This window comes from Zootoca vivipara, chromosome 7 (genome assembly GCF_965207765.1).
Source record: "Zootoca vivipara chromosome 7, rZooViv2.hap1.1, whole genome shotgun sequence".
Taxonomy (NCBI): Eukaryota; Metazoa; Chordata; class Lepidosauria; order Squamata; family Lacertidae; genus Zootoca; species Zootoca vivipara.
Window position 1 is genome coordinate 93,300,609 of NC_142590.1, and position 70,349 is coordinate 93,370,957.

General features: G+C 46.5%; 3 protein-coding genes across 6 annotated transcripts in view; 2 read left to right on the plus strand and 1 right to left on the minus strand.

The window, feature by feature from the left end:
- Nucleotides 1-248: 248 nt before the first annotated feature.
- Nucleotides 249-28,512, minus strand: LOC118088396 (BPI fold-containing family B member 4-like). 2 transcript variants are annotated; one of them, XM_060277402.2, is made up of 16 exons: nt 28,482-28,512; nt 26,084-26,217; nt 23,457-23,565; nt 15,737-15,841; nt 13,779-13,934; nt 12,471-12,534; nt 12,040-12,103; nt 10,855-10,946; nt 10,160-10,336; nt 8,906-8,962; nt 7,762-7,929; nt 7,563-7,630; nt 6,201-6,243; nt 4,320-4,383; nt 3,568-3,644; nt 249-1,296 (listed from the first exon to the last, which is right to left on the minus strand). In XM_060277402.2, the coding sequence occupies exons 2-16, from the start codon at nt 26,199-26,201 to the stop codon at nt 1,273-1,275; spliced, it is 1,386 nt and encodes a 461-aa protein (XP_060133385.1). In that variant the 5' UTR covers nt 26,202-26,217; nt 28,482-28,512; the 3' UTR covers nt 249-1,272. The 2 variants fall into 2 exon arrangements, with proteins under 2 accessions (XP_060133385.1, XP_060133384.1); XM_060277401.2 differs by having other exon boundaries at nt 26,084-26,220.
- Nucleotides 28,513-32,496: 3,984 nt separating this feature from the next.
- On the plus strand, nt 32,497-58,420 carry LOC118088395 (BPI fold-containing family B member 6-like). 3 transcript variants are annotated; one of them, XM_088674809.1, is made up of 16 exons: nt 32,497-32,618; nt 39,197-39,378; nt 41,956-42,055; nt 44,029-44,133; nt 45,565-45,711; nt 47,638-47,701; nt 47,856-47,916; nt 49,106-49,197; nt 51,092-51,268; nt 52,239-52,283; nt 53,408-53,566; nt 53,962-54,035; nt 55,213-55,258; nt 56,581-56,644; nt 57,176-57,255; nt 58,066-58,420. In XM_088674809.1, the coding sequence occupies exons 2-16, from the start codon at nt 39,249-39,251 to the stop codon at nt 58,156-58,158; spliced, it is 1,437 nt and encodes a 478-aa protein (XP_088530935.1). In that variant the 5' UTR covers nt 32,497-32,618; nt 39,197-39,248; the 3' UTR covers nt 58,159-58,420. The 3 variants fall into 3 exon arrangements, with proteins under 3 accessions (XP_088530935.1, XP_088530934.1, XP_034977901.2); XM_088674808.1 differs by lacking the exon at nt 32,497-32,618 and adding an exon at nt 37,144-37,278; XM_035122010.3 differs by lacking the exon at nt 32,497-32,618 and having other exon boundaries at nt 39,080-39,378.
- Nucleotides 58,421-66,532: 8,112 nt separating this feature from the next.
- LOC148685190 (BPI fold-containing family B member 3-like) overlaps nt 66,533-70,349 on the plus strand; it is a 12,080-nt gene continuing 8,263 nt past the window's right edge. Inside the window, exons 1-5 of the mRNA XM_088673512.1 lie at nt 66,533-66,644; nt 67,821-68,289; nt 68,414-68,518; nt 69,893-70,033; nt 70,130-70,193. Coding sequence (XP_088529638.1) covers nt 66,533-66,644; nt 67,821-68,289; nt 68,414-68,518; nt 69,893-70,033; nt 70,130-70,193 — 891 coding nt within the window. The remainder of the gene's footprint in view (nt 66,645-67,820; nt 68,290-68,413; nt 68,519-69,892; nt 70,034-70,129; nt 70,194-70,349) is intronic.

Consider the following 70,349-nt stretch of genomic DNA (forward strand, 5'->3'; position numbering starts at 1 on the left):
GTTGCTGTATAAATGACAATATTAGTCACATAATAGTGAAAGGCGTTTATGGTTTAATACCCCCCTGGAGCCCATAGCCGGGAGAGCGACTCTCTGCAGGGGCCCAGAGCGGTCGTTGCATTGACGTTTTATGGATTTCCGCCCTGAAATACTGAACGGAGCTTGCTGTTTCTGCTCGCTGCCAAAGGAGCCAAAGCAATCACGAGGGATCATGGGCAGTGTCACAAAACAGAAACGCTCTCTGGCCGTTGAGAAAAGCGAAGAAGTTTTATTGTGAAGAGAGAGAGAGAGACACCATGAGCGTAGAATATCACCCACAATCCAGCACTCAAAGCTTAACAAGCACCTAAATTGTACCAGTCATTGTGGGACAGGAAACCTTAGTTGGCACCTGTCTATCTCAGGAGACAATGGAGAAGTGTGCCTTTGGGCATGAAGCTGAACAGGTGCTTTTGAATAAGGTCATTTGAAAACTGCGTATCAAACTATTGTTTTCTCCCTCTGGGGAGATTTCTCTGATTCACAGAGTTGAGTGGTGAAGGTCATACATCAGGCTGCAGGTGGAGGCTTGCATGTTTGAATGCCCCCCCCCCATTTTTTTTGCCTCCCACCCTGCACACAGAAATGCAGCATGCCAAGAAGAAGCCTATACTGAACTCTTCATTTCAATCTGCTAGCTTTCTATGTCTAGGGAGATGCTCTGTTTCCATAGGAGAGCTCTAAGATGTGAGATCTTTCACCTGCAGTCTGGAGTAATTGAGCTACCTGGTCTTCTGTGTTTTACGCTTCTGCTCCTTTTGCAGCCTAACACAGAGAAGCACATTCAGACCCGGACTCGTGCTAAAATTCAGCATGGGTTTGCAAGGCCACTCTTACCTTTCTCATATTATTTTCTGTATCCATCTTTTCCGTTAATGGAAAACACCCAAGGCCTAACCACTTGCAGAGTATGGAAAGGCTCCTGCCTCCTATTTGAGAGTGTCCTGCTACTAGCATCTAGCATTTGTGCAAATCACCCTCAACTTGACCCCAGGCTTGAAACAAAGTGCAAAATGAAATTATTATTATTATTATTATTATTATTATTATTATTATTATTATTAGAATTTATATACTGCCCTATACCCAGGGGTCTCAGGGCGGTTCACAGTTAGGAAAATAAAGGATAAGATAGGTATAGGTTCTTCTTTCTCGCTAAGACATCCCTCTTGCCTTCCTGCTGCAGCCGAAACCAGGTGGAATGTCTTCGGAGGCGAGGTCCCCTTGGCCATCTCACACACACAATACCAGCATCCCCTGCAGATGTTGGAAAAGCAAAGAGTTTAGCTCATTGTCTCCCAGAAATAAATGGGGATTGTATTAGGACAGGCCTACATACCCTTGCCGACAAAGGTCTGTATAGTTAAAGCTATGGTTTTCCCAGTAGTGATGTATGGAAGTGAGAGCTGGACCATAAAGAAGGCTGATCGCTGAAGAATTGATGCTTTTGAATTATGGTGCTGGAGGAGACTCTTGAGAGTCCCATGGACTGCAAAAAGATCAAACCTATCCATTCTGAAGGAAATCAACCCTGAGTGCTCACTGGAAGGACAGATCCTGAAGCTGAGGCTCCAATACTTTGGCCACCTCATGAGAAGAGAAGACTCCCTGGAAAAGACCCTGATGTTGGGAAAGATTGAGGGCACAAGGAGAAGGGGACGACAGAGGACGAGATGGTTGGACAGTGTTCTCGAAGCTACGAACATGAGTCTGACCAAACTGCGGGAGGCAGTGCAAGACAGGAGTGCCTGGCGTGCTCTGGTCCATGGGGTCACGAAGAGTTGGACACGACTAAATGACTAAACAACAACAACATAATTTAGGAAGAAGCTGAGTGCTGGAGGAAGCTCTAAGCAGCGAAGAGTAGAAGATCTAGGAGTCTTCCTGCCTCTGCATTCCAGCCCATTGAAACTAGGGATGGAAGAATCTGTCCATTTCAATTTCTCTCCATTTTTCTTTTTTTCCAATCAGCTATCCACATCAGTTTGTAATTTTATTTAAAGTCCTCCTGCTGGGAATTTCTGGGAATCACAGCAGGGGAGAGTTCTCTTGTGCTTGGATCCTGCTGGCTGGTGTGTTGGCCGCTGTGAGAACAGGCTGCTGGACTAGATAGGCCACTGGCCTGATCCAGCAGCCTTTACTACTACTACTACTACTACTACTACTACTACTACTACTACGGTACTACTAATTTATTTATATCCTGCCCATCTGGCTGGGTTTTCCCAGCCACTCTGGGTGGCTCTCAACAGAATTAGTGATAATAATAATTTTTTAAAAAATTGACAAAACATCAAACATTAAAAACTTCCCTAAACAGGATCGCCTTCAGATGTCTTCTAAAAGTCATACAAAATAAAAAATATCCTTCAGTAGCACCTTAAAGACCAACTAAGTTTATATTTTGGTATGAGCTTTCGTGTGCATGCACACGAAAGCTCATACCAAAATATAAACTTAGTTGGTCTTTAAGGTGCTACTGAAGGAATTTTTTTATTTTGCTTCGACTCAGACCAACACGGCTACCTACCTGTAACTAAAAGTCATACAGTTATTTATTTCCTTGACATCTGAAGGGAAGGTGTTCCACAGGGCAGGCGCCACCACCAAGAAAGCCCTCTGCCTGGTTCCTTGTAACCTTGCTTCTCACAGTGAGGGAACCGCCAGAAGGCCTTCAGAGCTGGACCTCAGCGTCTGGGCTGAATGATGAGGGTGGAGATGTTCCTTCAGGTATACTGGACCGAGGCTGTTTAGGGCTTTAGAGGTCAGCACCAACACTTTGAATTATGCTTGGAAATGTACTGGGAGCCAATGTTGGTCTTTCAATGTTATATGGTCTCGGCAGCCACTTCCAGTCACCAGTCTGGCTGCCGTATTCTGGATTAGTTGTAGTTTCCGGGTCACCTTTGAATGTAGCCCCACGTAGAGCACATTGCAGTAGTCCAAGCAGGAGATAACTAGAGCATGCACTACTCTGGTAAGACAGTCCGCAAGCAGGTAGGGTCTCAGCCTGCGTACCAGATGGAGCTGATAGACAGCTGCCCTGGATACAGAATTGACCTGCGCCTCCATGGACAGCTGTGAGTCCAAAATGACTCCCAGGCTGCGCACCTGGTCCTTCAGGGGCACAGTTACCCTATTCGGGACCAGTGAGTCCCCCACCCACCCCTCTTTCCCCCAAAACAGTACTTCTGTCTTGTCAGAATTCAACCTCAATCTGTTAACCTCAATCTTATGTCATTATGGGATATGCATCACCATCCGGAGCCACTAGTTCTTACTCATAGTTTACCACAGCTAGAGCTGAATCAGGGCTACACTGTAGAGAATAGGGTCCATTAGGGAAGTTACATATAAGGACTATTGCTCCTGGAAAACAGATGATCTGGCTGGTCCAGGAGTCCTAGCATGTGGAAATTCATGGAAAAGCATCTTATGTGTGGGATTTGCTAATGGGGAGAACATGGAGCAGAGAGCCCAGACAAGTTTGGATGCGTGGCTGGAAGGAAGGTACCACGGCGGACTTACCTGCGTACAATGAATCACCGGATAATTCCAGTGAATGTGCACCACTGGAGGCAGTGGGATCCCGACATCCAGGCACTCTGAAAAAAGCAACCAGAATAAGCACAACAGCAAAGAAGAGCAGAGTGGAGCATTTTCTTTTGGTCATGTCTGAGCCATAGTCTAGACCAGCATTCCCAAAACCTTTCATTGGCCTAGACAAGTCAAACCGCTGCATTAGCAACACCGAAGTGGTCTCCCCGGGGCACAAGCCTGGGCAGTGTCTCCGGAGGTCCTGGGCTGCTCACACAACAAGACCCCCCTCTCAGCCCCACAGATGTGGTCTAAAGGCATTTGGCACCAGCTGGGCTGCAGGAGTTGCCGGAAGGAGGCGTACAAGGCGCCGTCTAACTCCATGTACAAAGAAACGCACCAACAAAAGTGGAGAATCTAAACACTCTTATGCATCGGTGTTGCAGTTGTGGCTCCATGAACATGGGAAGGTTGAGATCGGTATTAGAGCTTATCCATACTTCGTCTTGTCCTGCTGCTTTCTCCAAGGAAAACTGCTCTTTAGTGCTCCATCAGAGCAAACAGCTATTTGAATTTTCTCCAGATTGCCATTTGCTCTGATTTACAGTGGGGTTTCCCTGTAAAAGGAGCAGGACAGGGAAAGCCACTTGGACCCATTCTTTCTAGGCACAGCACATGTGGAAGTGTGAGAGGGCTTTTCATATATAGAGGGTGTGTCAGAGATGGGACTTGAGCTGCCTTACCATTGACTTGTGGCACAAACGTCTCTTGTACAAGCAACTTGATCAACTCCACGAGGACAGAGACCTGTAAGACAGAACAGTGAGTGGAGGCAGTGATCCAGGAATCCAACTGGCAGAGGATGTATGCGCCATCACAAGGGGGATTCAGACTGGATCCGGCTCAAGAGGGGCATTTTAACCGAGGTGCGAGGGCTGGGGCGGTTTGCTTTCTATCAGTGCAAATGTCCCCCTCAACAACTGCATCTTGTGAGATGAGTTGATTGATCCCCATGGAGGGTTTAAGTCTTGGATGGTTCGCAACGCCTCCAAAATCAACACCTCTCCAGGAAATATGATCTAGAGAAGATTGTGTCCATTGCCTGGCAGCAAAAAAGGGTCTCCACTGGAATTCATTCAGGATCCTTTCCATTTGCATCTATAGGTCAGGCTGTTGAAGGACACTGTCAAGGGAACTCCATGCACACGGCAGATAGTTAACACTTTACTGCCAAAGATAAACGCTTAGCAGTCGCTTCTATGGCTCCGAACACCCACCCACCCACACCACTTTAGCATTTAGGCAGCTAGTCCCAGGTTTGCACTCTCTGGAGCATTTGCAGCAACAGTGGACCGCTCCCCCTGCAGCAGTTTATGTACCTCCCCCCAACAGGCTGTGCGCACCCAGCCAGAGACTACGCCTGTGTGGAAACTTCCTTTGCTCTTCCCTCTTCAGTCCCCTCCTGGTTCTGGGATACTGTGGTGTAGGAGAGGGAGGGGAAGCACCTGGCCCTTTGCTTGCCTGATTTGCTTCCTCCTCCTCTTCTGACCCAGTCTGTGCTCCACCTTCTGGCTCTGAAGCTTCCCCTGCCTCAGACTCTTGTCTCCTGGCTGGTACACTTCCCTACAAATCACTGGCCCCCTCTCCTGAGTCAGACTCCTGCCCCCATTTCCCCCCCCCCATCCATAAACACTGACTGCTCCAGCTCTCTGTTTTGCCTGGCTTCCCATAGCCAAGATGAAGCTTCTAGGGCATGGGTAGGCAAACTAAGGCCCGGGGGCCGGATCCAGCCCAATTGCCTTCTAAATCTGGCCCGCGGACGGTCCGGGAATCAGCATGTTTTTACATGAGTAGAATGTGTCCTTTTATTTAAAATGCATCTCTGGGTTATTTGTGGGGCATAGGAATTCGTTCATTTTTTTCTCTTCAAAATATAGCCCACCCCCCCACAAGGTCTGAGGGACAGTGGACTGGCCCCCTGCTGAAAAAGTTTGCTGACCCCTGTTCTAGGGGGTCCCCTATTTAAGCATATGTTCATGTCTCATAGAATCATAGAATAGAATCATAGAATCATCGAGTTGGAAGAGACCACAAGGGTCATCCAGTCCAACCCCCTGCCAAGCAGGAAACACCATCAAAGCATTCTTGACATATGCCTGTCAAGCCTCTGCTTAAAGACCTCCAAAGAAGGAGACTCCACCACACTCCTTGGCAGCAAATTCCACTGCCGAACAGCTCTTACTGTCAGGAAGTTCTTCCTAATGTTTAGGTGAAATCTTCTTTCTTGAAGTTTGAATCCATTGCTCCGTGTCCGCTTCTCTGGAGCAGCAGAAAACAACCTTTCACTCTCTTCTATATGACATCCTTCTCTTCTCCAGGCTAAACATACCCAGCTCCCTAAGCCGTTCCTCATAAAGCATTGTTTCCAGGCCTTTGACCATTTTGGTTGCCCTCTTCTGGACACGTTCCAGCTTGTCAGTATCTCAGATCGTTCTGTCTCTCTGTCTAGCTAGCTGTGTCTCTATTTCTGCTACTTTAATACTGTAACCTCTTCTTGTCCCTGTGGAAGGTGCAATCAAGGTGTCAAATCAATTCAGTCAATCACTAAATGAAAATGAGCTTACGTCAACAGGTCCAACTTGGGAGGAAACCAGGAGCAGCTCAAGACTGTGGAAAGAAGCAATTGTACATAAGGGTCAAGAGAGGAGCCAGTTACATCCTAAAAGAAAGGACTGACCTGACAATTCACATCATGCTGCCTCCCAAGACTGGCAAAAAAGGGAACTGCTGGATGCCGAACCACACAGGCAAGGAAGGCTCTTTATCCCAATAGGCCAGAGTGAATCAGGTGACATCCCTTAAGCAGGGGCATTCCGAGGGGGGGGGGAGGGGGCGGTCCGCCCTGGGTGCCATTCCAAAGGGTGTGTGTGTGTGTGACAAAATGCCGACCCCCTATCGGTGGTGCACCCTGAGCGAGCACCACGCCCCGGAACACGCGCCACACCCCCTGGGGTGCACACCATGCCCCCTGGGACAAGCGCTGCTCCGGGTAACAAGAACAAGAACAAGAACAACAACAACAACAACAACAACAACAACAATTTATTATTTATACCCCGCCCATCTGGCCGGGTCTCCCCAGCCACTCTGGGCGGCTTCCAACCGAAGAATAAAATACAACAATCTATTAAACATTAAAAGCCTCCCTGAACAGGGCTGCCTTCAGATGTCTTCTAAAAGTCTGGTAGTTGTTTTCCTTTTTGACATCTGTTGGGAGGGCGTTCCACAGGGCAGGCGCCACCACTGAGAAGGCCCTCTGCCTGGTTCCCTGCAACTTGGCTTCTCGCAACGAGGGAACCGCCAGAAGGCCCTCGGTGCTGGACCTCAGTGTCTGGGCAGAATGATGGAGGTGGAGACACTCCTTCAGGTATACTGGACCGAGGCCATTTAGGGCTTTAAAGGTCAGCACCAACACTTTGAATTGTGCTCGGAAACGTACTGGGAGCCAATGTAGATCTTTCAAGACCGGTGTTATATGGTCTGGGCGGCCGCTCCCAGTCACCAGTCTAGCTGCCGCATTCTGGATTAGTTGTAGTTTCCGAGTCACCTTCAAAGGTAGCCCCATGTAGAGCGCATTGCAGTAGTCCAAGCGAGAGATAACTAGAGCATGCACCACTCTGGCGAGACAGTCTGCAGGCAGGTAGGGTACCAGAGCAGGTTGCTTCGCCTCTGCCCTTGCACCTTATAAAGGCTTCTTGGTTCCAGGCCAAGTCTGGACAAGACTGTTGGGCTTCCTTCACTCCAAGCTCAACTGCACAGCAGCAGGGTCCGACTGCAGCCAACGGGAGCTATAGCACAAAAGATCTGGAGGGCACCAGGTTGGGGGAGGCTGCTCAATAACATCCCCCAAGTTGCAAGGAAGTCGACCCCTGCTCTGCTTAGACTCCCCGAGACTAAGCGGTCATGCAACAGTGAGGCAAAGGTACCTGGTCAGTTTCGTAGTGAAGAACAGTCTGCCGCCGACAACAGAGGCATGGACACTCAGTTTTAAGTTCTGCAATCAGACAAGGGGGGGGGACACATCTCAGATGGCGGGGGTGTGGAGACTGGAAAAGTCCTCCCTCCCTGCCATTCACTGGACTTGAAAGCCAAGCCATGCAGAAAACCCTTTATTCCAGCACTTACAGCCCTCAGGACGAAGAGCCCAACCAGGGACCCGGACGGACCTTTCGCCAACAAGGCAATCTCGACGGAAAGCTGAAGGACGGCTCTCTTGGGCTCCAGGATAATCCTCCGGATTCCGACCAAAGAGATGGTGATTTTCAGTGGCGCCTTCAGAGGACACTTGGGGCACTGTGAAGCGGGTGGGGCACAAAGGATATTTTCGATGCATTTCTCTCTCCTGCTTTTAATGTATCTGTGCGGGGCTTATTATCTGTTTGTTAGGCTGTAAGCTGCTTTACGTTGCCCTGGGCAAGAAAAAGCAATGGACAAATTGGACAAACAAACAAAAATAAAATATGCCTGCACGTGGACATGGGCTTGTGGTGAGTCACTGGGGCATCCCATCAAAGGATCTTTCCCCAAGGTCCCACAGACCTGCAGCCGGTGGAGGCTGGTTCATTGAGGCCCCACAAACCTCAGCCTGTCCCCACTTGCCTGCCTCCTTAACTTACAAGCACTCCAAGGCAGGGTTTCCCAAACTTGGGTTTCCAGCAGCTTTGGACTACAATTCCCATCATCCCTGACCACTGGTCCTGCTAGCTAGGGATGATGGGAGTTGTAGTCCAACAACAGCTGGAGACCCGCGTTTGGGGATGCAACTGTTGGTCAGGTTCCTGCTCTTCCTTAGCCTCAGCAGAACTCAGCTGGGAAAAGGAAGATGGGGGCATTGGCTCTGCTTGTCTTTGGCTCTGGCTCCCCCTACTGTTGGCCTCCTGGCCTCCTGCCTGCTAGTCCCAAGTTGCACCAACCACAGCTGCCCGCAGCAATGCTTTCCCTTTTGTTTTTAGATGCCCGGCCAAAGACTTGTCTGCTTCAACAAGCCTTTGATATTTTTTGCTGGGGGCTTTCTGCACATTTTCTACCCCCGTCCCTACTGCTTGCGACAGGGCCGTGCCCTTTATGAACTCCTCTGCAGTTTTCTAAATCAATGTTTTTGTTGGAATTTTGCCTGCTAAGGGTGATTTGACGCCGCCTTGCTTTGCTGCGCTCCAATACAGGTTTTTTTTGTTTTTCCTTCAGTGGTTTTTATCGCTATCCTTATCCGAGGTGTGGCTTTTGAAGATAAAACAAGGCATGCATGTCTTAAAAGCAAACATCCGCTCACCTTTTGATGTGATAGAAGAGATGCAACGACCGTCGTCAGCTCGCTGGCACCGGAGAACTGTTGGCACAAAATGGCGTTGCGTTGAAAATGGCAGATCTTTTTAAAAGCTTAATTTAAATTAAGTGGGCCATTATTGCACTGCAAAGACCCCCTCAGTTTGACCCTCCAGCATGCAAGGTAGTTCATGGGGTGTTCTGATGTGTCAGAATGCCCTTCCCTAAGGACATAGCAGAAGGCAGCGGCGCTGAATCCATTTTGCTTTCTGCAATGAAGGGTGACACGAGGCCTCTCCTTTTTCTTTTATACCCAGCCACCCGATGGCGGAAAGTGTTTAACTGTGTTGAGATGTTTTAACTATAATGTTGTAGCATCGGCCTGTTTGCATCCCTGGGCTCCTTTGGTGGAAGGGAGGGATATGAATTTAGTGAATAAAAAAATGAAATCTTTATAAAAAAAGCTACTACCGGTACACTGTCAACTGAAATGTGCATAAACATTGGCAACAGGATAGATAAGCGTCCGCTACTAAAAATGTTTAAAATAACCTTTGTTTAAAAAACCAGAAGCATTAGGAATTTTAGGTACCGACATCCCAAAAGATCAGAAAACAATTTTTATGTATGGGACAACAGCCGCTCGGATGCTACTAGCCTAGAGATGGAAAGAAGGCAAATTCCCTACCAGAGAGGAATGGCAAGTTAAGCTGATGGACTATGCCGAAATGGCAAAGCTGACTGGAAAACTCAGGAACCAAGAGGACAAAAACTTTTAAAAAGAATGGGGAAAATTTATAAGTTATTTAAGAGACCACTGCAAGCAGATGGGAACATTAGCAGAATTTTAATCTCACTTGTAATGTAACAAATACCATGGATAATATGGATTGACATAGAATATAGATTATGGAATAATATGCAGTTGTAAATGTTGATAATAAGACCCATGGAAGAGAGGGGGGTGTTGCGAGATTCAGAGTAATCTATATGGACTGTTATAATTTTGTATTTGTAAAATCAAATAAAAATGATTTTAAAAAGAAAGGGAAAGTAAGTGCCCTCTTCTGCACCCAAGGGCAAAAGGCTAGCTGGGCGTTGCGGTCACATGACCCACACAGCTCTGTCCAGGCCCTGGTGTTCAGCAGCTGCCGCCCGAGGCAGCTGCCCCGTTCTGCCTCCACCTGCAAATTTTGATGAGCCAAGCGGAGACATTTGCGACATGCAACGGTTCCCTTCTACCTGATGCGCCACCACTCACCACTTCCGGGGTGGAAATGAACTCTTGCACCCGGATCTGGAGCAGAACCATGAGAATGGCGTCCAGGCTGGCCTGAGACATCCCTAGGCAGAAACCATGGTGATGCAAGGCAGGGAGGGTGACAGGCCCTGTGCCGACAGGGAGGGTAATGACTCGTCCCCCGGTTCGGATGATCATCTGGAAAGCAGTTGGAGAAAGAGCAAAAAAGCACAGCGCGGTTACTCAAAATAATGGTAGCCTTTATCACTCTCCAGCCCACAATCTTGGTCTCTGGGAGTTGGATCCCAGCAATATCTTGACATGTCTAAGAATCTAAGAGCGCAAAAATGCTCCTCTTCATCCCATGTGCTGTTCTGGGGGTTCTCCCAACACTGCACATCAATTGGGGGTGGGGGGAGGGTGCAGGTGAGGAGAGGAAGCCCTGTTGGGCTAGCAGAAGTCCTAGCGCAGGCTAGTGGGATTGAAACTGGCTAGTGGGTTGAAACTGGCCATTGTTGGCTGCCACGGCTAATGGCCACCAACCAAACCGGTACCGTGAATCCTTTAAAAAGAGCCATATTTTTTTTTGCAAGCAGCCAGCGCAACATCCGGTGGCCATGAATATTCCCTAGGTTAATTCTGAGTGGAAGGCAGATCTGCTCTGTCTACGTTTTGTATGGAGATCAGCTTCCTTGCAGGAAGAGAGAGACCCTTACGTTGAATTCCAGCACGGCGTAGCTTGAAGTTATCAATGGCATGCAGGCGAGCTGATATTGCATGGTAGCCACTGTGCCCACTGAGAAAAACACTGCAAGGAATCAAGCACAGCGATGGCGTTACAGTCTCACAAACACACATTGCAGCCAGCAATACCCTATGCTGTCTACAGCATCCTACCGGTAGCTGCTGATAGCCAGGCTGAAGAATGGGGACCTGGCTCTACATCTTGTTCACGAGGAGCCATTTCCTGCTAAGTGCGGGCACCACATACAGACCACGCTTCGGTTGCCTGGCACAAGGGATGCATTTAGCGCATGGCACAGGGAGTGAAGATAAGGAAAGGATCAGTGCGTTCTATCTGGGGACACCTGGACCACTCCAAAGGAGTAGCAAAACATCTCTTTTCGTTGACCTCCAGTTAGAGCCGTAGGGTTGAATGAAGAATCACTGGACGTAACAAACAGTGAAAACAGAGAAACTCTGTTAGGTCCTTGTGTGCCCACGTTTAGCCGGGACGACCCAGCTGGCCATAACAGATTATTATTAACAATAAGAAATTGCTTGGGGGGTTCTTTGGTGGGAATAGATGGAGAAATTTAACAAACTAAACTAACAGCAACGGCAATAATGATTTATTGCTTAATTCCAAAATAGGCTTCTAAGTGGTTTACAAAGTATAAGAACCAGGGTCCCGCAAGATCTGCATATTACTCTACTTAACATTTTGTTTATTGGACCAATATTCAGTGGTTAAGAAGAACAACAGGAGCCTGTGTTTTTATGCTCTTGGGAAACTTTTTCACCCTATTAATAAACCAAGGTGAAAGAACGACCTCTCTGCTCTCATGCAAAGAATACAGTATATGTGGGCAGGGCAGGAACTGGTGTTGCCTCTTGGCACTGAGCCACCGGGAGCAGTTTGTGAAATTATATGTGTTTCCTTTATGCCTGTTTATCTACCATGGCCTTGTAGCTGAATGTATGCATTTAACCAATGCATTTATAAAGCACTGCTACTGCTGCTGCTGTCAATGAAAGTTTATGCTGCCCATAAGCTCTGAGGGCCCAGGAGCCTTTTGTGGCTCCTTTTCTAGAAGAAAGAGACACAAACTCTTTCTTCTAGAAGGAGGCAAGGAGAATGAAGGAGAGAGACGTTTTGGCAGCTAGTCAAAGTAACTCACCGTTGGCAGTGTGTAGAAAATCGACCCTTCCCACGCCGATGACCATTTCCACCACTCTGCACAGCTGAAATGCAAGGCAAGGGATTTAATACAAAGGTGAAGCCTTGGTCTCTCACCTTTGAGCTTGTTTGCTTCTGGGTTCTCTTCAAAATGTCTCCAGGAGTAAGAATTTATGCACTTTGCATTGATCACTGGACCCCACTATTGCTCTGTCCATGGTTCTGTCCTCCCTCTCTGGCCATTTTAACTTGGAATTTAGGCTTGGCGCTTATGCCTTATGGTGAGTTTGGACCTGTGCTACAGTTCACAGGATTATAGGGGCATCATGTCTACCTTGGTAATCTGCGGATATATGTATTATGGTATCCCCAAGACTTATTTAACCCTCTTTCATGGCCGACACACGCCGAGTCCACGGAGCTGCAACTCACCGTCTTGTGGAATGATGCTGTAAGGATGGTCGTTACAATGGGCCTCACTTTTTTCACCAACAAGCTGCAGGAAGAAGCAAGTAAGAAAAGAGGGAAGGAAAGAGTCCGGGATGGAAGCAGCTTGTTATCAGCTCATTCTGAGTGCAAAGCTTATCTTACAGATGCGCAAGACACTCCCAAGAACTGGAGAAGTTGGGTTGCATCTCCCAGCCATGCCTAAGCATGGACCATGCTGGTGGCGCCATATGGGAGAGCTAAGGAGAGGGCTCTGCTCAGTGCAAGCATTTCTGCTCGCCTGATGGAACCACCTCCCCTCTCCTGCTCCCATGTGAGTTCTGGGGGTTCTCCCAACAACCCCGTCAATTGCCAGCAGGGGGGTAGGGATGGGGGTGAAGAGAGGGAGAGGAAGCCCTGTTGCACTAGCCAAAGTCCTAGTGCAGGATCCTGTTAGTGGCTCTCTCAATGGCCAACCAGATGCTTGTGGGCACCTTTCCTCTACTGGTAAGCAAGAAACTAGGATAGCAGCTCCAACCCAACAGATGAGCTGTTTCTGTTCCTTTTCTAAGAATTCCGTGATATACTGCTGTGTTCTCAGTTTCCCCCACATCGTGTTTTTTGCTGGCACCTGCTCTTGTGATTTATTGCCTCCCTGCATGAGGCAGAATTAACCCTGAACCAGTTGAGTTACCAAGGGCTGAAGGAATTGAGAGGAGCATTGGCTGGTTCACGGTTTCCCCCCCATTGCAATTTTTGCATAGCACACACACATCATGATTCATGATATATTGCCAGGTCAAAATTTTTGAAACCGATATCACAATTTGGATTTCAAACTGATTTGGGATGATATATCAATATATTGCCCAGCCCTAATCTCTAGCCATGCTGCCAGGAGAAGCAAATGTCCTTCTTCTGCCACTAATGAGATTTTTGCATTGCTTGGAATGGAAACTTGCTTTCAGTATTGTTGTTGATATTGTAGTATTGTATTGTATTGTGTTGTGTTGTGTTGTGTTGTGTTGTTATATTTTACATTTCTCTCCTACTCTTCCTCCTAAAGAAGCCCAGGATGACAAGCAGCAAGCAATGAAACAAAATAAAGGATGTCTCAAAACTTCTTCAAATGGTCATCCTTCGATGGTCCCACAACACCACCTTTTGGCAGTGAAGCCGAGTGTGTGCTGCGGCTGGGAGGGGACCTGGTTTCCTGAAAGGATTCTGGGGCCAACTTTGGCAGCTCTCTCAGCCAAAGGCATGCACACGAAACTGTAGGAATGAGCCCGTTGAGCGAATTGCGTCAGCACTTACTGCGAAGGACAGGTGATCCTTGCGATTATGAATTCACTTTTGCACACTTGCATTCTGATGTGGAAGACGCCCGCAAAATAGTCCTCAAGCCTGACTTCCGCTTTTAAGTCCACGTCTACGATGATGTCAACCCGCTCAAAGTGTTTGCCGAAAAAGCTAGGAGACGAAAAGACATTGAACAGAACCCCAGTGAGATTCCTCCCCTACTGCATTCCTTAACCACCACCCAGACCACTGTGTTTCTGGGCAAAGCATTATGTTTTTATTCCAGCAGAGAGCATCAGTATTTGGGGTTCTATGGCTTATGTCCAAAGCTTGAGGGACGGGTCAAGGCTCACAGGTAGAGCATTGTCCACAGTGGCTGGCAGAGGTGATGGTGGACAATGCTGCCCTATATACTGTAGACCTGTGGCCTGACTCGGTACAAGGCACTTTCCTATGCTCCTACTGTAAATGATCAGATGGCAGCTGCCTTATGCTGAACCTCAGCATATGTAGTCCAAGGGCTAAGCTCCGGCAAGTCATTGCCACCCAGTGGTGTTAACCAGTTTTGCTCAGACTTATGGGTTCAGTAGCAGTAGCAGATCTCTGGAGGCCAGTAGTGGCTGCGAACAAACACCAGGAAGGAGCTGACTGTCAGGAGTATGGGCAGGAGTCAGGCTCTGGGGCCTGTAGTGCTTTGCAGGACTGGGACCTGCCTCAGCTTGTGCTGGAGAAGCAAGGAGTGGCCACCCAGGTGAGGCCACTTGATACCTCACTGCACCTGGTGGCAGGAGCTGGGAGGGATAAAAGCTCAGCATTTCCCTTCAGCTCTTGGCCACAGCAACACTATCCCTGCCTGGTTGCCTCTGGCCTCTTGCTCCTTGCTCCCTGGACCCTTGCCTTGCCGACGCCTTGACCCTCGACCCTTGGACCCTTGCCTTGCCGACGCCTTGCTCCTTGACTCCCAGACCTTCGCCTCTGCCTTGCTCCTTGACCCTGCACCTGCTCCTGCTTCTACGCCACCATCTTGCCTCTGGTCCTGACGTCCTCAGCCAGGGCTTCAACAGCCCGCCAACCGGACCGTGACTGTGAGGGACAGGGGATATCGCGAAGTCCCTCCCCTCCTGAGTTCCAGCCCATCCCCGAGCGCAGGGGAAAGCAGGGAGAGCTCCGTCTCAAGTGGGGAAGCAGGAAGTGGGGTCCGAGGCTCAGACAGGGTAGCGGAGCCAGCGCCCCATGTGAGACAGGAAGGGGAAAGCAAGGGGGGCAGACCTGTTCCCCCAACTCCGGAATTGCGCCGAAAACGTAGGGGGAAGAGGATGGGTCTCCCCAAGTTATTATGTTGGAGAAAAACGCGCCAAACGCCACTCGGAGGTTCTGATTCTAGCGGATAAGATGTGTCTCTGTAAATAGCACTGCCTTTAGCACTGTAAATACGCAGCACCAATAAAAAGATAAAATGCAGAGCGGTGTAGAGTCGTTACTCTGAAGTAGCCCCATCCGGCCTCTGTGACAGTGACACTGACACTTTCCTGCCCTGTTTGTGAGCATCCTGAAGGGCCTCTGTTGGAACCAGGGTGTCAAGGTCGAGGGGCCTTTGGTCTGACCAGTGGGGCTTCTCGCCTGGCTTTCTGTACCCACTGGACGGCACATTTCTCAATGGCTGATAATGTGCCTGCTTGCTACCGGGTCACAGTCTTGTGGGCCCCCACCTGAACTGGCAGTGCCACTTGGACAGAACACTTTAAAACAACAAACAAACAAACAACAACAACAATAACAACGGAACTAAATGTTTAACCCTGCAAGTGATCAATTGCGCTAGTATTTCCTTCCAGACCCTTCCCTAGAATATCCACAGATATTCCCAAGCCTTAACTTGGGAAGCAACCTCCCCCCCCCCAACAAAGGCGCCCAGTAGCAATGAAATAGGAGAAAAGCACACGGGGGGCAGGGGAAAAGCGGGTGCAACTCACAATTTACCACTGAGATGAAATCTGGCCTTGATGCACAGCAAGGAATCTCCCTTTTCGTGCAGCTCCAGAGTGACAGACGGAGTGAGGACCCTCACGACATGCAACCTGAAGATTGAAAATCAGGCGTTCAGTTGGCCATGGCTGGTTATATATCCGGGGGGGGGGGAGTGTACTAATGCTGGGGTGGTGGTGATGTGGGGGGGGGGCTCTCTCAAATTCAAGAGCATGAGATAATCCACTTTACAGCTGGGGGCTCGTGGTCGAGCAGAGGTGGGGAACCTGGAGCCCTTCAGGTGTTAGGATCCAGCTCCCATAAAAGGCTCGGCCAATGTAGCCCATTATTATTATTATTATTATTATCATCATTATTATTCAGTGATGGTGATAGCTTTGCCATTCACCCCCTCCCACAAACTGAACTTAAGAACGCAAGAAGAACATCGGCTGGATCAGGGCCATGGCTCATCCCGTCCATCATCGTGCTCTCCCTGTGACCAACCAGTCGCCTTTGAGAAACCACCAAGCATAAGGGCAAACCGAATCTGAGCGAACGCCCTCTCTGTGGCATGGATTGCAATATTGCTCCATGACACCCAAGGGCAGAAACAGGGGGGAGAGCTCCAGAGGATTCTTTTCACGCTCACTTCAACCTCTCGCTTGCCCTTTAAGATATCTGAGATCAACAAGAGCCTGGAATTGGGAGAGGCGTCTGTGTACACAAGATGTAAAAGAGATCCTTTATTTCGGGTAGGCTCAGTGCCAAGCTCTGAGGTCAGATTAGTCCTCCTTCAGAGATCGTGGCAGTCTGTCCATGTCTTGTCACGGGGGAACAACGAGTGGCCTTTTAATGGCAACCCACAACCCACTGAAGGTGGTCCTTTGATGGTTTTTGTTTAACTAAAACTAAAAAGAGGGTTAGACAAAGTCATGGAGGAGAGAGCTATGATGATGATGATGATGATAATATTTTATTTGTATCCTGCCCTCCCTTGCCAGAGCTGGGCTCAGAGCAGCTAACACCATATTAATAACACAATATAGATTAAAAAACAATCAATCAATCAATTAAAATGCACCCCAAAATTAATTCGAATAAATTAAAATTAAACTGAACAAATGGCAGTCCTCAGGTTAAATGTTGTTGTTGTTTAGTCGTTTAGTCGTGTCCGACTCTTCGTGACCCCATGGACCATAGCACGCCAGGCACTCCTGTCTTCCACTGCCTCCCGCAGCTTGGTCAAACTCATGTTCGTAGCTTCGAGAACACTGTCCAACCATCTTGTCCTCTGTCGTCCCCTTCTCCTAGTGCCCTCAATCTTTCCCAACATCAGGGTCTTTTCCAAGGATTCTTCTCTTCTCATGAGGTGGCCAAAGTATTGGAGCCTCAGCTTCACGATCTGTCCTTCCAGGGAGCACTCAGGGCTGATTTCCTTAAGAATGGATAGGTTTGATCTTCTAGCAGTCCATGGGACTCTCAAGAGTCTCCTCCAGCACCATAATTCAAAAGCATCAATTCTTCGGCGATCAGCCTTCTTTATGGTCCAGCTCTCACTTCCATACATCACTACTGGGAAAACCATAGCTTTAACTATACGGACCTTTGTCGGCAAGGTGATGTCTCTGCTTTTTAAGATGCTGTCTAGGTTTGTCATTGCTTTTCTCCCAAGAAGCAGGCGTCTTTTAATTTCGTGACTGCTGTCACCATCTGCAGTGATCAAGGAGCCCAAGAAAGTAAAATCTCTCACTGCCTCCATTTCTTCCCCTTCTATTTGCCATTTCTTCTTTCTATTGGCCATGATCTTGGTTTTTTTGATGTTGAGCTTCAGACCATATTTTGCGCTCTCCTCTTTCACCCTCATTAAAAGGTTCTTTAATTCCTCCTCGCTTTCTGCCATCAAGGTTGTGTCATCTGCATATCTGAGGTTGTTGATATTTCTTCCGGCAATCTTAATTCCGGCTTGGGATTCATCTAGTCCAGCCTTTCGCATGATGAATTCTGCATATAAGTTAAATAAGCAGGGAGACAATATACAACCTTGTTGTACTCCTTTCCCAATTTTGAACCAATCAGTTGTTCCATATCCAGTTCTAACTGTAGCTTCTTGTCCCACATAGAGATTTCTCAGGAGACAGATGAGGTGATCAGGCACTCCCATTTCTTTAAGAACTTGCCATAGTTTGCTGTGGTCGACACAGTCAAAGGCTTTTGCATAGTCAATGAAGCAGAAGTAGACGTTTTTCTGGAACTCTCTAGCTTTCTCCATAATCCAGCGCATGTTTGCTATTTGGTCTCTGGTTCCTCTGCCCTTTCGAAATCCAGCTTGCACTTCTGGGAGTTCTCGGTCCACATACTGCCTAAGCCTGCCTTGTAGAATTTTGAGCATAACCTTGCTAGCGTGTGAAATGAGCGCAATTGTGCGGTAGTTGGAGCATTCTTTGGCACTGCCCTTCTTTGGAATTGGGATGTAGACTGATCTTCTCCAATCCTCTGGCCATTGCTGAGTTTTCCAAACTTGCTGGCATATTGGGTGTAGCACCTTAACAGCATCATCTTTTAAAATTTTAAATAGTTCAGCTGGAATATCATCATTTCCACTGGCCTTGTTATTAGCAGTGCTTTCTAAGGCCCATTTGACTTCACTCTCCAAGATGTCTGGCTCAAGGTCAGCAACCACACTACCTGGGGTGTATGAGACCTCCATATCTTTCTGGTATAATTCCTCTGTGTATTCTTGCCACCTCTTCTTGATGTCTTCTGCTTCTGTTAGGTCCTTACCACTTTTGTCCTTGATTATGGTAATCTTTGTACGAAATGTTCCTTTCATATCTCCAATTTTCTTGAACAGATCTCTGGTTTTCCCCATTCTATTGTTTTCCTCTTTTTCTTTGCATTGCTCATTTAAGAAGACCCTCTTGTCTCTCCTTGCTGCTTTTTGGAAATCTGCATTCAGTTTCCTGTATCTTTCCCTATCTCCCTTGCATTTTGCTTGCCTCCTCTCCTCCGCTATTTGTAAGGCCTCGTTGGACAGCCATTTTGCTTTCTTGCATTTCCTTTTCCTTGGGATGGTTTTCGTTGCTGCCTCCTGTATAATGTTACGAGCCTCCATCCATAGTTCTTCAGGCACTCTGTCCACCAAATCTAAATCCTTAAACCTGTTCCTCACTTCCACTGTGTATTCATAAGGGATTTGATTCAGATTGTATCTTACTGGCCCAGTGGTTTTTCCTACTTTCTTCAGTTTAAGCTGGAATTTTGCTATAAGAAGCTGATGATCTGAGTTACAGTCAGCTCCAGGTCTTGTTTTTGCTGACTGTATAGAGCTTCTCCATCTTTGGCTGCAGAGAATATAATCAATCTGATTTTGATGCTGCCCATTTGGTGATATCCATGTGTAGAGTCGTCTCTTGTGTTGTTGGAAGAGAGTGTTTGTGATGACCAGCTTGTTCTCTTGACAGAACTCTATTAGCCTTTGCCCTGCTTCATTTTGAACTCCAAGGCCAAACTTGCCAGTTATTCCTTTTATCTCTTGATTCCCTACTTTAGCATTCCAATCCCCTGTAATGAGAAGAACATCCTTCTTTGGTGTCATTTCTAGAAGGTGTTGTAGGTCTTCATAGAATTGGTCAATTTCACTTTCTTCAGCACCGGTAGTTGGTGCATAAACTTGGATTACTGTGATGTTAAAAGGTCTGCCTTGGATTCGTATCGAGATCATTCTGTCATTTTTGAGATTGCATCCCATTACAGCTTTTGCCACTCTTTTGTTGACTATGAGGGCCACTCCATTTCTTCTACAGGATTCTTGCCCACAGTAGTAGATATGATAGTCACCCGAACGGAATTCGCCCATTCCCTTCCATTTTAGTTCACTGATGCCCAGGATGTCGATATTTATTCTTGTCATCTCATTTTTGACCACATCCAGCTTACCTCCATCCATGGTTCTTACATTCCAGGTTCCTATGCAATATTTTTCTTTACAGCATCGGACTTTCCTTTCGCTTCCAGGCATATCCGCAACTGAGCGTCCTTTCAGCTTTGGCCCAGCCGCTTCATCAGCTCTGAATCTACTTGTACTTGTCCTCCGCTCTTCCTCAGTAGCATGTTGGACGCCTTCCGACCTGAGGGGCTCATCTTCCAGCGTCATAACTTTTATATGCCTGTTGTCTTTGTCCATGGAGTTTTCTTGGCAGGGATACTGGAGTGGCTTGCCAGTTCCTTCTCCAGGTGGATCACGTTTAGTCAAAACTCTCCACTATGACCTGTCCATCTTGGGTGGCCCTGCATGGCATAGCTCATAGCTTCTCCGAGTTATTCAAGCCCCTTCGCCACGACAAGGCATTGATCCATGAAGGGGTTAAATGGAAAGCGGTTAATACTGGCCAGGACCAACTGTTTCCACTGACATTATAAGGACCTTTGAGCGGGCTGGGAAACCTCCTTTGTGCTTGTTCTTATACAAAGAGAAAATGAGTCAGACTGAACCCAGACCAAAGGCCTGGTGGAACAGCTCCGTCTTGCAGGCCCTGCGGAAAGATGTCAAATCTCGCAGGGCCCTGGTGTCTTGTGAGAGAGCGTTCCACCAGGCCAGGGGCCATGGCCGAAAAGGCCCTGGCTCTGGTTGAGGCCAGTCTCACCTCCCTGGGGCCTGGGATCTTCAGGGTGTTGTTATTAGCAGACCGTAGGGTCCTCCGCGGGGCATACCAGGAGAGGCGGTCCCGTAGGTACAAGGGTCCTAGGCCTTCTATGGCTTTAAAGGTTAAAACCAGCACCTTAAACCTGATCCTGTACTCCACCGGGAGCCAGTGCAGCTGGTATAGTACTGGGTGAATGTGATCCCGCGGCGAAGACCCCATAAGGAGTCTCGCTGCGGCATTCTGCACCTGCTGAGGTTTCTGGGTCTGTTTCAAGGGCAGCCCCATGTAGAGTGAGTTACAACAATCAAGCCTGGAGGTGACTGTCACATGGATCACAGTGGCGAGGTTGGGGCGAGAGAGTTAAGGGACCAATTGCTTAGCTTGGCGGAGATGGAAAAATGGCGCCTTTGTTATAGCTGCACCCTGCGCCTCCATAGAAAGGGAGGCGTCGAAGATTACACCCAAACTCTTGACGGAGGGCACTGGCAGTAGTTGTACCCCTGCAAGGGATGGCTTCTAACCAGGATGACTCAGCTCTGCCTCCACAGTCGGAGGCCAATAAAATACAAGCAGCACGCAAGGGCACAAGATTCAATCAAGATTCAATCAAGTATTATTAGTACAAAAAGAAAACAAAAAGAGAACCATATACAAACGCTGACACAGAAGCCAAAACCAAACATCAAGCAGATAGCATATACAAATAAATACCGAAAGGCAAACCAGTCTTTATGGTCTTTGAGGCTATGTAGCAGTCAGCAAAGTGGCAGCAGGTTCGAACGAAGTGTCAATGATAAACAGGCTGCTGGCGTTTTTCGCCTGTTTCGCCCAGATGACGGGCTTCTTCAGTAGTTTCTCCTTCTGCTTTCAGTTTGAGCATGTATTGCTCTTAGTTTGAGCATGTATTGGCTTAGTCAATACATGCTCAAACTAAGAAAACTCTGAATATAAGAAATTGAATATGTAAATGTATCAAAGCCGCATGAGAGAACCTTTTGAAATAAGAACTTGAGCATTGTGGCCTAAGCCAAGATAAGTGGTTTCATACGAATTTGAATGCATTAAACATAACTGAAAGCAGAAGGAGAAACTACTGAAGAAGCCCGTCGTATGGGCAAAACAGGCGAAAAACGCCGGCAGCCTGTTTATCGTTGACACTTCGTTCGACCTGCTGCCACTTTGCTGACCGCTACATAGCCTCAAAGACCATAAAGACTGGTTAGCCTTTCGGTATTTATTTGTATATGCTATCTGCTTGACGTGTTCTCGAAGCTACGAACATGAGTTTGACCAAACTGCGGGAGGCAGTGCAAGACAGGAGTGCCTGGCGTGCTTTGGTCCATGGGGTCACGAAGAGTCGGACACGACTAAACGACTAAACAACAACAACAACAATCTGCTTGACGTTTGGTTTTGGCTTCTGTGTCAGCGTTTGTATATGGTTCTCTTATTGTTTTCTTTTTGTACTAATAATACTCAATTGAAACTTGATTGAATCTTGTGCCCTTGCGTGCTGCTTGCATTGTATTGGACTTCCACAGTCGGAGGCAGCACTGATTCTGAGTACCACTTGCTGGAAACCGCAGGAAGGGAGAGTTGTTCTTGTGCTCAGGTCCTGCTTGTAGGTTTCCCCACAATGGGCATCTGGTTGGATGGCCCCCTTTGGCCAGATGCAGATGACGTTCTTCTGAGTGGTCCAGGGTGAACATAACAGCTGAAAACGCTGAGTGGCATGGGCTGGGATTTTGTTGATATGGCAATAAAGGTTTGACATTGAGCATGCAAGCCTTGCAGCACTTGGGCGCAACTATACTGAACTCATGTGATTAAAGGAAAGGGGAAATTTATAAATTTCAGACAGAAAATGATAAAATCCATCTCCTATAGCATCAAAACTAGGGGGTAGGGATGCCTGAATTGGTCAACTTTATATTCACCCAAATCCCCCCCCCCCCGAATCTTAAGTTAATTTCACCACATTTCCGCATCAGCCTGCAATTTCCATGCTTGTCGTTTAAACCTTTCTTACAGGATTTACTATAATGTAAAATTACGCTGGTATCCTTCAGAGAAGAAAATGAAGAACCAAGGCAGCAGTGAGTGGCGGGGAGTTTTAAAGTCCCTCTCCATGCCCTGCATGGTCCCAAGTGGGCGCAGGTTGTCCCAGCACCTGCAATATTCACATTTCTCAAAAGATTCATGCAACTTAAAGAGGGACGTGTGAACTTTGCCCCCTTAGCCGAGAGGTCTCTTGGGGATAAATTCTATCCTATCAATTGCATTGTGCCAAGTGACCCCTGACAACCTTGATCTTGGTTTTTTTTGGAGGGGGGGAAGGGGGGGACTTGGCTCCTTTGGGCATCAAAGTTTGTTTTTATTTGCCTGACATGTTCTCTTTGCACCTCTTCTAGCTTTGGGTTTGGGCTAACAAAGGCCCAAGAAGATAAAGCAGTCAGTTGGTAAAAGAAAGAAAGAAATCCAGGTGCATTCCTGGTGAGCCCAGAGCAAAGCCAGCCAAGAGCTACATTGAATGATATCAAAAATCACAGCATGTTCCCTGCTGTGCCAGAAAATGAGATAAAGGCCCCCTTGGAACCAGCACAAGGCCTCCTTTGGGTCCGGCTCTTTTCCTTGATTCCCTTTCCACTCTGAAATATGGCGTTGCATATTAATGTAAATTTCAAAAAGATTGTTTTTATTATTGTCTTTTGTCTTTTTTCTTTTTTTTTATTTTTTCTGAATTTTTTTCTTTTTTTTAGTATAGATTTTTTCTTTCTGGATAGCTGGGTGGTTGTCTCCCTGCTCTCTGCCCCTGGAGCTCTCTGGTGGCAGGAGGGGACTCTGGGGGAGGGGGGGGACATAAACTCAACTATAAAATGGACCATCTTCAACTGCCCGCCTGCATGGGATTCTCCTGTGGCAGGGGAGGGCCCATGGGAGGGGGGTGGAAAGAAAGTGGGAAATCTGTCTATGTAAGCGTTTTTCTTATATATATCTTTTTTGTAATCTGTAAAATTAAAAAAAAATATTTTTTTTTTTAAAAATGAAATATGGTGTTGCAAATGCCTCGTCATTTACTTACTCCTTAATCCAGTTTTCCGGGTGCTGATCTTTGTGAGAGACATCTGGGAATTGAATGCCCAAGAGGTGGATCTGGAGAAGCTCCTCCCGAAGGAAGACGGAGGAGACATCTGAAACACACAGGAAACGACTCACGGCACAGGATCTTGCGGGTGGGAAATGATTTGCTTGGCATGGGTTGTCTGTTATTACATACCATGCAGCTTCACCCCCCCATTAACTATTTTTCTTTAAAAAACAACATTTTCAGTGTTTACTGAACACTGATTATTATTATATTATTAAATTATATTATAAAACAATATAATATTATTATATAGCTCAACATAAAAAAACCCACTAAGATCATGGCCACTGGTCCCATCACCTCCTGGCAAATAGAAGGGGAAGAAATGGAGGCAGTGAGAGATTTTACTTTCTTGGGTTCCATTATCACTGCAGATGGTGACAGCAGCCACAAAATTAAAAGACGCCTGCTTCTTGGGAGAAAAGCAATGACAAACCTAGACAGCATCTTAAAAAGCAGAGACATCACCTTGCCGACAAAGGTCCATATAGTTAAAGCTATGGTTTTCCCAGTAGTGATGTATGGAAGTGAGAGCTGGACCATAAAGAAGGCTGATCACCGAATAATTGATGCTTTTGAATTATGGTGCTGGAGGAGACTCTTGAGAGTCCCATGGACTGCAAGAAGATCAAACCTATCCATTCTGAAGGAAATCAGCCCTGGGTGCTCACTGGAAGGAAAAGATCGTGAAGCTGAGGCTCCAATACTTTGGCCACCTCATGAGAAGAGAAGACTCCCTGGAAAAGACCCTGATGTTGGGAAAGATGGAGGGCACAAGGAGAAGGGGACGACAGAGGACGAGATGGTTGGACAGTGTTCTCGAAGCTACGAACATGAATTTGACCAAACTGCGGGAGGCAGTGCAAGACAGGAGTGCCTGGCGTGCTATGGTCCATGGGGTCACAAAGAGTTGGACATGACTAAACGACTAAACAACAACAACATCATTTATATTATTATATTATATTATATTATATTATATTATATTATATTATATTATTATATTATATTATATTATATATCATATTATATTTCTCTACCAGTTTTCTCTCACAAAGGCAGGGCTCTCAGGTGAATCAAAGTAAATGTTCAACGAGCCATTCAGCCTTATTGCAATGACTTTCAGGAAATGTTATGCTGGAAACTGGTCCAAGAAATCTTGCTCAGGGCTCTGCAGATGACGTGATGGAAGGATTGGGGTGGTGAACTTTGGAGCAGAGGAGAAGATACGTGAAGGGCACGTCCACCGGGCACAGTCTCTCAGCCCATTCCTTTCCATGTCTGCTCAACAATAAATGTATCTAGGATTGCAACCTTAGCTGGTTAGGCAGATGACATGCTAAGGCAGCTGCAAAAAAAATGTAGAAATTCTAACATGGCTTAATTTCACCCCAAAGATTCTGGGGTTCCCAAAGGCAGGTGGTGACACACCTCTCTTGACTTTTTTTTTTTTACTTGCTATGTTATTTTTCAAAAGATGGGTTTTTTGGGGGCATATTTTTTAATTAGGGATGATTGCCGCTTAACATTTTAGTGGTTTTGTTTCATTGCATACTACAGTGGTACCTCTACTTACGAATGACTCGACTTACGAACGTTTCTACTTACGAATGGAGCTCCGTCCGCCATCTTGGATGCTGTTTAGATAGGATTTTTTCTACTTACGAATTTTTTCTCCCAATGCATTCCTATGGGATTCGACTTACAATTTTTTTCAACTTACGAATGTGAGTTCGGAACACATTAAATTCATAAGTAGAGGTACCACTGTACTTGAATTAGGGAGCTTTATATTGCAATGTTTGCGAAATTGGCTTTTGCACTCGTAAAGCATGTAGATGCCTCTTTTGGCAGCAGTCAAGAATAGTAGTGAGAGCAAGATGCAAGCGGGGCTGTAAGCCAAGGTCAACTCAGGGCTCCCCCACCTGAACATCACAGCTCAGCTCAGTCTTCTCTGTTCACAAACCTGCTCTTCGAAACAACTGTGATGGTCTTCCTTACATCCCTAGATTGCTTTCCTGCCCACTGCCACACCCAGCACAAATTTCTCCACCTTGACCTTCAAAACGTTGCCATGCCAACCCCTCTGTTCTTGTAACTCAAGCTATCCTCCCCCCCCCCCCGGGACCCTTCTTTCTCCAGTTCAACCAAACTCAGCTCCCTGAAGCATCCTTTAGCTGCCTTGAAGGTCTCTGCTGCGTGAATTCACCCTTGTGGTTGACGCTTATCCCTGAATGAAACTTCCCAGAACATGCCTGCCTCTTTTTCTTCTCCCAAGCCCCTTTTCCTAGCTCCCACAGAGCTCTTGGCTTTAACCCCTAAGTCTTTCTGACTGCCGCTCTGTCAAACTCTTTGCCAAGGAAAGAAATAAGCAGGTGTCGGCAACAGGCAGGAAATCACCCCCTTCCTGAAAACATCCATGGAAATCAATAAAAAGTTTCTTTCACAAGCTTAGGTGGTACAGTTTTCAACGGATGTGATTCGGAGCAAGCAGAAAGGGGAGCTACTCGCGCCTGTCTCCTTACTAACCAGTGCAAACAAGAGTCACGAAGCATTCTTACATTTGTGAGCCATGCCCGAACTGATGATGGACACGATCCCATGTGAAGGTCCTTTGGGGCCTCCTTGCAAGGGGCCGACCAGGCTGCAGAGGACAAGCAGTCCCAAGAAAATCCACATCTTCGAAACTGGAGACCTGCTGGGAAAGTTGGGTCAGGTCATCATCCCTACTGTGCAAGGAAGCAGAAATCCGGAAAAAAGCTCCTGAGAGAGATCACTGGGGCTGATAAATGGGCCAAATCCCGTTCTCCTAGTCACTGGAGACTTGATTTGTGCAAAGACTGGGCTCATCGGCCACACAGATTTGTAAGCGGGGAGATCCCCAGGATTTTGCAGAATTCCTGATACAACGGAGAGATGATTCTCTATACATATTCTAATGAGTAGGTTAAAGTTGGAAAATGCTTTTCTCATTTACATCCTTTTTAGCGCTTTTAAATATCTGAAAAGGACACCTCCTGCCACTTACTCAAGCGGGGAAAGAGATCAAATGTCGGTAAAGGTCATAATCTTTTTTTATATATAGATATATATAATTTTTATTAAATTTTCTGTTTTACAATTTAAAATTCTCATTTTACATCCTTAAGATATCAGTGATTTCCCTTCTTCTCTTTCCATGGTTCACTTTACATATCACAAATCCCTGCATATTTTACAAAAGCTATACTGATCAGTACTCCATTATTGCATCCATCAAACTTATTTACACTGTTGAATTTATCATAATGCTGCCAGCATTGTCAGCTGCACACAATTATTTCCCATATATAATAATAATAATAATAATAATAATAATAATAATAATAATAATAATAATTTATTATTTATACCCCGCCCATCTGGCCGGGTTCCCCCAGCCACTCTGGGCGGCTTCCAACAAAACAGAAATTCTAAAATACAGAAATCCATCAAACATTAAAATACAGAAATCCATTAAACATTAAAAGCTTCCCTAAACAGGGCTGCCTTGAGATGCCTTCTAAAGGTCTGGTAGTTGTTGTTCTCTTTGACCTCTAGTGGGAGGGCATTCCACAGGGTAGGTGCCACTACCGAGAAGGCCCTCTGCCTGGTTCCCTGTAACTTGGCTTCTCACAGTGAGGGAACCGCCAAAAGGCCCTCGGAGCTGGACCTCAGTGTCCGGGCAGAACGATGGAGGTGGAGACGCTCCTTCAGGTATACCGGACCGAGGCCGTTTAGGGCTTTAAAGGTCAACACCAACACTTTGAATTGTGCTCGGAAACGTACTGGGAGCCAATATTCAATAAATGTCTTCCAATCTTCTTTAAATGCATGCTCTTCTTGTTCTCTTATTCTATATGTTAAGTCTGCGAGTTGTGCATATTCCATCAGTTTAAGTTGCCATTCTTCTTTAGTTGGGACCTCGCTCGTTTTCCATTTTAATCTGTATTTTAATTAATTGTTTTTATGTTTTATTGTAATTCTGTTGGTGTCAGCCGCCCTGAGCCCGGTTTTTGACTGGGGAGGGCGGGGTATAAATAAAAATTTATTATTATTATTATTATTTTGGGGCTAACGAAACACGGGCCACAGTTGTAGCATACATAAATAACCTTTTTTGACACCTGGGAATTTTGGTCTGAAATATCCCCAACAGAAAGGACTCTGGTTCTTTATTTATTATAGATTATTTCCCAATACTCTTTTACCCTTTTACATGTCCACGGTAAAGGTCATAATGTCTTATGGAGTTCAAGAACATCATTCATCAGGAAGATCTCCTGCACAAGCCTCATTTTCTTTTGCACTCTCTATTTCTTTCCTTTGTGTGCATGTGCAAGAAAAGTCCCACAAAGTCATTTTTGACAGCTGCTTGATCGAATAGCTTCCCCCAACATTCCTCAAATCCTTTGTTTAGGCTGCCATTTCCACATTCACCTTGAATTGCACATTTCTGGGGAAATACGAGGGCCACACTCCGCTGTGAAACATCTCTACAAGGAAAGGGCCCTGCCTGCTTCTCTATTGCTATCGCCCTGGTTGTTAGCATGTAAAGTTCTCTGCATGTATTCATGTCATTGGTTTGATCCTTCCAAAAACTGACAGCCTTCATTGCAAGCAAAACCTTAAGTGAAAAGACCTCTCAAATCTCTCTGGGTCTCCAGGCTTGTGGTCCCATTGAATAGCTGGGGGGGGGGAATGTGCCAACAAGTGGCCTAAACCACACAGTGCAGTTTAATGCATGCATGGGACTCAAATGATTCTTTTTGTTCTATTCTGCGACACTCTCACCCCACTCCCCTTCAAAGCCTTCGCACAGTAGTCGCAGCATCTTGCAATTAATGCTGATGTCTAGAGTAGGGCTTTCCAACCAACCCTTTGCCCCATCCCCCCACTCATCGGCCAATTCAACCCTCTACCACCTGCAACTTTCCTTACCTTCGTCCTTACTGGTCACACCTGAACTTCCCAACCTTCCCAGGCTGGAGAAAGCAATTTGCTCTGAGAGCTTTATATAGCGGCCACAACTGGACTGATGCAGTGATAAACATCAGCCGGGAAGGCTCCTCCTGGCTCCATTGTAAAGACTTTTGCAGGGGATCTAAATGTCCCTTGATGCAGGCCATATGTAACGTGATGTGATTTACATTGTTCTCCAATGCCTTCAATTGTGTCGCTTAGTGGGCTGAAGGTTTAAGTCAAATATTAAGCTGGTGCCATGGAAAATGCACTTCATTTTGAATGGACTTCAAATGCCAGCAATAATCTTTGAAGCCGGGTCTACTAAATGTGTACCTATGTTTATTATTATGTATTAAATTTCTGTCCTGGCCTCCATTTGAGGATCACAGGACGGTTTGCAATACAGTGGTGCCTCGCCAGACGAATTTAATTCGTTCCGTGAGTCAATTCGTTTTGCGAAAAATTCATCTTGCGAATCGCGCTTTCCCATAGGAATGCATTGAAATTTCTTTTTTTTGTCCATAGGAACGCATTAATTAAATTTCGATGCATTCCTATGGGAAAGCGCGATTCGCAAGACGGATTTTTCACAAAACGAATTCATCTTGCGAGTCACCATCAGATTGCAAGACATGAAAAATTAGTCTTGCAGGGCATTCGTCTTGCAAGGTACCACTGTATACAACACAAAAATGCCTAGCGAAGTAAAAAAGAAAGCAATCTCCCCCCCCCCCCAGTTTAAAAGGCCGTTGGTAGATCCATTTCTGGTAAAATTTCTGGGGAAATCCGGATGCAAAGTAACCCAGTGTTGTTTGCCGACTTTCCATAAAAATAGCTCAAAATTCTATGTGATTTAGCAAAAAAAAAAAAAAAACGTTCAACAACTTTGCCCTTCCCTCAAAAAAAGGTCAAAACCAGGATCAGGCCAGGATCAGTATAATATGATCAAAACCCTGTCTTGCCCTGCTGAGCAATCTGGCCGCTGAATTCTGCACTAGCTGGAACTTCCAGAGGCAATCTTATACCTTCAGAGGTATAAGAGCATAGGCAACAGAAGTTTGGCTATCTCTATCTCATCCCCGCCAACATTTCTCCGATAAAAAAGGGGACATTCTCCCACATTCAATCTTGCTGCACACATAGACCTAATATCCACACCTGCACCTGTCGCCACCTCACCTACCTCGGATCGTAGGCAACAACTTCTGGAAAGAAATAAGATTTCAGCGCTTATTCTTATCCTTAACAACCACAACAACGGAATCTGTGAGAATGATCAGGAACAGAGAGTAAATCCTATTGAACTCAGTGGGACTTACTTCTGAGTAAACATGCTTAGGATTAGTTACAGGTAGGTAGCCGCGTTGGTCTGCCGTAGTCGAAACAAAATAAAAGAATTCTTTCCAATAGCACCTTAGAGATCAACTAAGTTTGTCATTGGTATAAGCTTTCGTGTGCATGCACACTTCTTCAGACGCTTAGGATGGCAGTGTAAGGCTGCCCAATCTTTACTCAGTTACCTGGGAGTAAGCTCCATGGAATACAGTGGGACTGACTTCCAAGTAGACAGTGTGAGGCTCCCTTTACAATAAAGGAATCGACATTCCCTGCGTTTCCTCAGAAATGGCTGGCTGCTGAAGCATTGCAATTAAAGAATTTAACGTGGATTGGTGACCTTTTCCTTCAAAATTAGAGGAAGGGCTTTGTATGCTAGTTTCACCGTGTCCTTCATTTGGTGCAGGGATTTTATTTTCTGTATTAACAGGACTCTGTTCTTGCACCCCTGACTTTTCATTGTTCTCCGAGACATGGAGGGGAGGAAAAAGGAAAACTGGGACATGCCAGGATCAAATCAGAAACTGGGACGGCTTCCCTGGAAAATCGGGACACTTGGACTATCCGGATAGGGGCATAGCTGGGCCACCGGCCCAAACTGATGGAAGGCACTCAGGACCACTGAGGCCCCCCCCCCAACCTCAAGCCCTAGCAATGGGTCCAAGCTGATACCTGCTCCTTCCAAGGGCATGTAACGCCCTCAAGAGCAGGCAGCCTCCCATCCATTCCATCAAGGAAACCTCCTACTAACAGTGTCTCAGTCTTATCTGGACTGAGCTTCATTACCTAATCAGAGCATTTGCTTCAGTCGTACAGTGGTACCTCTACTTACGAATAACTCTACTTACGAATGTTTCTACTTACGAATGGAGCTCTGTCCGCCATCTTGGATGCGGTTTAGATAGGATTTTTTCTACTTACGAATTTTTAGATAGGGTTGCTTCGACTTACGATTTTTTCTCCCAATGCATTCCTATGGGATTCAACTTACAATTTTTTCCGACTTACAAATGTGCGTTCAGAACGCATTAAATTCGTAAGTAGAGGTACCACTGTATTCCTTTGGCTGGTGGACTTCCAGCAATACTGTTTTGGAATTATAAGGATGGTTTTCAGTTTGACAAGGACAACATCCAAAATCTTGTTTATTAGGATGTTTCTACTCTGGTTCTCCAATCATTTGAGGCGGCTTATTAATATACAGTGGTACCTCGGTTTATGAACACAATTGGTTCTGGAAGTCTGTTCATAAACTGAAGCGTTCAAAAACTGAAGTGAACTTGCCCATTGAAAGTAATGGAAAGTGGATTAATCCGTCCCAGACGGGTCCGCGGAGTACTCAACCTGAAGCGTACTTAACCCGAAGCATGGGTGTAATTGGTTCCGGAAGTCTGTTCATAAACTGAAACGTTCATAAACTGAAGCGAACTTTCCCATCGAAAGTAATGGAATGTGAATTAATCCATTCCAGATGGGTCCGCGGCGTTTGTAAACCGAAAATTTGTAAACCGAGGTGTTCATAAACCAAGGTTCCACTGTACAGTGGTACCTTGGTTTTCAAACGTCTCGGAAGTCAAACGTTTTGGTTTTTGAATGCTTTTCAGAAGTCGAACATGCCACGCGGCTTCCGTATTGAGTTTTCCATAAGTAAATGCTTCCGGAAGTGAATGCTTTGGTTTTCGAACGTTGCAGAAGTCGACCGGTCTTCCGGAATGGATTACGTTCAAAAACCAAGGTACCACTGTAGTTCAAAGCAGGAGGGACGCTCCTGAGACCTCCATTAGGCAAGATTTTCTGGATGTGTTAGAGACAATCAAGGCCTTAACTGGACTTTGCTACCCTACTCTTCCAGTTCCTTCCCATTTTCTTCTGCTGCCCTTTCTCTCTTCTCCCCTTTCTTCTCGCACGAGATATTGACAAAGCAGAGGCAAAGACCCACTCACAGAATATGTCAGGAAATTTAAACCACTTTCAAAACTGGCTCATTGTTGCTGCACCAATGCAAAAGAAAAAAGAAAAGAAAGAAAAGAAAAGAAAAGGGAGATGTGGCTTGGTGAGAGATCAGTTTCTCATTTTTTCTCAGAACAACAAAATGTAGGGGAATTGCACCAGATCATGGCCTCCCTCTCCTGGCTTTCTCAAGACTGGAGGTGTGCTAGACATAATCTTCTCCAATTTGTTCCCCCATGAACCCCCCCCCAACAACCTCCTGCTTTACGTCCCTCCTGCTTTGAACTACAGTGGTAAACTCCCATCAGTACTGGCCTACATATTCCTGCTTCTTGCAGATTACACAGAGCAAATCCCTTTTCCTCACCATACTGCCTGTTCTTACTCTCTGAGTACACAGACAAAGCCAACAGCTGCAGCCAAGTTTCCATGACACAAGCAAAGCACGCCGAGAACCAGAGATCGCTATCGCCTCTGTTGCACCATGCGCTGCCTGTGATGTTATCATCAATATTGCACAAGTTCAAAAGCACCTCGGAAACAATGGGCTCTGCACTCATGGGCCGCGGAGATGATGAGCCACAGGAACTGCAACGCACTTCCATGCACAGATGTGGAAGCTTCGTGTGCACTTGGCAGCACGAGACGCAGACCTCTGGCGTGTGATGGGTGCAAAAGATGGACGCTGCAGAATCTGTGCCCTTGGGCTGTGTGACTCCGTTTGTGGATTGGCTGTGGCCATTGCGTGTTGTGGATTGTGGCTGTTGCTTGATGCTGGCGGGACCATGGACCTGCCTCTGCCATGGAGTAAAGCGAAGCATTGTGGGGGTGAGGGAAGAAGGCAGGAATGTGCACCTGAGTGGTTCTGAAAGGATTCTTAAAGTGTTGGCCATAGCAAGGGGCTATGATAATTCGGCTTCATGTTGGGAGACACACACAGGAGCTCAGGAGCTTCTTGGTAGAACATCTGGTTTGCATATGCAAAGTCTCAGGTTCCAAGAAGAGCTGGGAAGGGGTTTTGCAGGAGACCTGTAAAATATTGCAAGTGGTAAACGGAATGATTTAAAGCAGGATATTATTGATATTGTCTAAATTTGTGCATTGCCCTATACCTGCAGGTCTCAGTAGTTGATTTAACGCAGCCAACTTCTAAAGTCAACCGCAATGCATTTTTTACCTGACCCCTGATGACCACCTTGACACATTGTACTCAAGAGCTAATGGCATTGATAGCCTTGTTTTCCACAGATTAGGTCTTCTTACGCACACTTTTCTTTTCCTGGGCTGTGATTTAAAATTCCATCTCTGAGCACTCCCCCTCTCTCTCTCCTGGAGCAAAAACCTGCCCTTTCAAGTGAAAATTGGACTGAATTGACTCTTAATCTCAGGGTCAGGAATTGGAGTCCCACGCTGGATGAAAGATTCTTGTATTGCAGGGGGTTGGACTAGATGACCCTCACGGTCCCTGTCAGGGGTCAGCAGAGAATCCAGGAAGTTGGGACCAGGGCTCTTTGATGCAGACGGAGCCCGGGATGCTAGCACTGCGGAACCGTCAGTCCGTGGAAGGTGGTGCTGACGCTCAGGAAGCGGGGCAGAGCCTTGGGGATGCTGAGAGGGGGAGGTTCCCAGAGGGAAGGTTTGAAGGGTCAGACCAGAGCCCTCAAGAAGGGGAGGCTCCAGAGGAGACAACACTGGCTCCCAAGCTCAGCAGTTCTAGGGGAGAAAGCGCTCCACCAGCCCCAGCCCCCCAACAGCACAGGGGGGGAAGTGTCGTGAGGAGAGGAGGCGATTCAGGACGCCAAGGGTGTTCTGTTGGCGAAAGTCATGACAGACGGAGCTTCCGGATTCTGATTCGGAATAGAGCAGTCATGCTTTGTGATCCTCTGCATTGTACATATGTATATAATAAAGGTAAAGGTAAAGGGACCCCTGACCATTAGGTCCAGTCGTGACCGACTCTGGGGTTGCGCGCTCATCTCGCATTATTGGCCGAGGGAGCCGGCGTATAGCTTCCAGGTCATGTGGCCAGCCTGACAAAGCTGCTTCTGGCAAACCAGAGCAGCACATGGAAACACCGTTTACCTTCCCGCTATAGCGGTTCCTATTTATCTACTTGCATTTTGATGTGCTTTCGAACTGCTAGGTTGGCAGGAGCTGGGACCGAGCAACGGGAGCTCACCCCGTCACAGGGATTCGAACCGCCGACCTTCTGATCAGCAAGCCCTAGGCTCAGTGGTTTAGCCCACAGCGCCACCTGGGTCCCTAATATATATATTATATGTATATAATAATATACATATAATATACATATAATAATATTATATGTATATTATTATATTATTATATGTATATAATAAAACTCTGTAAAAACCAGCTGCAGAGTGGAGCGCCTTACTCGCGATGAAACAATCAGCACCATTACAGTCCCTATTATCCTTTTCTGGCTAGCACTGGCCCACTGGCCCACTGGAGACAGCTCAACAGAACAAAATTTAAGGCCCTATTTTCATGAGTGTTAATTTTAAGCTGTGAATTAATTGACAGATTTAAGCGGTCACTCTCTGTCCTATCTAATGCATCCGTAGAATAAATCCAGGGGAACAATGGTGGCGGGATAATAAAATATAGCCAATAACACTTCCTCCTCTTTTGGTCAAGAAGGTGGGGAAGGGAGTTATTCCGTAATCTTCGCATTAGGCAAAAAGAGAGCTTTTTACACTTACAGCTCAAATGAGGTTGTTGTGACATTGTTGTTTTAAAATCTGCTGAGACCGGAAGAGATGAAAGCGGATCTCACAATGGCACCAAATCATGCTGAAATATTTTTGACGTCCTTACTGTACAGAGTGTAGGTGCCCAGGGACTTCCTGTCTTCACAGAAGGATATGGAGTGATTGTATTACATGGCACAAAATCATCTCTTAAACCCCTGCTAATTGTGAAATCTTAAAGCCCTATCAGATAAAGGTAGAAATCTTCTAAGGTGCAATTTAAGCCACATGTCATGCTTAGAGGAGGCAGAATGCAAAAAGTTGCTGCGGTGACTTTGGGGCTAGCAGGTACATCATGTGTTGGGAGCTTGTAGGAAAGTGTCTGTTTTATCAGACGGACAGGCAGAAGGAAGGTGGAAGAAGCAGTGGTGGAGCTTCATGCTCTGGCACCGGAGGCGGAGAGCAGACGTGGGCATGGCTGGCATGCATCCTGGGGCATAATGCACCGCCTGCGGGGGTGTGGCGCCCAGCAGGGGGGGAAGCTGCAATGGCACCCCACTGGGATCGTGGTGCCGGGGGTGGAATGCTCCCCCTGACCCCCTCTTCCTCCACCAGTGGGAAGAGGGAGAGAGAAAAGAAAAGAAAAGAAAAGAAAAGAAAAGAAAAGAAAAGAAAGAAAGAAAGAAAGAAAGAAAGAAAGAAAGAAAGAAAGAAAGAAAGAAAGAAAGAGAAAGAAAGATGAGTTGGGAGTGCAGTGAAGAATAAACCAAGCTAGTAAGAGGAGAGCAAAGGATAAAGTTGTGCAGCAATAAAACTGCAAGCACACTTGCAAAGATAAAGAGGCTGGCATGGTTTCAGATTGAATGAGGGGCTGTGTGTTGAGATTCCTGCATTGCAGGGGGTTGGACCAGATGAGCCTCTGGGTGTCCCTTCTATGACTCTATGAACAGGAGTGCAGCTATACAGCTGCAAATAAAACGTTTTGACTGTGTTGTCAAGTGCAATATACAATTGTGACACTAGGTGGAAGCTCTGAGCTACAGAAAATTCCATGCATTTTTCAAAACGATCCCCCCCCCCTCACAATGTTTTTAACATGCATGTAGATTCCACCCTAATTGCTGGCATATATACAAATGTGTAACCTTTATCTGGGCCGCAGAACCATCCATGTTGAGAATACAGTTTCTAGAGGTACACAATGCGGTTCTGTTACGAACGTTAAACTGCCCAGCCCAGAACTGGCTTGGAGACCCTGGGACTGGAAACATAACATCAGTTGCTCCAGGTTCCTTGGAGAAAGGACAGGTAGGGTTCACTGGCTGAGGAAGAGGAGTGCGGGGGGAGTGCACCGCCCCCGGCAGTGCGTTCCCGGTGGGGTGCCATCGCGGCTGCTCCCCCGCCCACACTGGGTGCCACACCCCCAGGACGCATGCCACGCCCCTGTGGGCAGAGCGCCATGGCCCCAGAACATGCACCAGCCCTGCCCCCACCTGCTCTCTGCCCCCCCCCCCGGTGCTGGAGCATGAAGCTCTGCCACTGGTAGGGTTGAAACAATGAAATAGTACTCCTTGAGAACATAAGGAGAGTCTGCTGGATCAGGCCAACAGCCTGTAATCGTCCAGCTTTGTGTTCTCTCATGGTGCATGCCTGCCAAGTTCCAGCCCGAGAAATAAGGGACCGGACCGGAAGTAGCAGACCGGAAGTAGCGCTGCCCACATTTTGGAACTGGGCGGAGCATGCTCAGAAGTGACTTTTGATGCTGCTGTGCCCAGTTCCAAAATGGCCACCGCACCAGAAGTCGCGCTGCAGCCATTTTGGAACTGGGCAGAGCAGCATCAAAAGTCACTTCTGAGCATGCTCCGTCCAGTTCCAAAATGGCCACCGCGGCAGAATAAACCGGGGGAAAACAAAAAAAACCCCGTTTTTTCGGCTGGGAACAGCTGGAAAAATGGGGGTTTCCCGGGGAATACGGGAGACTTGGCAGCTATGTCATGGTGAGCAACTAGGTACCCCAAAGGGAAAGCTACAAGTAGAAGCCGCGCACAAGATCACTTTCCATTTCTCCTGTTTTCAGCAACCGGGGGTCAGAAGCGTGACTGCCTCTGATCTTGGAGAAACAGCAGTGTTAAATGTTAAGGAGGTGGCGTCTATTTAATGCATAGCTGCCAAGTTATCCCTTTTTTACAGGGATTTTCCCTCATGCTGAATAGGCTTCCTCGCGAGAAAAGGAAAAACTTGGCAGCTATGATTTAATGGGGAACAGTTTATAGGACCAGGCTGGAGAAGGGGGAAAGTGTTGGCTGCTTCCTCCATCATAATAAGTAAGCCAATAAAACCACAGCAGGGGAGAGGAGCCAGGGCTGGTGAACCCCTTGTGTGAAAGTGCGAGCCACATGTCGCACGGTGCATGTGTGTGTCTTCCTGCTCCCTGGCCAGCCCCATTTTTCGCCCATTTCCCCCTGCTCTTTTTAGCGTCACCTGCTGGGCTCTGCTGTGGTCTGATCCAGCGCCTTGCCTCTGTGCACCTCCCAGAGAGTCATATGATCCCTAGCATTCGGTGACTTCTCCAAAATTTTCCAACATGTCAGTAAAAATATTTACTTTGGAAGATGCCACTGCGCGCTCACTTCACACATCCCAGTGCTTATCGGAGCTCTGAATTGGTTCTTTCATTCCTGGTGTGAGTATATAATATCTGGCTCTTCCCTATCAAAGAGGAGATTAGCAGGTGAAGCTCTGTCTGCTCCTGAGGAATCTCCAGTCCAGCTGGACAGGTAAGTGAGCGATGCAGTTGCCCAAAGACACCTCTGATGGTAGGAGATCGACAAGAAAGAGAAAGGTTCTGGAGACGACCTTTGAGACTGGAGACTTTGCTTATTTTGCATTCTCTCTACACAAAAAGTCCTTTTCACCAAGTGTGATTATGAAACAAGCCTGTAATTACTACTAAGTCCAAAATGGCTCGTTTGTCACCATTTGCTTGCAGCTAATTCAGAGAGCCTCCAAACTGCCGTTAATTGGCAGGAGGGAAATAAGCACATATCAGAAATTTAGGTTTGCAAGATTAACGTGGTATGAAGCACTCTGCTACCAGTCACTTTCAGACAACTTTTTTTAAAATGAACATCCGTTCTGATTTGCTTGTAGGGAGATTAGATGGTGCTGCATCAAGCAGTGGGTTTCCCTGTAACTTTCCTTCTCGCAAAAGAGTCCAATCTTTTGGGGAAGCAGGTTTGTTTTGCGAGAACTCCGGATCAGCTTGAGTTGCCCTGAATTTGCCAGGATGTGACTGAATCCCGCTTGGAAATCCCGCTTGTTGCACCCACCCTCCCTTTCGAGGCTAGGAAAGTGATGTGGGAAATGTGCACAAAAGTGTGAAAATAGCGAACCATTTGCAGGAAGGCAGAGAAACGCGCCACAAGCAAATCGGAACAGATGCTCAATAAAGAATAGACATAGTCTGAGCTCAGCAGAAGCTTTGTGCAAGCGAATCAAGAAGGCTCATTCTCACATAACTGGCCCCCATATGAATCAGAATGAATTCTCAGTAAAGACAGGACTGTGTCTAAACTCCACGTAAGCCTTAGGCAAACAAAACATGGCAAATGCATGGTAAACAGGTCATTTGGACAAACCCTAAAATGTTGCATAAATTAGAATTTACTTTGATGATTTCATTTAGTGTGGCAGCAATTGCACTTCAGAACTTTGTGCCTTTTGACACCCGGCAACTGCCTTCTCCACTCTTTCCTACCCCTGTTTAAAATATTTTTGTTGAGGCAAGCCTATCTAGGCACGGAGGCATGGAGATGCTTTAATGTGCTTTTAGCTGATGGTTGATTTTAATTTCTTTTTGACTGTTGGTTTTTTATTTTTATGAAACTGTTGCATGTCATATGCTCTAAGGCAAACAAAGTTGTATCTCAATGCAAACATGTCAAACAGTTTAGAGATGAAAATGAATCAAAACCACATTGCAATAACCATTCTTTAAATGTTTTAAATACTTAGTTCTAACTTTCTTTAAGTTAGAAAGATTTAAGTGTTTCATTTTACATTTTTGAAAACCACTCAGAAAACAATCAAGTGATTTATAGACCTTGCTAAATAAATAAATGAAATACGGCAGAAAATAGAAAACAGTAGTAGATAAGTCTTTCAGTCCAAACGGAGAGGGCTGCTCTTCTTGATATGGAATCTAGGACTGCATTGAAGCATTCCACTCCTATCTTTTTCAGGGACTGGACCTCTACTCTGTATAGCGTTTTGAGAATTCTGTCCCATTGCATCTGATTTTTATTTTTATTTTGCAAATCACTTCAAGGATTGTTATGAATATAAAGCAGTTAAGACATATTCTAAATAAATAAATAATTTCCATGGGGGGGGGGAGTGGAGCCAATTGATTCATAGATCTTCTTAAAAGTAATTACAGCTGTGTAGGAGCCCATTTGCTTCTCCCCGCAGACAAGTTCAAAATACAGGAATGGTGACTCAATGTTCTTGTGACTTAAGGCATTTAATGAATAAATTCTGGCAACACCTTTCGAGAAATGATGATTCCTTCCGTGGAACTCGCTTTTTGTACACCCTCAAAGCCCCTCATTTTGGGTTCTAAATCTCAGCCACCGTAATTCATTCATAACCCAAACAAATAACTTTTTTTTGGCACTTTTACTCCTTCCACCGCAGGTCCTTGGGTCACGTCTTCTCCTTTTTCTTCCGTACGTGGTGGTGACGCATCATGGGTCTCTGTCTCAAGGCAACGCAGGTCTGCCTGCTGCTGCTGTTCTGCAGCTGGGCAGCCCTTTCTGACGGAACCTCCGAATGCATTGAGCCCATGGTGAGGATTGATAAAAAAACAATATTAGTCGGTAAGTGACATAAACTTAAACTTGTTGGATGGACAGGTATGTCTCTCCTGGGAAGCAGTCGATCTGCCATGACTCCCAAACCAGTCGCTTTCCCTACCCTGAGAAAGAAGCAGATGAGGAAGGGATACAGGGATAATCCAGAATGCGGCAGCTAGACTGGTGACTGGGAGCGGCCGCCGAGACCACATAACACTGGTCTTGAAAGACCTACATTGGCTCCCAGTACGTTTCCGAGCACAGTTCAAAGTGTTGAACCTTTAAAGCCCTAAATGGCCTCGGTCCAGTATACCTGAAGGAGCGTCTCCACCCCCATTGTTCAGCCCGAACACTGAGGTCCATTACCGAGGGCCTTCTGGCGGAACCCTCATTGCGAGAAGCCAAGTTGCAGGGAACCAGGCAGAGGGCCTTCTCGGTAGTGGCACCCACCCTGTGGAACGCGCTCCCATCAGATTTCAAAGAGAAAAACAGCTACCAGATTTTTAGAAGACATCTGAAGGCAGCCCTGTTTAGGGAGGCTTTTAATGTTTAATAGATTATTTTATTTCATTTTTCTGTTGGAAGCTGCCCAGAGTGGCTGCGGAAACCCAGCCAGATGGGCGGGGTATAGATAATAAATTTATTATTATTATTATTATTATTATTATTATTATTATTATTATTATTATACTTTTGGTGGGGGAGAAAGACCCTTATTCCCTTTGCCAGGCTCCTCCGGAACTGAGGATGTAGCTTGCTCAGACTCAGAGAAGCACACCATAAACTCAGCAAAAACCTAGCTCCCTAGGGAGGCAGGCCAACGACCACTGGATAAACAGACTCAGCTCTTTGCTGAGACAACATCTTCTGAAGCTCAGCGCTTCTGAGCTGCTCCGGGAGATCTGCCTTCACCTTTGCCTGCACTTGACTCGGCCAGCCTTCTTGCCTGGCTAGACTAGACCGGCTTGACCAGATTCTGGCTTCCGCTTCCTCTGCTAGCCCCACGCTTCAAGAGAACGGGAAACATACCTCCCCAAAATCAGCTCCAATTCAACTCAATTAAAATGATTTAAATGGGAATAAAGCACATCTTTCTGTTTTTGTGGTCCTTTCGAGACAGATCAGATTTTCATACGAGACAGGCACATTAGCACTCTCTATTCCCTATCCCGAACAATTCCCCCATGTCTCCTGTTATAAAAGGAAAAGCTTGCAATGAGCTGAATTAATCAATCCACAGTTACAGGTTAGTTAGACAAGCCCACTCACCCCTTTGCGTGTGGCGGCATTGTGGGACGGAGGAGGCTTCACTGGGGCCCCGACGTGGGAATAAATGCCTTTATTAACACCGAAACATTTAGTATCCTCAAATGTGAACCAGACACATTCTCATATTCATATAATTTAGGTGTTGTTAATATGTCTGTGTAACCTCTCCAGATATGCTTTTTTAAAATAGCAATTGTTTTTATTTATAGCAATTGTTGCTAAAATTATTTTTCTTGATGATAGCAGACTGTGTATTATGGCGGAAGTTGCAACACATAAGATTTATTGGATTCTTTTGTGTAGATGGATATTTTGCAGAATGAACCCTTGGTTTCTTTATTGTTGTTTTTATTGAGAAAGTTTAGAAGAATAGAATAATAATAATAATAATAATAATAATAATAATAATAATAATAATAATACCTTTATTTTCACTGTACAACCTGTGTAAAATGAAATTAATATACAATGAAATATAGCTCCTTCAGGGGCAAAAAATTAGTATAAATATCCTTTCCTTTGAGCATCTGCCCCTTTTTTCTTTCGAGAGGACTCGTATCACCTTTTGTGTGTGTTCCAGCCTTGGTGATTTAATAAGGGCTTCTCAGTTCTGCATCAGTATTCTAGATTTATAGTGTTAGGTTATATTTCAAAATGTATATAAGCTATTTCATAATGCCCTTGCTAACATCGATCTCCTCTTCTGTAATGCTTGATTAAGTTTCACTTAGTGAAAGTAATGTATTTGCTTAGCCTATGAGTCTAAAGACTCCTCCTTGAATCCAAGATTCTCTGTGTGCTGATACAGAAGGGGACCAACTCTCCCCCTCGGCAGAGGGAATTGAGGTGGGAAACATAACAGTCAGACGCGGCCTCTGCTGCATAGAAATCAGGCTCCCCTCCGAAAAGAGCAAATCTGTCACTGAGCCATCACGGTGTAGCACCACTCTCACTGGGATGTCTAGGGGGGGGAAATGGTGAAGTCATCATGTACCCAAACCCTAAAAGCGAGCTTTACAAAGCCTGGTTTAAAATCTTGGTTAAACAAGAACCCTGATTAGACTTAACTGTTTAATGGGGGGGGAATTTAGAGAGAGGATGTCCTGCTAATAAGCTAAACGGAGGCTGGATGGTGACCTTCCAAGGATTCTTTAGCTGAGATTCCTGAATTGCAGGGGGTTGGACTAGATGCCCCTTGGTGTCCCTTCCAACTGCACAGTTCTACAATTCTAATAGTAATGGAGGAATGGCCTTACCTGTGGGCTGTTTCATGGTGAGCTATGGCAACCTGGCTCTGCAGGTCTAATTCACGAGCTGCCAAATCTCTTTCAGCTGCCAAAAAATCCATGACTGAAAGCCACATTCTGGAGGAAATGGCAGAGTCTGCGACCAAAAACCAGGGTGGCGCGAAAGCTATCAAAGGCATCAAAGGGTGAGGCATTTTGGGGAGGGGGGCTATGTCAGCCTGTACCAACAGGAAGCGGACCTGGCATGCCAGTGCTCTAGTACAAATGTGTCGAGAAGACCTTCTTCTCTGGCGATCCCTCGCAGCCGAGTAAGATTGTCTTCCATGAATATGGTTTTAACGGTGTGTCCGTAGGTGACCATGGAGGCCAGTTCTGGATCCACACGTCCCTCCACAGTGGGGACATTGGTTTCCAGGCGGGAGTTGATCACGGTGTGGGTTTGCCAAACATACCTTCCTCTTAGCACATATCTCCCTTGCATCCTGAGTTTGAGCGTCTTCAAAGCCCATGACACCTTTGGTAAAGGCTGTTTTCCAACTGGAGCGCTCGCAGGCCAATGTTTCCCAGTTGTCGGTGTTCATACTACATTTTAAAGATTTGTCTTGAGACAGTCTTTAAACCTCTTTTGTTGACCACCAGCATTACGCTTTCCATTTTTAAGTTCAGAATAGAGTAAGGTTACCAGATTTTTTTCAATGAATCCGGGGACACTTTTCAACTTCAATAGATTTTGTGCGGGGACTGTCTCAGAGAAACGGGGAGGTCTGGTAACCTTCAAATAGAGTACTTGCTTTGGAAGACGATCATCAGACATCCGCACAATATGACCAGTCCAATGAAGTTGACGTTGAAGAATCATCGCTTCGCATTGGTGATCTTTGCTTATTCCAGTACACTGGCATTAGTTTGCCTGTCTTCCCAAGTGATATGAAAAAATATGTAAAATATGTAAAAATACATATTTACAAGTGCAGCTTTCTCCCGATTGAAGTGCAGGGAAACCAAAATACTCGTTTACAAAGCTATTGTACTACCAACCTTACTGTATACTTGTGAAACACGGACCACTTATAAACGCCATCTCCAATTCTTCAAAGTATTCTATCAACGGTGTCTCCGAAAAATTATACATATCACTTGGGAAGACAGGCGAACTAATGCCAGTGTACTGGAAGACGTTGAGAAGACTAACACATATTTTAACTTGGCCCAGGGAATGCTGTCCCTGTATGCAAAAACTATAAGTGACAGCCTTTTCCAATGACCTGAAGGGGCAGGGGGGGCTCATTTGGAAAGCGCTGTCCTGTCACACAAACATTTGGGGAGGTATGGGGAAGGAATTTGATTTAAAAATGTATCGACTGGGGTAACAGGGTCTATAAAAATGCATACTTTATTGGGGATGGGTAAATATAACAATGCATTATATTAGGAAAAACTGCTTTGCCAAAAATATGTCAATTTGGCAAAAGTGCATAGAAGCCTGTGCAGATTAGGATAAATTTTCCCCACGGTGCTGATGATATTTTGTGAGGACTTTTTACAGAACAAACAAGTGATGTGGAAAATATAGACTAGAAATAAAGAGAAGCTGATATATTTCTCCTAATTTATTCCCAAATGTGTTGCATTTTTATTTTATTTTATTTATTAAATTTCTATAACACTGTCCGCCCGAGGATCCCAGGGTGGTTAACAAGATTCCACCTAAACATTAGGAAGAACTTCCTGACAGTAAGAGCTGTTCGGCAGTGGAATTTGCTGCCAAGGAGTGTGGTGGAGTCTCCTTCTTTGGAGGTCTTTAAGCAGAGGCTTGACAGCCATATGTCAAGAATGCTTTGATGGTGTTTCCTGCTTGGCAGGGGGTTGGACTGGATGGCCCTTGTGGTCTCTTCCAACTCTATGAGTCTATGATTCGATGAACAATATAAAAACACAAAAATGCATAATGTAGTAACAAACAAAATGATTACCTCCCCCCCACCACCACCCAGTTTTTGTTTTTGTGTCCCAGTGTTTCCCCCCCGGAAAACCCGCCTTTTACCATTGAATCAGAGCTTTACGCTGATGGCCGTTCAGACTCCATGCCTGCTCTCTCCATTGTCAGAGCGCATTTCTCTCTACTGTACTTCAATGCATCATGTCTTTTGTCCCCTAGGCTGAAAGTTACAGATATCCAGCCCCCCGAGCTTGAAATGAAATTGCACGAACCTGCGGACATGGAAATGGACTTGGGATCTCAGATAACAATTGCTGGGAAAAGGTGAGCAAGACCTTGCGTCCAAAGACAGGGCAAGATCTCGGGGGGGGGGGGGTTCGGAGAAAGACAGGGCAACAGTCCAGAGAGCTCTTTTAGGCGATCCCAAGGGTGCACTAGGGTCAGGGGTGGACAACATGGTGCCCCCCAAATCTTGATGGGCTCACTTCTCATCAGCTCCAGTTGGCAAGTTGACAGGAGATCTGGAGGCGACCACAGCCAGACCCTCAAAGTGTTCCTATTTTTCAGGGACAGCCCCAGATTTCCAGAAGCCATCCCAGTTTCTGATTTGATCCCATGATGTTCCTTAGAAAGGTAAAGGGACCCCTGACCATTAGGTCCAGTCACAGACAACTCTGGGGCTGCGGCACTCATCTCGTTTTACTGGCCGAGGGAGCCAGCGTACAGCTTCTGGGTCATGTGGCCAGCATGACTAAGCCGCTTCTGGCGAACCAGAGCAGCACATGGAAACGCCGTTTACCTTCCCACTGTAGCGGTACCTATTTATCTACTTGCACTTTGACGTGCTTTCGAACTGCTAGGTTGGCAGGAGCTGGGACCGAGCAACGGGAACTCACCCCGTCGCGGGGATTCGAACCGCCGACCTTCTGATTGGCAAGCCCTAGGCTCTATGGTTTAACCCACAGCGCCACCCACGTTGGGACATCCCTAATTAAGGGACCGCCAATCTAGGATGGCTGCATTGGAATGGTGGTCTCGTTTTCTCTTTTTCTCCAAACAACAGCAGATAAGCTCACAGTTCGCTTCCTAAACTCAAGTGGCTTTCTCTGTGCAGAGGCCGTTCTTAAATCTTCCACCGAAAATGTTTAGATGCCTCTATGCACCTGGGAAGCATTCCTGATTGCGAGGAGGTATCTAAGAATATTCAGTTCAGGATCCCCTTCAGACTATGGTGCTCAATACACAAAAGCCTGAGAGGAGTCTGACTCTGCACGCGTAGGAAGGCTGCATGTCCCTGTGCCTTTTCCCCCTTTTTCAATTTACAATTTGCAAACCACTTTTTGTCCAATAATCCCTAAGCAGTTTACAGAGTACAATTTGAAATAATTATCAACAGCGCGTTCTTTCTTTTTTCCAAAAATGTTTAGGGGTACTCTCATTTTCCTACTCATATTGAAATACTGCCCCTCAATGAGGCGTCAAACTTAGATTCACAAAACGTTTAGGGGTATGCGTACCCCTGCGTCCCCTCAGAAAAAAATAAGCACTGACTATACAGATAAGACCAGTGAGATTAACATCAGATATGCGCCATTTGTTTTCATGCGAATTCAGGCCCGGAGACGCATTCTGTCTCTTTTTCCTCTGGCAGTAGATTCGGAATTTAGACAACGGCTTGGTCACTGTGAAGTGTGAGGAAGGGCCAGGCATGTCAGAAACTGCTCTCCCTAAGAAACCAGATTTCATTTTGTGCAGCTTCATAGGTGGCACCATGGAGATCACGGTGAAATCACGAATGAGAACCATCAGCTGCATTGAATACGATGCCAATAAAGAACTCAAGATGAAAGTAAAACAATGCACTGTGGAGCTGATAAGCTGCAAAACCAACCTCCCTAGCAGGTGAGTACCAGCAAGAAAGAACTGATTCAAATGAAGAGTTTTGAATTCTGCTCTGGCCAGCAGTCCAGTCCTGAGTATGCAGAATAGGGGTGTTGTCTTCCTGCGTATTTAGACAGCAGGCAGCATCCAGTCGAAAGGTTTCCTGTCGCTATTGATCTGCAAGGTACAGTATTCCCTAAGCAGGCAAAGCTGCTCTGTGTTGCCGGTGCCATGTCTTAGGACCCAGACTGCCCCTGGCAGAGAGGACAGGGACAGCAGAGAAGAAAATTGTGTTTGTCGTCATCATCATCATCATCATGAATTAAATTTCTATGGTGCCCTTCATCCAATGATCACAGGGCAGTTTGCAATAATAGAACACAAAATGTAGTAACAACAAAAACCAATACGCCCCACCCCCAGTGTAAAAGGCCATAGATCAGGGGTCGGCAAAGTTTTTGTGGCTTGGGCTGGTACACGGTCCCGCAGACGCCGCGGTGGGCCGGAGTGTGTGTGTGCACACACGCATGCGCAAACACTATTTTCGGTGCTCCTTCCAGCATGGAGGAGGCGTGCGCCGCTTCCCACTGGCTGCAGGAGCTTCCTGCAGCCAATGGGAAGCCGGCCAGCGTCGTGGAAGGAGGTCCCTGCTCTGCTCCGCACCAGTTTAGCGCAGCGCACGGGAGCTGACCGAGCGGGGGGTGGGAGTCCATGGGCTGGTTAAACGACCCCCATGGGCCGCTTGTGGCCCATGGGCCTTAGGTTGCCGACCCCTGCCATAGATTGTTTCATTAGCTAAAGGCCTGGGAGAAGAGGAATGTTTTTGCTGGGTGTTTAAAGACGTGCAGTGAAGACACCATGTGAACCTCCTTAGTATGTGTAAGAGGAAGGGAGTACAGGGAACCCCCTCCTCTAATCAGGAGCAGCTCATCGACTAGTAGTCATGAGAGCGCAGACTCGGCAGAGGCTAGGCAGGGAATGGGAAGAGGGAGTCTGGGAGAGCATGAGCCCCACAGCCAGGGACGGAGGGAGGAGAGCAGGGGGGAAAGGGAAAACATGGAGCGCAGACCTTTGCCCCCGGTTCCGGAATTAAGGAAAAGACGGAAAGGGAGGAGACTGTCCGCGCCGCACCTTTTATGTTGGAAAAGGGGGAGCAGGGGGGCAGTCCCGGATTCTGCATCGGACTGAGGAGACCTGTTTCCTGACATCCCGTTACACTGTACATAGAGCGCACCAATAAAGATTGTTTAAAGACAAGCAGGTGCCGAGTCGTTACTCTAGAGTAGCCGCAACGGCCTTTGACAGTATGCTTTCAATCAGAGGTTAGAGAACAAGTCATGATTTGCAGGAGATATCTGTACAGTGGTACCTCTACTTACGAATTTAATGCGTTCCGAACGCACATTTGTAAGTCAAAAAAATTTGTAAGTCGAATCCCATAGGAATGCATTGGGAGAAAAAATTCGTAAGTAGAAGAAACCCTATCTAAAAATTCGTAAGTAGAAAAAATCCCATCTAAACCGCATCCAAGATGGCGGACGGAACTCCGTTCGTAAGTAGAAACATTCGTAAGTAGAGTTATTCGTAAGTAGAGGTACCACTGTATTTGCTTCCCAGCCAGGATAAAAGCAGCTTCCCTGGAGACTAGGGTCGGGGTGTTGGCACAGGACAAGTGGAAGTGAGGACAAGCTGTTAAATACCCTCTGGAGGAAAAGGACATTTAACACCCCCCCCCCAAAAAAAACAACACCTCAATTCATTGGTGAACAGAAGATTCCTGGGCTGGTTTCAAAACCTATGAGGATGGCTGTTTATAAATGGCAACTCTTATTAAAAACAGCCCCATACATAGGTTTTGATACCAGGAAAGAAGTGATTGCTCTTGTTCTCAGCTTAGATAGATCTCCCAACACCTCGCGTTCACAAAGTCCCTTTCCCTCCCCACAGCATGCTTCCGAAGATTGTGAACAAATTCCTTAATTCTACCCTCCAGAAAGTCCTCCCCGGCATGGTGAGTCTGATGGACCTGAAAGAGAACTTACCAGGGGGGGGGGGTTGTCTGTTGAGGTTGTGCAGAAATATGCTTGGTGCACAGATCACATGAAAACATGTTAATAGCAGCTGAGTTTGCTTCAATGCCCTTCGGCTTTTTCTCTCTCTTCTAGATGTGCCCGGCAACAGACAAAGTGCTCTTGCACATGGAGGAGAAAATGAAGAAAGCATTTGGTAAGCTTAGCTGGCATCTTCTACGCCAGCCTTGGTCAACCTGTGTGCCCTCTGGAAGTGTTGGTCTTCAGCTCCCAGCCAGTGAAGTCCAAGAGGCCTGGGGGCACCAGGTTGACCAAGGCTGTTTGTTCTACACTGCTCCTTTTAACCCTTAAAAACTGATGGCTCAGTTCAGGTCAGTGCCCCAGGTATGTGGCCAACTAGGACTAAGATGACCCACAGTGATCACAAGCTTTATGAATTAAGGACCCTGTTCATTCTGCTATATAACCCAGGTGGTTATCTGAATATGTATTTAAACAAACAGCTCCTCCAGTGGTCCTCAACCTGTCCACAGTTCTTTCCACTTTGACTTACTTGCCATGGAAATGCTGAGCATTGCAATGGGAATCTTGCAACTGAGCATTCAGCAGAGAATGTACACACTCATTTTTCTCAGACTAAACTCAGAGTGACTGAGCCGTAGCTTTGGAACAGAGCTCAGGCACCAAAGCCTGGCCTCTGACATCCTTCTTTCTTAGCAACCTCTTCTGGCTTATCATAGAATCTATGACAGAGCTGGAATCATAGTTGGAAGGGACCCCAAGAGCCATCCAGTCAACCCCCTGCAACGAAGGAATCTCAACTAAAGCATCCATGGCAGGTGGTCTTCCAACATCTGCCTAAAAACCTCCAAGGAAGGAGAGCCCACCACCTCCCCAGGGAGACCACACTTACCTTTCCTCCGTTCTTTCCAGGCACGGCCTGCGGTTTAAAGCTCAGTATCCACATACCCTTGTTTTTGCTCTGGGCTTTCCCCACGAAAACCTGCTCTTTAAAACTCAATCGGAGCAAACAGCAATCTGAGGGAAACCCAAAGACGTTTGCTCCAACTGAGCGCTAAAGAGCGGGTTTTTGCAGGGAAAGCTCAGGGCAAAAATAATGTTAAAAAAGATTTGGACCTGGAGCTTTCAAGCACGGACGTGTGCCTGGAAAGGGCAGGGCAAAAGGTGAGTGCAGATAAGCCCTGAGTCAGATCTTTTCATGGAGGAAGACATTATTCTGCCAGGGCAGTAGCTTAAGGACTTAGGAATTGCCTTGCTGGAGTGGACAGGCTTCCAGGAAGCCTCAGGCGAAGGCAGTAGTTGCTTCACCCATGGTTATTTGCCCTGTCAGATGCTGCAAATCATTTCCCATGTCATTTCCCCAGAGGAATGCCCTATTGGTGATCGGGGAACAATACAGTATACAATGAACGGGCTGCCAAAAGTACATGAAGGCGCCTTGGACATGAAGTTCAAGGTAAGTGTGGATGGCTCTGCTGTGTGCCAGTTATATCTTCTTGTACTTAGTACAACTTTTCGTGATCTTTCAGAGCCTTCCCCCTTTCTATGAAACGAAGGCTCTTAAAGGAGCTAACCAATAGGTGTTCCCATTCTGCAGCCTGCACCCCATGACTTTGACAAAGGCAGAAGGTTATAGGAACATGCGGCAAGCCCTGCTGGATCACACCAAAGGCGTGTCTAGTCCAACATCTCGTTAGCCAGTTTTATTTGGAATCGTGGAGTCATAGAATTGTAGAATTGGAAGGGACCCTGAGGGTCATCTAGTCCAACCGCCTGCAATGCAGGAATAACAGCTAAAGAATGCATGACAGATGGCCATGCAACCGCCGCTGAAAAGCCTCCAAGGAAGGAGAGTCCACCACCTCTCGTGGGAGACTGTTCCACTGTCAAACAGCTCTTAGCATCAGAAAGTTCTTCCTGACTTCAGTCAGAATCTCCTTTCTTGTAACTTATAACCATTGGTTTGAGTCCTACCCTCCGGAGAAGGAGAAAACAAGCTTGCTCCATCTTCCATATGACAACCCTTGAGATACTGGAAGATGGCTCTCATATCACCTCTCGGTCTCCTCTTTTCCAGGCTTGTTGTTGTTGTTGTTGTTTAGTCGTTTAGTCGTGTCTGACCCTTCGTGACCCCATGGACCACAGCACGCCAGGCACGCCTGTCTTGCACTGCCTCCCGCAGTTTGGTCAAACTCATGTTCGTAGCTTCAAGAACACTGTCCAACCATCTCGTCCTCTGTCGTCCCCTTCTCCTAGTGCCCTCAATCTTTCCCAACATCGAGGTCTTTTCCAGGGAGTCTTCTCTTCTCATGAGGTGGCCAAAGTATTGGAGTTTCAGCTTCAGGATCTGTCCTTCCAGTGAGCACTCAGGGCTGATTTCCTTTCCTTTTCCAGGCTAAACATTCTTAACTCTCTCCACCATTCCTGATCATGCTTACTTTACAGACCCCTATGATCTTGGTTGCCCTTCTCTGCCCCCCTTCTAGCTTGTCAATATCCTTCTTAAATGGTGGCGTTCAGAACAGGAGACGGGACTGCAGGTGGGGTCTGACGAAGGTGGAATAGAGTGGGACTATGACTTCCCTTAATGAAGAAACAAACACATTTCTATACCGCCTTTTAGCCCCAAAAAGTGCCCCCAGGGTGGCTTATCATGATAAAATATAAATGCAATTAAAAAAGAGCACCCAAAACCAAAACAAAACAGATAAACAGAACCATAACTCAGTGGTGGACTTTGGGCTTTAATATTTCAGTGGTGCCCCATGCGATGCCAAAATTTCTTACCCAGCCTTCACCGTAAGATTCTAGCGCAGGTTATAACAATTAAAAAACACAATATTAAAAGCAATTTGCAGTCATAAGCAGTGCTTTTTTCTGGGGATACACAGGCGTACACATACCCCTAAACATTTTGTGAATCTTTGTACTTTTGTTCATTTACTGTATTTTCCCTGATTTGAACTATAAAATGGTGGTTTTCTTGAGTCAAAATGAGAGTACCCCTAAACATTTTTTTTAAGAAAAAGAGCACTGGTCATAAGAATAGATTGGGTCCTGAAAATATGTATCTGAAGTGTCAAAGGCCAGGGCAAAGAGGTGCATGTTCAGCATACAAGGGAAACTAGATAATGAAGGAGCCAGGTGCATCTCTTTGGGGAGGGAATGCCACAACCTCGGGCTGCCACAGAGAAGGCCCCGTTGAGGAGGATGTAATTCGCCCACATACTTGTAAATGACCAAAAGAAAAAAAGATGACCAAGGTCTTGCATCCCATCGAATGTATATGTGGATTACGTTTTTGGGTTCTTTTCAAATGATGCAACCATTATTCTTACTTTCTCCTTCAGCCCGTAGTCCGAGACAGAGATGGAAATGAAATTGCAAACGTCTGTGAAGCACCAGGCTCTGAAGTTTCTTACTCAAGAGGTGATGGCATCACTCAAGTCGTCATACCGACGGCTATCCTGAACACTGTGTTGGAACTATTCAAGAAAGACATGGACTGTGACGCTACTAGAGACTCGGTGAGTGAGCAGATTTGGATTCCTTGAATCTGCTGGCATGTCAACTTCTGTGTCTGTAACAGAATTTCCTTTAACGGCGACGCACCATTAATTCTGACTGGAGAAAGTGAGCGGTGGCTGCTGTGGTGGGTCAGAGCAGAGGTCCTCCTGCCCTCCTGGGGCAAAGAAGACCAGTGGTGAGGTCAAGGCTATATGGATGAACCAGTGGAATTGGCTCTGTTGGCTCTGACTTTGCAACTGCCCCGCCTAGGGATGGGAGTAAATTTCAGTTTCTTGTAGGTTCTCATATTTCTGGTCTTCAGTCTTCAGACGCAGCCAGAGATCAGGGATATCAAGAGGTAGGAAGTGGATGGAATTTTGCTGAGTGGCACTTTGAGGCAAGCAAGAGTGGATAATCTGAAAGCGTTCACAACGAGAACTGCTGGTTTTAGGTTCTTTTTTTGTTACTGGAGCCATCTAGCTGCTTGCAAGCTTTCCCGAATTTGCCATTTGATGATGGGTTTGTACCTTTCCCACTTACATTTGCTAATACAGTGGTACCTCTACTTACGAATTTAATGCGTTCCGAATGCACATTCGTAAGTCGAAAAAAATTGTAAGTCGAATCCCATAGGAATACATTGGGAGAAAAAATTCGTAAGTCGAAGCAACCCTATCTAAAAATTCGTAAGGAGAAAAAAATCCTATCTAAACTGCATCCAAGATGGCGGACGGAGCTCCGTTCGTAAGTAGAAACATTCGTAAGTAGAGTTATTCGTAAGTAGAGGTACCGCTGTAATGGTTTCCATTGACCAAGCCTAGGCTCCACCACTTCTGAAAGCAGAATCTCCTGCTTTTGTGGCATCTCTTCATGTTGCTCCCCTTGGCTCTGCCTTTGAAACAAGCTACTTTTGGATGGAGCCACGGCTGCGTTTAAAGCACTCATCTCCTCCTGCCCATTTAATGTGGTTTTCCCTCACTCTTTTGGCAGGTTTCTGATCTAACAGTGGGCAAGATGAAAGAAATGATACCAGGGGTGAGTCCTCACTGCTTATCACAACACTGCCCTCTAAATCCGGCCCAACTGCCTTCTAAATCCAGCCTGCGGATGGTCCAGGAATCAGTGTGTTTTTACATGAGTAGAATGTGTGTTTTTATTTAAAATGCACCTCTGGGTTATTTGTGGGGCATAGGAATTTGTTCATTCGTTCACCCCCCCCCAAATATAGTTCGCCCCCCCCCACAAGGTCTGAGGGACGTTCTGCTGCCGATTCATTGTGAAAGCCTCACATCTTCTCAACCAATTGACAAATGATCCGAAGAACTCGGTATAAGAAGAGCACCTTCTGGATCAGGCCAATGGCCCATCTAGTCCAGCATCCTGTTCTCACAGGGGCCGGCCAGATGCCCATCATGGAAAACCTGAAAACGCTTCCACTTGCCCCACCGCTACTCCCTGGAGTCGTAACATAACGTCAATCGGCTTTTCTGCAGAAACCGGGGTCAGGGACAGCATCCAAGCAAAGTACCACAGAGCCTTAGAGAAGCATTTTCATCTTCAGACAACGCAAGCTTAATGATAGGTTTCCAAAAACGAACATGGTGCAGGTTCTCAGAATGCACTCAGTATTTCCCCCCACCCCCAAACAGAAAGTGCCAGAACAGAAGAATGATCAGCATCTTAAATATAAATGTAATGGGGCAGTTGAAAGTTGTTCGGGGCTGACAGCACAACACGCTGTATTTTCTCCAAAGTTCTAGTTACAGGTAGGTAGCCGTGTTGGTCTGAGTTGAAGCAAAAAAAAAAAAAATCTTCAGTAGCACCTTAAAGACCAACTAAGTTTTTATTAAGAAGTGTGCATGCACACGAAAGCTCATACCAAAATAAAAACTTAGTTGGTCTTTAAGGTGCTACTGAAGGAATTTTTTTTATTTTTCTCCAAAGTGTTTTTCTTTGGTCTTTAATAACATTTCATATCCCCCACTATTAAAAAAAAAAGGCCTTTGGCAAATATTGAACGGGTGACGATACCTGAGTCAACAGAGGAGGAGGAGGAGGTGGAGGACTAAACTTGGAATCAGAATATTGTACCTGCAAGAGCTTTTGGTTCTCTGCTTCCTTACAACTGCTGGTTTTCATTGCATTCTGACTTCCTGCAGCTTCCAGATATGGACCCCTCAAAGAATGCAAAGTTGGAAATCAGATCTGTAGAAACGCCCAAGGTTCGCATCGAAGATGGCAAAAGTATCATGGCAGTCCATTCGACCATAGACGCCAAAACAGATCCAGACAACGAACCCATCTGCACCATCGACATGGTAGGCAGAATTTAGGTCTCCCTCCTGACATGTTTTACTTGTGCTGTCGCCCCTGCTGGGCTTCCCCCCCCACAAGGCCCCCCCTGCCCCTCCCCAAAACATATTCAGGATTTGAATGAACTGAGCAGGTATTTCCACCCCAGGTTTTCCAGATGCCTGGTGCCATGTTTTAGAAAGTTAAAAACAAGTCCCTTGCTAGTTCGCACACCAACAGCTGAACACTTCTTCCTTCCTCTCTCCGCCCCCTCTCTCTCGCACGCACCCACACCCCTTTTAAACTCAAATTTACAAATCAAAATTAAAAGTTCCACATTTTTTTCTCCCTCCGCTGCAGACTTGTGTCACTTTGGAAGGCAATGTGCTCACTTGGGCTTCCTTCTGTTGTTCCATTGCAGGTGCACGAATGGGATGTTGGCTATGAGCAGGTCGAGGACACAATGAAAGTTTTCTTGCAACCAGAAACGGGCAGGTACTGAGCTGAGCACTCTTCCTGTCCTTCAACAAATCCTCAGTTGAAGAAGATGGTCAGGGGCCTTCTCCAAGTCTATGGCTGTTTTTATACATGAGGTTTAAAACTTTGGTTTTTTTCTAGGGTTTTTTTTCTCGGCCCTTGGAGACACTCCATTCAAACCCCTTAAACATTCTCCTTAAACATTCTTTTATTCCATTTCTTTTATCACATTCCTTGTTATGTGAAATATAATAATAATAATAATAATAATAATAATAATAATAATAATAATAATAATTTATTATATATACCCTGCCCATCTGGCTGGGTTTCCCCAGCCACTCTGGGCAGCTTCCAATTTCAGTGGCAGTTCTGATCATTGTGGACTTAAAACCTTGATTAGTCAATCTGCTAATTAGCATCACAATTCCTGCTTCCCTTCAGTAGCAGAGAGGGCACAGTTCATGGCATTTTCCTCCCACACCCATGAAGACCACCACCCCCCCCCATTTTGGTGGCATACATGAGGCTGGGCTCCCCCCCCCCCATAAGGTGTTCCTTCCCAATCCATATTTAGGCTCAGAATCAGCTGAGCAGGTATTTCTACCCCGTTTCAGTTTTGCTGGCATCCAATCAGCGATCTGTTACATTGCATCCTGTCGTTTGCATTTTCTGTATACAAGATACGGTACATACTCTTTACACCAAATAGACACTTTTCAGTTCCGTTTGATGCGTTCACTAGGAAGACACGATTTATGGGTGAATCTTTTATGAAGTACATGTATTTTCACATGTACTTCTTGTACACCAAAAACCCCTAGCAAAATTTGTGCTGTCCGACTGGGGGTTCTAGTCCAATCCAAAAGCAAGTTTGGGAACGTTGGATCAGGTTGGTCCTCTCCGAAAATGGAATGAAATGAATTCCTTCCTCCCTCAAGCTCTCCACACCTTCCTCTGCATCGTGTGAAGGGGAGAGGGACTTCCTTTTGTCTGTCTTGAATCTACAGCCCTTTTGTGGAAGAAGTACGGGGCGTTGAGGAAGGATTTGAAGGGAGGTGAGAGGAGGAAAGCAGCAGTGGAAATCTTCAATATGACAAATAATGAAATATCACTAAGCACAAGAAAGCAGCCATGGAGGAAGCAATGGAGACACTGGCATGTCCTATCATGCGGCCTTTCTTTTGTTTTGCAGGACCACAGCAATATCTATGACTTCTCCCTCAGGCGGCGACATTAATGTAAGTGTGAGGTTGTCTTGGGCTCCTCAAGAGCACACACGGAATTGCTGACTTATCTCTCGAAGGATTTAAGGCAGGGTGGGGAACTTCAGGTCCTGGGACCAAATATGACCTTTCAGAAACATCGCCTAGACCACCCCTGCCTCTGCTCTTCTCCCCACCCTTGAGAATCTGGAGATGAAAATTATTCAGGAAATACAGTGGTACCTCTACTTACGAATTTAATGCGTTCCGAACACACATTTGTAAGTCGAAAAAATTTGTAAGTCGAGGCAACCCTATCTAAAAACCCTAGAAAAAATCCTATCTAAACCGCATCCAAGATGGCGGACGGAGCTCCATTTGTAAGTAGAAAAATTCATAAGTAGAGTTATTTGTAAGTAGATTTACCACTGTAGTGGGTTTAGCCCTGTGAGAGATTCCCTGGTATACAATCACATGCAGCCTGAACAGGAATTCTTCAAGATGGCGGGTCCCAGGAGGTTGTGCCTCATCATCTCAACAGGCTTTCTAGAGAATTCCCACATTGTGCTCCGGGAACTTTCCCCCTTCTAACTTTTGCTCCAGTCTGATCAGTGATCCAAACACCTGCCTTGCCTGTGTGTAAGGTCTCAGGTTTGATCCCCGCTGTAGAAATGATCTCAGGCTGTGGATCTCAGCCACGGGAGTGAGGCATCCAGGGCCGTCTTAAGCGCCCCTGGCGCCGTGGAGCGACGGATCCCTCCCGCGCCCCCCTGCCCCGTTTCCCATCGTGGTGGGCGGGCGGGCGGGCGCAGCGCGGTTGTCGAACCGGCGGACCGGGCGGGCGCAGCTCGTGGCGCCCTCCTGGCGGGCCGGCACCATGGTGCCCTGCACCACCGGGGGTCTACCTAGAGCCGGCCCTGGAGGCATCCCATCCATTTGTCTTCTGGCACAAAGCAACTTCCTCTCTTATACTAATGATCCATACTTAGGAGGCACCAACTCACCAAGAAACTTGCCTGGCTCCGTCAGCAATGGAAGCCCCCCAAACTCAGAACAGTATTTCAATGGAGTAGGCTTCTTAAATATTGTTTTAATTCTATTAGAGTTTAATTACTTTTCAGCAATGAGCCTTTTTATGCTTTCATATTTTATCCATGTTGTTTTAATTTCTCTGAGCCATCTTGATTCCTGGTTTGAGAAAAGGGCAGGATAGATAGAGGAGTTGTTGTTGTTGTTGTTGTTGTTGTTGTTGTTGTCGTCATCGTCATTCCCTTACTTGAGTGTAGGGGACCAACACTGATTTCATGTGCAGTTTCTGTATCAACCATAATGAAGACTTCCTCTTCCTCTTGTTTTAGGAAGACCAACTAAAGGAATATCTGCAGAATGCCATAATCACCACTTGCATCCCAGGGATAAATGGTAAGAACCTTTGGGATATTTGCTCAGGGTTGCCATATTTCAAACAGTGAAAATCTGGACAGAAAAGTTGTTGACCTTGTTGTTGTTTTTTACTGTTGCACAAAGTTGTTGAGCTGTTTGGGCAAAACTGCTGTTTTTAAGGAAAATCACCCAAAACTACACTGCTGACATGGGTTGCCATATGTAGGGATTTCCCCAGACATTTTTTTTGTGATTTCCACCCAGACACTGCTTCCGATAGCAGTATTCTCGATCTGCCCGGGAGGGCTCATTCATATGTACCTACATTTTGCTTCATGCTTTCTAGGCCCAGGTCCACGTTTCCCCTGCCTGAGTTCTCTTCGCCCCTCCCCTTTCCCTAGAAAAACCTGCTCTTTAACTCTGAATCAGAACAAATAGCAATTTGGGTTTTCCGGAGAAGGGTCTTGGCAGTGGGATGACTTCACCCTTCAGTCGTAAGGGAGACGCCTCCTGCACAGTTCCTTCCACTCGCTCTAAAGCCAACGAGACTTTCTTCTTTGCCCTTTCCAGATGCCCTGGAAAAGAACCAGATGAAAATGCCCAACCTGATGGGGGCTGACTATGGTCACCCTGAATTCAAGATGATGGAGGTCAGTGTGGGGCAATGCGCTTGCTAACCTTGCATTGGCTTTTCATTTCTGCGTGGTTGTCTGATGAACAAGCAGGCTGGTTTTAGCTCTAGTTTTAGCTGAGACCCCTGGCATTGCAGGGGGTTGGACTAGATGACCCTCAGGGGCCCTTCCAACTCTGCAGTCCTACGAGTCCATGACCCCTGTACTCCAACCACATAGAAACAGCCTGAACTTCGTGTGCTGTGTCCCGTTGGTGTGGTGGTGGTGGCATGTGCTCCCTTTCTGATACAAATACTCTGCAGAGGTGAGGGGCACAAAAAAAAGGGGGGTCAAGGAGGGTCAGTTGGTGTGTGAGAGATGTCCCTATTTCCATTTGAGGAATATTGGAGGGTATGATATTAGCCGTGCCCCCAAATGGATTGAGAACAAGATCCAGAGAGGAATCATAGAATAGAATCATAGAATCATCATCGACTTGGAAGAGACCACAAGGGCCATCCTGTCCAAGCCCCTGCCAAGCAGGAAACACCATCAAACCATTCTTGACATATGCCTGTCAAGCCTCTGCTTAAAGACCTCCAAAGAAGGAGACTCCACCACACTCATTGGCAGCAAATTCCACTGTCGAACAGCTCTTACTGTCAGGAAGTTCTTCCTAATGTTTAGGATGGCCTGATTTTTTGGGTGAGGGGCAGATTGAGGCCATGGGGCAGATTGGGTGGTGGAGAGTTGTGCACAGCCCTGGTAGAAAGGACACATAGAGCCCTTGTTTTTTTAAATGTGGCAATTAAATTTTAAACTAATGGCTTTCCCCCTCCACCTTGGCAGGGTCATGTGATCCTTGAGGTGGACCACAGCAATGTCGAGGACGATTCCATGATAGACTTGGAGAAGTTTAAAAACTTAAAAATGGCTGTTTAAAAAAGAGGCCAGAGGCTCCTCTGTGCACCAGCATCCCAGCCACGTGATCCAAAACGAAAGCAGCACATCCACCTAGATGTGGGTCCCTTCCAACTCTACAATTTGATCTGGAGTGTTCAGTGATTGGAGAATTCTTCTTCCTCGCCTGCCTGATGAAACCTCACCCCCATTTGCCAGTCCTCTAGGCTGTTACTCTCTGTCCAGAGGCTTGGAATGATATTTTGCGGGTTCCTTCAATAAAAAAAACCCCACCTCTTCTGCATTCCTTTTTCTTTCCTTGGGCGAAAAGCCTGCCAGAAATCTGTGGATGTTCAGAAACATGAAGGTCATTTCAGTGAGTTGGGTTCAGTGTCCACGCAATTCTGCAAGCAGAAGCAGGCAGTCTTTTCCAGCGGTTCACTATCGGCTGCTTCCTGTGAGATTCTGCTCCATTATTTATTTTTTAAAAGACATTCATATACTGCTTAATCGCTCACACTTATAAGCTGTGGACACAAAAACAAATCATACATGAAATGAAATGAAAAAAACTACGGTATATCATAAACTAAAACACTGTTGTCTTTGTCCATGAAGTTTGACACGACTAAACAACGACAAAAACAACTAAACAACAACAAATACTGAAACACTACCTTAAAATGCCTGATGGAACAAGAAGATTTAAGTCATGCGCCCAAAGTTCAGCAAGGAGGGTGTCTAACCGCAGTTGGGAGACAGATCCACAGGCTTGGGCCCACAACACTGAACAGATGGCCTCTAGCAGTTACAAGATGTTGTTGTTTAGTTGTTTAGTCGTGTCCGACTCTTCGTGACCCCATGGACCATAGCACGCCAGGTACTCCTGTCTTGCACTGCCTCCCGCAGTTTGGTCAGACTCATGTTCGTAGATTCAAGAACACTGTCCAACCACCTCGTCCTCTGTCATCCCCTTCTCCTTGTGCCCTCCATCTTTCCCAACATCAGGGTCTTTTCCAAGGATTCTTCTCTTCTCATGAGGTGGCCAAAGTATTGGAGCCTCAGCTTCACGATCTGTCCTTCCAGTGAGCACTCAGGGCTGATTTCCTTCAGAATGGATAGGTTTGATCTTCTTGCAGTCCATGGGACTCTCAAGAGTCTCCTCCAGCACCATAATTCAAAAGCATCAATTCTCGATCAGCCATCTTTATATTCCAGCTCTCACTTCCATACATCACTACTGGGAAAACCATACCTTAACTATACGGACCTTTGTCGGCAAGGTGATGTCTCTGCTTTTTAAGATGCTGTCTAGGTTTGTCATTGCTTTTCTCCCAAGAAGCAGGCGTCTTTTAATTTCGTGACTGCTGTCACCATCTGCAGCTTTTTTTTTTAGGATACACCCAAAATACACACAATTGATTGACTTGCCTAAGATTCAGCATAAAGTGCCACCTTTCGGAAATCCACCCGGATGTCAATTCCACCTTTGAAATCCCAGTAATGTCCAGGACAATCTGGGTGTATGGCAGCATGACGACACATGCATTTGGGCCATGGGTGCCACAAACGGAGACAGCCCCAAATGTCTCAGTTATTGGGATGGGATATAAGGGATCAGGTAGTCTTGAAAAGAAGAACATAAAAAACAAGAGCATAACATCTGCTGGATCAGGTCAATGGTCCATCTAGTTCAGCATCCTCTTCTCACAGCGGTGAACCAGATGTGTGGGGGGAACCTGTAAATGGGATTCAAACACAAGAGCAACTCTCCCCTCCTGTGGTTTCCAGCAACTGGGATTCAAAAGCATTTCTGCCTCTGACTGTGGAGGCAGAGCAGAGCCATCCTGGCTAGGAGCCATCCATAGTCCTCTCATCCTCCATAATTTTGTCTCAACATCATTAAAGCCATCCAGGTTGGTGACTGTCAGGGTTTGTTGTGACTACTCTTGAGTAACGACCATCCACATGCTTGTCTTTCAGACGTTTTTATTGGTGCACATTATTTACAGTGTAACGGATTGCTCATTTCATGTCTACCCGCTCGAGTCAGACTCCTGCACTAAACTCTTCCGCGTTTTCGACCAGCATAAAAGCCTCGGAACTGAGAAGCGCCTCCCTTTCCTTCTCTTTCTCAGTTCCGGCGTCGGAGGTACGGGTCTTCTGTCTGCCCTATTCCTGTCCACTCTTTCCACCTCTCGCTCTTCCTGCCTATGGAGCAGGGGCTCTCCAGTGCTGCCAGAGCCCTGGCACTCCTTCTCCGCTTCCTGACTCACCTCTTCAGACCCCTCGCTCTCATGACTGCTTGGAGACGGGCTGCTTCTGATGGGGGGGGGTTTCCTCTGTAATCCCTCCCCCTTACATCCACCCCCCCTCCAGATATCTGAAGAAGTGTGCATGCACACGAAAGCTCATACCAAAATAAAAAACTTAGTTGGTCTTTAAGGTGCTGCTGGAAGGAATTTTTTTATTTTGTTTCAATATTTTTATTATTATTTCTACCTCACCCATCTGGCTGGGTTGCCCCAGCCTCTCTGGGCAGTTTCCAACATGTATAAAAACATAAGAAAACATCAAACATTAAAAACTTCCTTCAGGTGTCTTTTAAAGTTGCGTAGTTCTTAATTTCCTTAATATCTGACGGGAGGGCATTCCACAGGGTGGGTGCCACCACCGAGAAGGCCCTCTGCCTGGCTCCCTGTAACATCGCTTCTCGCAGTGAGGGAACCAGCAGAAGACCCTGGGAGCTGAGCTTGAGTGTCCGGGCTGAACGATGGGGGTGGAGATGCTCCTTTAGGTATACAGGGTCAAGGTCATTTAGGGTTTTAAAAGTCAACACCAACCCTTTGAATTGTGCTTGGAAACGTACTGGGAGCCAATGCAGATCCTTTAAAGGTAAAGGGACCTCTGACCGTTAGGTCCAGTCACGGACGACCCTGGCGTTGCACGCTCATCTCGCTCTGTAGGCCGAGGGAGCCGGCGTTTGTCCGCAGACAGCTTCCAGGTCATGTGGCCAACATGACTGCCACTTCTGGTGAACCAGAGCAACGCACGGAAATACCATTTATCTTCCTGCCGGAGCGGTACCTATTTATCTACTTGCACATAATAATAATAATAATAATAATAATAATAATAATAATAATAATAATAAACTTATACCCCGCCCATCTGGCTGGGCCTCCCCAGCCACTCTGGGCGGCTTCCAACAGAAATATTAAAATACACTAATTTCTTAAAGATTAAAAGCTTCCCTAAACAGGGCACTTTGACGTGCTTTCGAACTGCTAGGTTGGCAGGAGCTGGAACCGAGCAACGGGAGCTCACCCCGTCACAGGGATTCGAACTGCCGACCTTCTGATAGGCAAGCCCTAGGCTCTGGGTTTAGATCACAGCACCACCCGTGTCTCTTTAGGACCCGTGTTATATGGTCGTGGTGCTGTGGATCTTTTCCAGCCCAGGTCCTTTGCACAGTTTCCCCTTTGTGAAGCCTTTGCCCAGGCCTCTGGCTCTTCAAAGTGGCTTTTTCCAAACAGGAGCTGCTTCCCAGGAAGACCCTGGAAAGGTCACCACCGGGGAGGGACAGGACGACATGCCACTTTTGCAACGAAGCTTCACCACCTCCATCATCACACACGCCATGCCACGGCTTGTAAGCAACCCAGTGACCTTTATCGCAGCAGTGGCATCCTCCTTGTTACGTGGATCTGGCTTCAATCCTAATGAGGATCAAAGGCCTTGATAACATGATACAGCCCTTGTCAGCAAACCATTGTGCACCTTTCTCTCTCTCTCTCCTGCTCTGGCACCGAAAGTCACGGAGCTTGCAAAGTCTCAGCTGGGACAATGGCCGCCTGTAATAAGCTCCTTGTCACCTGAGCAGAACCTCGTGGCAGCAGCGGCAAGGCTTGTTTGCCCGGAAGATCAGCTGTTCCTCTGAGCCTGAAAGGGGTTGGGGACAAGCCAACACTTTGCGTATCAGCCCTGCTGCCCATCAGAAGCAGAACAAGGCCCTCCTGTCTCCAGGGTAGAGGGATTGGAAAAGAGTAGCTTTAAAGGGGAGCCGGAGAAAGGAGTGAATGAATAAATGGTTGATCCCATTTCTATGGAGTATAGCATCTAGATCAAGGGAAGTAATAGTACCACTGTATTCTGCTCTGGTCAGACCTCACCTGGAGTACTGTGTCCAGTTCTGGGCACCACAGTTCAAGAAGGATATTGACAAGCTGGAACGTGTCCAGAGGAGGGCAACCAAAATGGTCAAAGGCCTGGAAACGATGCCTTATGAGGAACGGCTTAGGGAGCTGGGTATGTTTAGCCTGGAGAAGAGAAGGTTAAGGGGTGATATGTTAGCCATGTTCAAATATATAACAACAACAACAACAACAACAACAACAACAACAACAACAACAACAACAACAACAACAATTTATTATTTATACCCCGCCCATCTGGCTGGGTTTCCCCAGCCACTCTGGGCGGCTTCCAACAGAAAAATAAAACACAATAATCTATTAAACATTAAAAGCCTCCCTGAACAGGGCTGCCTTCAGATGTCTTCTAAAAGTCTGGTAGTTGTTTTCCTATATAAAAGGATGTCATATAGAGGAGGGTGAAAGGTTGTTTTCTGCTGCTCCAGAGAAGCGGACACGGAGCAATGGATTCAAACTACAAGAAAGAAGATTCCACCTAAACATTAGAAAGAACTTCCTGACAGTGAGAGCTGTTCGGCAGTGGAATTTGCTGTCAAGGAGTGTGGTGGAGTCTCCTTCTTTGGAGGTCTTTAAGCAGAGGCTTGACAGACGTATGTCAAGAGTGCTTTGATGGTGTTTCCTGCTCGGCAGGGGGTTGGACAGGACGGCCCTGGTGGTCTCTTCCAACTCTATGATTCTATGATTCTATACTGCCCTTCCTCCCATCAGAGTGCAGAGCAATGAACCACAGAGAAATGCAATCTAAAAATTACATTTCTAAAATGAAAAATGCAAAGCAATGCCAGTTGCTGACATTCCAGTAAACACATGAAACATCTATGCATGTATTTATGTCCATGGAATTGCAGAGTTGGAAGGGGCCATGAGGATCATCTAGTCCAACCCCTTGCGGTGCAGGAATCTTTTGCCCAACATGGAACTCGAACCCACAACCTTGAGATTAAGAGTCTCATGCTCTACTGACTGAGCTATCCCAGTATGTGTGTATCTATAACTTCTTTTAAAAGGACCCCCCCCCATTAGAACTCAGGATAGTCCAGTCAGAAGAGCATGAGACTCTTAATCTCAGCGTCGTGAGTTCGAGTCCCATGTTGGGCAAAAGACTCCTGCATGGCAGGGGGTTGGACTAGATGAGCCTCAGGGGGACCTCTTCCAACTCTACAATTCTATCATTCCACAGATCTTCAAACCTTCCCAGGGCATGAAAAGAACAGCTCCCTAGTTCGTGTCGTTTGCTTGGCAGATGCAAAACTTCCAGCAGGGCACCGACGCACCTGCCCCCCAATTTCTGTCTGAGGATGCACCCATCCAGGGTCTTGAGGGCTCTGCCCTGCCCAAGAGAAGCCAATCCCAGCCCTTCTGCATGAGGCTGCATGGCAAAAGGGGAGGAAGCAAAGCGAGAGCTCTAAGGGAAAGGAACTGTGTGGCAGGAGGAGAAGGAGGTGGAGTTGGCCAACATGACCATTTTGGTTTCTCTCCATTTCTTGGTTTTCTAAATTCATAAATGTAGGTTGTCTGCCCAAGGGCAGGGATCGCCTTATTACTTATTTTTGTCAGTTGCTCTGAGAGCCTTCTTTGGCTAAGCAAGGAGACACAAATGCAGTAGCTCAAAGGTCAAGGAGCCCAGTCCTGGGCCAAGCAGAGCTTCTTCCACTAACACATGGCAGCAGACCTGTCTCTGGAATTGCCACATGCTCCTTTTACTGGCCCTGTTTTTCCTGGAATGCAGGAAAAAAGGAGGCAAAACTGCTCCCTGCCTTGCAGATTCATCTCCCTGCCAGGAAAAGCTTCTGTTTAGTTTCTGCATGGCTGGTTGCTTTCAAAGGTGCAGGAGCAGAGCTCTGTTTAAAAAGTTAAGAGGTGATCAATAAAGCAGATTTATTGAGAGGCATGTTTTGTTTTCACATTTTTGAATGACAATGCAAATGGTGATTTTTTTCCTTCAATCTGTCCACTGTACTATAGAGGGGACACTATAGAGGGTGCCCCCCAGTTGCCCCTTTCTTCCTTCACATGCCATTTTTCAAAATAAAAAAATTCCTTCAGCAGCACCTTAAAGACCAACTAAGTTTTTATTTTGGTATGAGCTTTCGTGTGCATGCACACTTCTTCAGATACACTGGAAACAGAAGAGTCAGACCCTTATGTATATACAGAGGGTGGGGTGGGGGGTGGGAATGGGTGATGGGCTGATGGGAGTGGTAATCCTGTAGATGGCTGTTAATGACTGCTGATGACTACAATTGGTCCTGCGGGGGGAAAGCCCTTGCTTTGACTCAGACCAACACGGCTACCTACCTGTAACTATGTCATTTTTCACTTCACTCAATTTCTTTTTTCCTGGACAAGCAAGGTCGTTTGACATATTATTGGATCAGGGCAATAGCCCATAGAGTGCAGCCTCCTGTTCTCCCAGCGGTCAACCAGATGTCTGTCAGAATCCTGCAAGCAGGATTTGAGCACAAGATAGCTCTCCCCTCCTGTGGTTTCAAGCAACTCTTGCTTGGAAGGACAACGGCCTCCACAGCTGGTAGATGGCATAGCCATCCTGCCTAGCAGCTATTGGTAATTCCTTTTGCTTAAGGCCACGGTGCATTATGGATCTCCGAGGGCTGTTGCGCAGAAAGCATGAAATCAATGCTTGACCCCATCCTGCGTAAGCCCTGGTGCAAACAAGGCCATAATCCCTTAAGTACTGTGGTCAGCGTCTGATGCTAACTCTTGCTTCACCAACCCCTAGCATGGAACACGCAATCATGGCAGGAATGATTGACGTGGCCCCTCGGGAATTGGCATCCCAGATTAAAGTTGAACCAAATACACCTCCTTAGATGTTCAATACACATTGCTCAACGATTTACACAGCTTTTCAGATTTCTAAGGAAATATTTGCATTGGACATAAATCGCAAACCACTTGCTATTTTACACCCAAGCAAATATCATGAGTTGTCCACAAACAATCCAGTTTTCCTCATTCCTGACACAGATATTAGATATATAAGGACCACATGCCGTGGCTCTGAAGCATCTTCCTCCCTGAAGGACGGCAACAAGTGAGGAGCATCTTAGGACGCCTCCAGCTGAGTCAGGTAAGAGATGAGACTCCAAGGTTTGCGTCTCCCAAAGGAACCGCTGAGTTTGATTTCGCAGCTTGGAAGGGATCTTGCGAGCGCTGGTGCTCTAAGGCTGTGACCAGTTCAGTTCATATTTGGATGCGAACCTAAGCCATTCTCACATCTCAATATGATATGGGTACTGAAACACAGCTGTCTTTGAGATGGCCACTTCCCCACCTTTTGTGACACAGTGCAAAAATTAGGGAACAGGGTGCAGAAGGATACCTATATTAGTGAAGAAAAACATACAAAATGCATTAAGTGGAGGAAAATTCCTTGCAAAAATGTATCTCTTGGACAAAATGGCATGGAGGAATGCACACTAGAATGTGAAAGTATTTTCAAGAGGACTTCAAAAAAATGGCAGAATAATGTAGGAATGTGCCAACTTAAGACTGAAAAAGAAGAAGAGAGAAACCGAGAGACTCCTAAACTGATAGATTTGTCAATCCTTGCGCTTATGGAATAGGTCTCATTTAACTCAATGGGACTCGCTTTCTGGGAGACATTTATGTAAGGTGGTCCATCAAATTTATTTCATGAAGGTTGTGCTTAATACGTTGTTGAATTGTTAACCAAACAGAGTTTGGCTTTTGTGGGGAAAACTTTTCCGGTGGGGAAAACACCGGATCCATTAGTCCTGCTCCAGTCGAGAGGCTGTAATTGAGCAGCAGAATACCTGGGGCTGCTTTGCATGCAGGATTCAACCCTTGGGGTCTTTAGCCATCAGGACTGGGGCAGACCTCAGGGGGTGGGGATGGAGGTGTGCTGCGAGTCAGAATTAGGCAACCCTGATGGCCAAAAGGTCCAGTTCAGCATAAAGCAGGTTTGTACACAATAACAACAGCTAGAAGCTACCAAGAATTTATGCAGAGACAGTCCCCAAGTCAGGGTTTTAAATTCAAGATATAATCGACTGCACTTAGCAAGTCAATGCTTAAAATGGTTTTCTTAAAAATGCACGGACAATCCTTCCTTCCTTCCTTCCTTCCTTCCTTCCTTCCTTCCTTCCTTCCTTCCTTCCTTCCTTCCTTCCTTCCTTCCTTCTGACAACCAGTCATATTTTCTCAGGTACCAGATCAAGATGCTAATGGCTTGGACTCTCCTCCTCCTTTGCGGCCTCCTGCCCTCCACCCAAGCTCTCGCTGACAATGTCCTTTCGGTGGCCCGACTGCATAAGGATGTCCTGGAGACTGGTGAGCTCTGGATCTTTCTGATTTTTCTAAAATATGAAAATTCAGAGAAATGGCAAAGGGAACCATCCAACTCTTGAATGAGCATTTGCAGAGAAGCAAAAATTGGCCGCCTCCTCTTCAAACAGGAGTGGGTACAGTGGTCTTGGCGCTTGTGTGCCCAGGTGTGCCTCTGCTATGGACTTCATCCCTTGATGTGCCAGCACAGCCCCTCAGACCCTCAGGTCTGCACAGGTGTTTCATGGGATTGTAGAGCTGGAAGGGACACCAAGGGCCATCTAGTCCAACCCCGCTGCTCTGCAGAAATCAAAAGTGAACAGGATAATGCATGCACAATGGATGTGATGTTCCCCCTCCCCAGGCTGCCATTCAGGTTTATACCGCCTCCTTCATTTCTAAAATTAGGGGTACCATCTCAAGCCAGACCATTGCATTGCCCCATCCCAGCAGTTTGTTTATTTATCAATTAACATATTTATATACCACTATTCATTAAAAAAGGAGGGACCCAGGTGGCGCTGTGGTTAAACCACTGAGCCTAGGGCTTGCTGATCAGAAGGTCAGCGGTTCGAATCCCTGTGACGGGGTGAGCTCCCGTTGCTCGGTCCCAGCTCCTGCCAACCTAGCAGTTTGAAAGCACGTAAAAATGCAAGTAGATAAATAGGGACCGCTACAGCGGCAAGGTAAATGGTGTTTCCATGTGCTGCTCTGGTTTGCCAGAAGCGGCTTTGTCATGCTGGCCACATGACCTGGAAGCTATACGCCGGCTCCCTCGGCCAATAATGCGAGATGAGCGCGCAACCCCAGAGTCGGTCACGACTGGACCTAATGGTCAGGGGTCCCTTTACCTTTATTCATTCAAAAAATCAGGGTGGTTTAACACCAGTGCATAAAACCATACAAATATTAAAATGAGAAATCGGCTCCCTATTGCCAGTTCCTGATACAGTATGTGAATGGTAGTTGCAACATAAAAGGAGATTCTGACTCTACATCTGGAAGAATGTGGAACGTGGAAAGAGGCATGCTTAATAAGCCAGGTTCAGTCCACCCAACCTGTGGTGGAAAAGCATGCTAATGAGATAGCTGTTTGTTTTGTGTCCTTGTATACCGTTGATGAGGACATTTGTCAACACTGACTTTTATTTCCTTGTGCTAAATGCTGTGTCTTCCTTCCAGGCATCTCAGAGACGCTGGCCAAAGGCAACCTGCTCCAGGGTCTTTTGGGGCAAGTGCTTGGTGGAGACCTTCTAGGAGGCATCCTTGGAGGCCAAGGAGGAGGTCCTCTTGGCTTGGTAGGAGGCTTGGCTGGTGGTGCCCTTGGAGGCCAAGGAGGAGGTCCTCTCGGCTTGGTAGGAGGTTTGGCTGGAGGTGCACTTGGAGGCCAGGGAGGAGGTCCTCTCGGCTTGGTAGGAGGCTTGGCTGGTGGTGCCCTTGGAGGCCAAGGAGGAGGTCCTCTCGGCTTGGTAGGAGGCTTGGCTGGAGGTGCACTTGGAGGCCAAGGAGGAGGTCCTCTCGGCTTGGTAGGAGGCTTGGCTGGAGGAGTTCTTGGAGGCCAAGGCGGAGGACCTCTTGGGATTGTCGGCGGTGCCCTGGGAGGCAAAGGAGGTCTCCTTGGTGGTGTCCTTGGACGTGAAGGTCTCCTTGGGTGAGTTATCTCTTTTACTGAGAAAAACACAGGGGGTAGAACTCAACATTTCCCTTTGGCAAGATGTAGATGATGCTTTGTGGATTTAGCTTCTGCTCCTGACTGTCTCTCCTTCACCCTCCAGCTTGAAGTTGGTGGACGTCGTCCTTCCTAAGGTCTCACTGAAATTCTTGAAAGGCGTTGGGGTCGGACTGAACATCTATACCAAAGTTGCTCTCAAGGGAGATACGTGAGTTGACTTCCATAGGACATAGCAAGCAGGGAGAGCGATAGCTCAGAGGCAGAACACCTGCTTTGTAGGCAGAAGAATCCAAGTTCAATCTCTAGCAGCATCTCCAGGTTGAGCTGAGAAACCCTGGAGAGGCACTCTTCCACAGTCAGTGTAGACAAAGCTGAGTAAATGAACCAACGGCCATGACTCTGCATAAGGCAGCCTTCCATGTTCCTGTTGAGAAGTCCTGAGAATTTTCTCCTCTTATTCATCCTCCAAAAGTGTATGAGGCTTTTTATTTCATCTCCTATCCTAGCCAGTTCAAGAAAGAGTCTTTGATGATGATGATGATGATGATGATAAAAAAAACTTAAACAGCATTGAAGTATCCTGAAGATTGATTGCGGACACAAGCTCCTGCTTCAAATACATGGTTGGGTTGCTTGGGTGGCAGCTTCTGGGGTGGGGGGAATAGGATAGGCTTCCATGTACAGGTGGTGATCCTTCACTCAAAGCAGCTCCCTCATTCACTTCTATGGAACAAGCCAATGTACCTGCCCGTTCGTGGATTGGGTCCCCATCGTTGAATGTGGATCACCATATTTACGAGCGATTCCATGAGCACGTCTATGCACACAGATATCTCTGGATGCGACTTCAATTCTACTTAAGTGCCCATGTGCACAGGGTCATAGACTCATAGACATGTGGTGTCCGGGGGGACTCACAGGGTCATCTAGTCCTGCCTCCTGCAATGCAGGAATCACAAGAAGTTGCTTCTTGAATTCCACAGGGGGAGAAAGAGGGTGCCCAACCTTTTACACGTGAAAAGTAAAATCTGCAGAGAGTAGCATCTGTGCAGGACTCACCGATAGTGTACAAGAGGGATCTGCAACACAATATTGCAGTTCTAGCCAGCCAGCCAGCCAGCCATGCCCTTTCTAGGATACTCCATCCCCCTTCCCTCAGTTCCCCAACCCTCCCCCCCCCAGCTGTCAGTCATCATTCTATGGCCACTGAGCACAGTCATTCCTTCTAATTGGGTCTCCCCCAGCTTCAATTTGAATTTCTCCCTCTAAACCATTTGTGTACTTGGGTTCACTAAGCATTCATGGCCATTCCAGGTACTTAAAGACCAACACATGGGGGAACTGAGACCGCAGTTACGCAGTGCAATGGGTGATAGCTTCCATTATCCACCTTTGTCAAAATAATAGATTTCAAAACTTGGTGGGGAAAACAAAACCACACCCAGGATAGGTGTTGTAGGACCTGCAGGGCATCCTTGATATTTGTGCCCCAAGCAATGCCTGACAAAGAAGCCATTGCAATCTGAGAACCTGCAGAAACTGGAGTTGGTTCAGTGGTCGATCTCATCTTCATCTCTTCCAGGCTTTTGGGTGGGCTGCTGAATCTTCTGGTGGAAGTGAACATCACAGCAAATGCACGTCTGGTCCAGGACAAGTCAGGCACTCCCATCCTAGTTGTGGAAAACTGCAGGACCAACCTGGGTGGCATTCAGATCCTGTCTGGGTGAGTGACCAGAGGTCCTTAGGAACTTAGCCACTGTGGCTCCTAGCCACTGAAACACCTTAAAGATTCACGGTCCCCATTTCTTTTCTTCCTTAGGTTCCTTCCACTCAACTTGGACAGGGTCTTGACTAATCTCCTGAGCAATGTCATCCCTGGAGTGGTGAGTCTTCCGAGAATTTGCCAGCTCAGCATGATTGTTGATCACTTTCTTTGCATCATAGTTTTGCTGAATTTAGAAGAGGCATTGCTATTCAGAGTAGACTGCACAGGATGAGATGGAGCAACAGACATAGTTAATACTGATACAAGGCAAAAG

Coding starts and splice junctions, on each gene's coding strand:
- LOC118088395 (XM_088674809.1), top strand. CDS start 39,249: ATGGGTCTCTGTCTCAAGGCAACGCAGGTCTGCCTGCTGCTGCTGTTC. Junction 44,134..45,564: donor ATAACAATTGCTGGGAAAAG/GTGAGCAAGACC, acceptor CATTTTGTGCAG/CTTCATAGGTGGCACCATGG. Junction 47,917..49,105: donor GAAAATGAAGAAAGCATTTG/GTAAGCTTAGCT, acceptor TCATTTCCCCAG/AGGAATGCCCTATTGGTGAT.
- LOC118088396 (XM_060277402.2), bottom strand. CDS start 26,201: ATGTGGATTTTCTTGGGACTGCTTGTCCTCTGCAGCCTGGTCGGCCCC. Junction 23,566..26,083: donor TTCGGGCATGGCTCACAAAT/GTAAGAATGCTT, acceptor TGTGTGTTTCAG/ATGTCTCCTCCGTCTTCCTT. Junction 10,337..10,854: donor ACGCCGTGCTGGAATTCAAC/GTAAGGGTCTCT, acceptor ACTGCTTTCCAG/ATGATCATCCGAACCGGGGG.